Source organism: Nelumbo lutea, chromosome 5 (assembly GCF_056320005.1).
Source record: "Nelumbo lutea isolate HS-2025 chromosome 5, American lotus-T2T, whole genome shotgun sequence".
NCBI classification, from domain to species: domain Eukaryota; kingdom Viridiplantae; phylum Streptophyta; class Magnoliopsida; order Proteales; family Nelumbonaceae; genus Nelumbo; species Nelumbo lutea.
This window is the reverse complement of record NC_142688.1, coordinates 32490481-32541670: the sequence shown is the minus strand read 5'-3', so window position 1 is coordinate 32541670 and position 51190 is coordinate 32490481. Positions and strand designations below refer to the sequence as shown.

At 38.9% G+C, this 51190-nt stretch overlaps 2 protein-coding genes and 1 long non-coding RNA gene across 3 annotated transcripts; 1 reads left to right on the top strand and 2 right to left on the bottom strand.

The window, feature by feature from the left end:
• Positions 1-21718: 21718 nt before the first annotated feature.
• On the bottom strand, positions 21719-25733 carry WRKY13 (WRKY DNA-binding protein 13). The gene is made up of 3 exons (XM_088943232.1): positions 24862-25733; positions 24326-24541; positions 21719-22140 (listed from the first exon to the last, which is right to left on the bottom strand). The coding sequence occupies exons 1-3, from the start codon at positions 25140-25142 to the stop codon at positions 21966-21968; spliced, it is 672 nt and encodes a 223-aa protein (XP_088799358.1). The 5' UTR covers positions 25143-25733; the 3' UTR covers positions 21719-21965.
• A 5453-nt stretch (positions 25734-31186) lies between these two features.
• On the bottom strand, positions 31187-45620 carry LOC148851517 (uncharacterized). Its single transcript, XR_016099735.1, has 3 exons — positions 45272-45620; positions 44931-45179; positions 31187-31728 (listed from the first exon to the last, which is right to left on the bottom strand). It is a non-coding gene; the product is annotated as an uncharacterized LOC148851517 (long non-coding RNA).
• A 3274-nt stretch (positions 45621-48894) lies between these two features.
• On the top strand, positions 48895-50904 carry LOC148851516 (pentatricopeptide repeat-containing protein At2g13600-like). The gene has a single exon (XM_088946446.1). The coding sequence runs from the start codon at positions 49130-49132 to the stop codon at positions 50804-50806; it is 1677 nt and encodes a 558-aa protein (XP_088802572.1). The 5' UTR covers positions 48895-49129; the 3' UTR covers positions 50807-50904.
• Positions 50905-51190: the final 286 nt, after the last annotated feature.

Below are 51190 nucleotides of genomic sequence, written 5' to 3'. Positions count from 1 at the left end.
CAAGTGTAATTCCACGATTATCTCATGCATCTTTAATTCACTTTCTCAAGAGTTGCACAAGAGTGTTGGCTATGCATATGTTGCTTGAGAATTTTGGAGTGATCTTGAGGAATTTCTCAAGGCAACACATTGAGAATATACCAATTGAAAAGACCTCTTGTTGATAAGCTCCATTAATTCATGATGGGCTTCAATAATGTCTTGTTGGGATTCATGTATGAATAGTTGAAGAGAATCCCATATTGAAAAGGAATAAAAGGTGTAAATGACTTATATATAAGAATGGCCCATAACCTAATACCTTAAGTTTATGGGTTGTATGCGTATGCCCTTTTCTTGTGCGCAAGTCTTATGTGCATATATCCCTTAGTTTTGACGACTCCCCTCAATTAGAAAGGAATGTAAGAATGGCCCATAACCCAATAGCTTAAGCTTTTGTATTATATGTGGTGTCCCTCTCTTATGTGCATGTGTATGCACATGTACATACTTCTCTCAGAAGGATCGCTGTTCCAAGAAGAAAAAGAGGAAGAAGAAGCATCCATTATAGTTCTGAGTCACTACCTTCTTCTCTTGTTGGTGTTTGCAGCATTGGAGAAGGAAGGAAAAAAAGAAGACAAAAAAGAAGAGAGAGAGAGAGAGAGAATACATGTTTTGAAAATTTAATGAACAATTAAGAACACTTTAGTCCTTTGAAACTACAAGAAATGTATAAATCCTTACCTTCTTACCTTCTTGATTGTAAGAAGGTAAACATGAAAATTCATTACATAGAAGAAGGTAAACATGAAAATTCATTACATAGAATGATCTCCTTACCTTCTTGATCCCAGGTTTGCATGAGAGTTTATTGGTTATGCTATTCATTCTCTTTGTTTTTGAATAGTGATTAGTGAACTGATCATTTAATAGTGATATGTGAATACCATTTTCCTATTTAATTGATTATATTTCTTCAACAGCAACAAAAAAAAAGAGTTATCTTTTATCATGTCTAAATCCTATTTTATCATCAAGCCTATCCATGATTTTTTTTTTGATGGTGCATCTATCCATGAATTCTAGTTATCATGTGAATTCTGTTTTATCCATGAATTCTAGCTATCATGAAGCCTTCCCAAGAAAGGCTAACACGGGTAAGTGCATTTACCCATGTTCTTTTATTTCCCCTACAAATAAGGTAATGACCATTTCAGCCATAAAAATTCATTATTAAAAGAGACATTTTTGTTCCATTCAAGTGTTGGCAGATTTCCCCTCGGGTGGGAAAGTTATTTATCCACCTAGGAGATGAGTAAGTGATGCCTAGGAAAATAAATTTCCCTTGGTCCCCACATAGATATGAAAAAAGAACATGGGATTCTTGGTCAATGGGAATCAAAATCCCATTGACCAACTTTCCCCCTCTCAAAATCCAAAAAAAGAACGCCCCCAAAATTTTAGTTATTTGTTCTTTTAAATGTTATGATTGTTTATGGAGTATGCCCATAATTTTTAATTAAGCCTCACCTTTACAAAACCCAATTACCTCATCTCTGCCTGTAGCCTTTTAAAACCTTTCATTACACATTTGGGCTTAGTGCCACTTTGGTCCTCGAACTTTAAAATGCGACCCGAACTTTTAAAATATGACAATCCAGTACCTGCTATTAACTAGTTGTTAACCAATCGTTAAATGGCATTTGAAAAAGACAAATGCCCTTCGAGTGTCATCTAATTTTCTTTATCAACCATATAAACATTGACAAAAAATTAACAGTCTCAAATTCTTGTTTCTTCTATTCAAGAAAGTTGGGGTCACCAAAATGCCCATTCAAACGTGACCCCGACTTTCTTGAATGGAAAAGGCAAGGATTTGGGGCTATTAATTTTTTGTCAACATTTAGATGGTTGATAAAGAAAATTAGATAACACTTGAAGGGCATTTATGTCTTTTTGAAATGCCACTTAATGACTGATTAACAACTATTTAACGATAGGTATTGGATTGTCACGTTTTAAAAGTTTGGGTACTAAATTATCGCATTTTAAAGTTCGAGGACCAAAGTAGCACTAAGCCCAAAGTATAGGGTACTAATCGGGAATTGGGATATATCCAAATCCGATTTGATAATACATATCCTAGATCCAATGTGATATGAAGATCCAATCAGATCTCACAAATGGCACTTTGAATCCAAATCCATCAATAATGTTGGATATTAGGAATGGCAACGGGGCGGGGATCATATTCTTTGTCCTCGACCCCGATTATGAAATTAACCTCCATCCCTGTCCTCAATCCTCGCCGTGGATAAAATTTGTCCTCCATCCCTGTTCCCCAATATATATATATATATAATCGGAATCGAGGTGGAGCGGGGACCTCAATCCCCACCCCCATCCCTAACCTCGACCCCGATCAGGTATTCCTATTAATCCCCGTCCCCACCCCGCCAAAACAATGGGGTCGGGGAAGTTGGGTCCCCGTCCGGGATGGGGAAAATTGTCATCCCTATTGGATATTCAAATATGATCAAATCCAATTTGATTTTTTAAGATTTTAATAAATTATTAAAAAACATAAAATTTATACAAAGAAAAACAAAAAATATAAGTATTTTTCAACTATTTTTATTGTATATAATAATATATATATGCTTTTTTATAAAAAATTACAAAAATGCAACCAATTTTCAAGTAAATCCCATTATATAAACCAAAAATCCGATAAAAGAATTATACAAATCCGATAAAATAGGATCATATTTGAATCAAATCATATCATGATCCAATCCATTTACACCCTTAAATACCAAACAATAACGGCCCACTTGCGTTTAGTACACCTGCCCTTAGATGGGCTTTTGAACATGTGTCTACTCAAAGAGAAGTGTGCCAAGTGACTAATTAAACTATTATGTCGTCATCATAGCATATATGATGGCAGATATTAATTGCTTCGACAATGGAAATTGTTTCTAAATATGATGTAGGGCTGTATAACCAATAATAACATTCTACGTCAGCCGTGTATAGAAAGTGAGAGATGGACGGGTAGTGGGGCATATGTTATGTTCTTTATGGCTGATTTTGGGGCATTATTATTGCTCGTATTAAGCTAACACGGATTCATAACTCTGCCATATGTTTAATAGTGTAGTTTCGGGCCTTTCGGCAATAATAACGCTCCACTTTTGGTTTTAGTTTTTTGTTTTGTTTTTTCAGTTTTGGTTTGAGTTTCGATTTCAGAATTAAAAGCTTAATTGACCAAAAAAATGAATTAAACGAGTTTTGTTATATAACATATAGCGTATAATATATAATATTATATAGCACATAGTATACAATATAAAATATAATATATTATAATGAAATCCAATTTCATAATATATATATTAATATATATAAATATATATTATGTTATAATATTATATATGTGCATATTAATGAATTTCGGTTTTCTATAATTTAGTTTCAGTTTGGTTTTCATTTTTAGTTTTGATTTATTTGGCTAAATTTTTAATCGAATAAATTAAATGTTCACCCCTACCCATCACCCAAACCCAAAAGCCATGACTCCACAACCCTGGTGCAGGCAGGATTTGATCAAGTGACGTTACAACCAGTTAGAGGCTTTACCAATCATTCAATTGGTACTTTGTAAATTGGAGTTGCCAAAGAGGAGCTTTGTGTCTTTTCCTTGTTCTTCTATGCTTTGACGAGGATTGTTTCTGGTCCATGGCTAAGGGACTGTTTGATGATAACTGAAAACTTATCATTTTGTCTTTTCAAGAGATTGTGGGTTTCTTAGTGGATGAAATCACGAAATTGAAATTGGGTAGAACACTATATCATGTATTATTTAATTATTTTAACAAATAAAAAACAAATCAATAAGTTTTTCAGTTCAACAATTTCTGCGGTTACCAAACGGCTCTTAAATGGCTTAGTTGTTTATGACAATGAACTGTAGACTAAAGTACATTCGAATTGACAACTAGTAAGTTGTATTTGTCCGAATAGTTTCATATCACCTTCAACATCTAGATAAAGAAAGAAGTACCTGAATGTTTTGTTTTCGTTTGTTTTGTAAATTGTCACGTAGGTTCAGTTTGGAAGAAGTACAAATATAAACATGTAAAGTGCAAAGCATTGTATTTTGTATTAATTATTTTGTTTGTATTTGTATTCCTTTCAAACTGAGCAATAGCGAAAAAACAAAAAACATGTTTTTAAATTCTATTTTCATTTTGAAAGGCAAAAACAAGTTGATTTTGCCAATAGAAAAAAATACATATTTTTAAAACCATCAAAGTAATAATTTTATAATGTAGAAATTATATATATATATATATAATTGATAAAATATAATATTAACCAAATGAAAATATGTTCTTAAGCCAAGAATATATTTTTTGTTTCAGTTTTGAAAGCCAAAGACATGCATATAACCAAGGACATGTTTTTCTGTCTTTTATTCTTGGGATTTGCAACAATAAAAACAAGGGTTTATATCATATAAGGGCAACTTTTGTGGTTTAATATCAATAAAAGTAATATAATTAAAAAATTTTAAAAATAGGTTAACTTTTTTAAAATAATATCAATAAAGGGCAAAAATATTGTTAATCTTCTTCTTCTTGCCCTTTGTTCATCAAAGCCGCCGCCCACCACTACCCATCGCCGCCTTCGCCCACCTTTGCTTCCACCTCCGGCAACGTTGCTGGAGGTGGTCAGAGGCAGAGGTGGCGATGGCGGTGATGGCGACAACGTTGGTGGTTTCTCTGTCCATCGCCACCACCTTCGCCTCTACCTCCAGCAACGTTGCCGAAGATGGGTGGAGATAGAGGTGGCGACGGTGGCAGGCAGAAGAATAACCACCATTGTCGTCGTCGCCACCTCTGCCTCTGGCCACCTCCGGCAATGTTGCTGGAGGCGAAGGTGGCAACGTTGGACAGAGAAACCACCAACGCCACCGTTTCCACCTCTGCCTCCGACCACCTCAAGCAACGCTGCCAAAGGCAGGTGGCAACGGACGACAGTGGCGGGCAGCGGCAAACGGCGGCTCTAGTGAATAAATGGCAAGAAAAAGATGATGAATAATGTTTTTGCCCTTTATTGATATTATTTTTAAAAAGTTAACCTATTTTTAATTTTTTTTTAAATATATTATTTTATTGATATTAAACCTCAAAAGTTACCCTTATATGCTATTACCCCTAAAAACAATTCATATTGGAGAGAACCTGGTGTGTTTAAACATATATTAACTAGACCAGTTTTTTTTTTTTTTTTTTTCGATTTGATTACAACTAGACCAACTTTATGGTGAATATGGACACACCCAAAAGCCCACCCACATGAGACAAGAAGGCTATCAAACCCAAAGCTGGTGCTCTATATACTTGATGAAGTTAAAAGGGTATTCCGCAACATGGATGTTGAAACTTTGGGGTATAGATACTGTATGATTTATGGAATCCGATGAGACGTATTGTATTATTTAAAACCAATACATGTTTTCGAAACCAAGGAAACGTTTTTGGTTTTGATTTTAGAAACAAAGAAATACATATTAACCAAAACTCCCTACAACTGTCAGATTGTTTCTTGATTAGCAATCTTTGATGGGGCGTTCAGCTTTTTCTAAGTTAATGATTTTGTTTTTCAAAACAAAAACAATTGAAAAAATCAAAAATAAAATGATTTGTGTAGTTGTTTTTGCTTTAGATAACAAAATTATACATATTAGCAAAATTAAAATTTTATTTTGCATTTGAAAAAAAAAAAAAAAAACTTAGAGTATACCCATCTAGCTAGGCATTTAGAATGAGCCATGACTCGTGTGTGCCTAAGATTATAAACACCAAAAGGCTGTGATATTGGGAAGAAAACCTTAGGCCAGTCAGGGAGTGGTTGTGTGTATCTTTTTAGATTTGAGGCAAGATGGGCTATGGTCTCTCCTGTTTTTATTTATCTTTTTCTTAAATGATTAATAAAATTTTAAAATGGCCATCCCTCTATCTAGAGTAAATTTTATGATTAAAAAAAATTGCACAAAATTGCCTATTAAACTCGGCATAAGAAAGAAGAGGAGAGAGGCCATGTTAATTTCAATTCCGATAATTGTCAATCTTATCTACATGTTCAAATTTTATATTTGTTTCTTGCACATGCTGACATACCATGTGCACTTGTATGTTGGTATTAATTCGTCTCAACATAACTATGACTTCTTTGAGATAGGACAGCAAAGTGCTCTAGCACAATTGACTGTATCTTCTTCACAAGGGCCCAATGATAGTATGGCTGTCAATAGGTTGCATCTGGGTTAGGTAGAACCAGAACCAATCAGACAAGAAATATTAAGGGATCAGTATTGAAATTAGATGTTATAGGGTCTGTAATTTTAGACTCAGAATTGAATTAATCGGTTCTAGAGATAATCAGGTCTGATCCAATGGATCTAATTATAATAAATCTGTTGGAAATACTATGCATTTAATATATATATATATATATAGAGAGAGAGAGAGAGAGAGAGAGAGAGAGAGAGAGGGCTTGGGTCGGGTTTAAGTTAAATCGGAACTAAGAAGAACCAGATCTGAACTGATAATAATCAGGATAATAGATTAGAAACCAAAACCATCCCATCAGTACACATCCTGTAATCAGAACAGACCCAATCGGTTTTGGTCCGTCAAGACCCGACCAAGTGACAACCCTAACTGCTAATTTTCTCTACCTATCTACCATAACCTATTAACTACTACACTATTATACACTATTAGTACTAATCTATACTACTATAAAAAGTACGAATAGCTTCTAAAATTTTGGAAATTTTTATTGACTAAAACACCCCATTTTTAAAATATGGTTCCTTTGGTGTGAGGCTAGAAAATGTAAATTGAATACTATTCAATGTATTCAATTCCTTATCATTAAATCTCACATTTAAGGTATTAACTCCCATTCACCCTCATTGAATCATATATTTAAAGCATTAATTTATTCTTATCACTAAATTTCACTAATTAAATTTATACATAATAAATTAATAATTCTAATAATATAAAAAATTACACTTTTAAAATCTACATGGAAAAATAGTATTTTAATATAGGTGCTGGTAAGAAATTAAACCATTTTGGATCAAATGGGCCAATTCATGTTGCCACAATTAAACAATAAAAATCGAATAATAGATAAAATGCAAAAAGAAATATAAAAATTAAAGAAAAACTTGGAAATATTATTAACATCATATATTTGGCATATTAAACAATAATAAGAGTGTGGAACTTTCTATTTTACTAAAAACGCCCTTATATTTGAATTTAGTCCCTCTTTTAATTGTGAGGGATCAATTGGGTGAATCCATGATGCCATAGTTAAATAATAAAATATTTAAAATAAAAACAAATTAAAAAAAAAGTAGAAAAATGGGCCATTTCTTTGATATTTTATATTAATCATATTAAATAGTCATAAAGAAGAATTCTTTTTATTGATAATGGAAATAAAATACAAATTTTAAAACCAACCAAAAAATGAAATTGATTTCCTATTTGGTTGGGGTCAATAGTTCAACTTTTAGGTCAAATGTGTCAATATTTGATGTCATAATTAAATAATAAAAAATATAAAATATAAAATGAAAAAATACATAAATTTTGCAATAAAAACATTTGGGCACATCTCTAATATTGTATACTCATCATATTAAACAAAAATAGGTGTGATAAATAAGCATTATTTTTACACATGGAAATATAAAAATTGTTAAAAATGTAATTTGAATTTAATCCCTTTTTAATTGTAACGGCAAAAAATGTTTATATTGCATTTTTGTAAATTTATATCATTTATTTTTTATAAAAGGACATGTATATATGATGAAAATAATTGAAAAAATACTTGTTTTCTGTTTTTCTTTTCCTTTTAATAATTTATAAAGTTTTTAAAAAATAAATGAGATTAGATCAGATTCAGATACCCAACATTTTTATCAAATTCGAATTCAAATGAATGTATGTAAGATTCAATTAAATGGAATTTGAATATACTATGATTCGAATGTGATCCAATTCGTTTGCATTCCTATAAATAATTATCAACATTTTAAAAAAGAGGCAGATCTTGAAAGAAAAAATAAAATTTGTAGCTACTACCGTCACATGCAACCCCCAATGAATCAGTGTTAAAAAAAGGGGGAAATTATCTAAAACTCACTATGAGGTTTCAGCATTTCTCTTAAACTCACCACAATTTTTCAAAATGTCTAAAACTCACCATGCCACTAACTTGATGTTAAATAGACAAATGGGTGTTAATATATTACCATTTTAACATTCATAGAAAAATATAAAATATACAAAAAATAAATTAACAGGTGTTAATATATTACCATTTTAATATTTAGACATGAAAAAAGGAAAAAGTTCAAAAAAAAATAAATATAATATACATAAAAATATAAAAAATTATAAAATTTGCAAACAAAATAAAAATTAATTTCAAATTATAGAAACTATAGAAATTGAAAAACAAAATTATAGAAAAAACACAAAAAATATAGAAAACGCAAAAATTGTAAATAAATAACAAAAATACAGGAAAATTTATAGATTATAGAAAATAGAAAAATGTAAAAAAAAAACAGAAATTATAAAAAACATTGGAATTTATAACAAAACACTAAAAATGCCAAAAAAAACAAGAAAATTAAAAACCGAAAACTGAAAAAGATCATTTTTCCTCTAACTCACCATTCAAGGGTAAATTGGTCATAAAATTGTTATTTATAGTGACATGGACACCTCTATTAAGAAGCATTAACGATGCAATAACATAAGGCGAGTTTTGAAAAATAAAAACTTATCGTAAATTTTGAGTTTTAGACATTTTGAAAATTTGTGGTAAGTTTAAGGGAATTGTTGAAAATTTATCATAAATTTTAGACAATTTCCTAAAAAACAATCACTTGATGTAATGTGATGTTTTGTTTTTCCTTTTAAGAATTCATGGTGAATTTTAGGCAATTTCCAAAAAAAAATATTGATTGATGTGATGTGATGCTTTATTTTTCCTTTTAAACACTCGCATGTTCACATTTTATTGGGGCCTCTTGGGCGCTCTGGGGAAATGGAAATCCTAGCTTTGCGGAGAAACGTGGATTTCATGTCCATGCTCTGGGAAATCATAGCTTTCCTTTCAAACGTGGATTTCCTTGCTTTGCGAGGTGGGAAACGAAGAAACGTGGACTTCCTTGGCTACCAAAAATAAAATAAAATAAAATAAAACGGCGAAACGTGGAGGCATCGTAGGGTGGCGATAGAGCGGGCAGCCAGTGTGGGGCAGACGGAGAAATATCTGGAACGCACCACTCAGAAACCCCGTCCATGTTTCATGTGTGTATAGTATAGAACGTGGATGCCTCGGCCTCGCCCAATAAGAACCAAGGTCCGGATTATGTGCACCTTCCATCTCTGCTAACCCACACGTGGCGCAACCTCTTGCGAGAAATAAATATCCTCGCAGTTAGGTTTTGATGTCCGAAGAGCTCCTGATTTACGTGGGTCCCACAGTTATGGTGCCCTGACGTCATGTGTTGTGGTGGATGTATGCACATCCGTCGTCGCGCATGCATGGGATGGTCTGATGGTCATGGTCCCCCATTATTGTTTTAGCTTTTGTCTGCGTTGGCAAGGAGAGACTGGGAATTTAAAATCTTGCCGTTACGAAAACGTCCCCAACTTTTTATCAAATGACGAAGATATCCTTATTTTTAGGATACATTTCTGAAACCGCCTGAGTGTTGCTGAAACCTCTCTTTTAAATTTTGTAATAACAATCATCTGCACTCTGACATAGTTGCAAATAAATCCCTATTGTTAACATTCTTTAAAAATAGACATGGGAATGTCCCAAATACCTATATAGTTACTATTGAGGTTGGTTTTTACTTTTTAACATAAAAATAAGAGAAATTTTCTAATGAGTACCTTATATTTTGGGTTTAGTGTTACTTTAATTCTCAAATTTTAAAATTCGATAATTCAATACCAAAACTTTTAAAACATGACAATCTAGTACTGTTGTTAATCAGCAAAATGACATTTGAAAAGACATAAATGCACTTTTGACTGTTATCTATTTTTTTATCAACCGTCCAAAGTCCAAACCTTGACAAAAAATGAACAATCCCAAATCCCTGCCTCTTATATTCAAGAAAGTTGGGGTTACATCTTAATGGAGATTCTAGTCACCCCAACTTTTCTTGAATAGAAGAGACAAGGATTTGTGATTGTTCTTTTTTGTCAACATTTGGATGGTTGATCAAGAAAATTAGATGACCTTCGAAGGGCATTTGTGTTTTTTCAAATATCACTTAACGGTTGATTAATAATAGGTACTGAATTGTTGCATTTTAAAGTTCAGAGGCCAAAGTGACACTAGGCCCAAAGTATCGGGTACTAATTGAGAATTTTTACTAAAAACAATACAAACTTTAGAAACAACAAAAAAGAGAGAGAATTTAAAGTTGCAGTTTTACCCATAATTTGGAAAATAAATCAATTTTGGGAAAGAGATTGAAAGGACTTGGTATAGCAGTTGATATGAAGAGAAAACTCAGATAAAATTAAATTACATTAGTATTTTGGACATTCTCATTTCTCTTATAAGAGGATTCTAATTTCTTTTAAATGACTACACAATGGGATAGCCCATCTCCCAACCCATGTACAGTGGGATTTGATGTCAAATTTCCGCTACAAGTAGCAGAAGAGACCTTACCAGTCAGCTATTTGGCACCTTTAAAATAAGTGATCGAATTTAATGATTTATGAAGCCGCAAAATCTTGTAACCTATCAACCACTGCAACTAACCAGTATATAGCCCATGAAGCCAAAAAAAATTCTGAAAGCGAGTTTTCTTCTCACATAATGGTATGTGAGTATTTTCTGTATCTTCTATGATTTGGTATTTTCTACAAAGGGGAATTCAAGTGTTCGATGTATTTGCCATAGCAGTTGACTACATAGAGGCTTTTCCATCTCTTAGGGTGGAGATTTCCCCTACTGTTATCTCTGGTGGTGGGTTGCAACCGGAGTAATCAGACTATCTCCTTTGATAGTCCTTAAGTCATTCCCTATAATCATTGATGTGTTTGGATGGCCAACAGTCCTGATTTCCAACCGTTCTGATTCTACCGGAAAAACTATGCCTTATTGTGGATCATGTGTCCTTTCTGGGGGTGTATATTCGGCAGTTAACTCTTTGCAGCCTCATGAGCCCTGAAACTGTGTATGGTTTTGCTATAGTTAGGGATTTTCTATGGTGATTTGTGTCCTTCAGAACCCCTCTTTGATTGATTTGATCGTGATTTTCAAAACTGGACTGGATCGGACAGTCGGACCAGAAACTTAATCAGTTTCATTTTCCCTCAAAGTCATTAATTTTGGTCAGCAAATCGCTGAACCGGTCAGTTAACTGTTCGAATGGTTTTGACCATTTTTAATTTTTTTGTTAGAACGGGCCAATCATTCGGATCGAACGATTGGACATTTTGAACCGGTAACCGGACCCTAACCGTTTCGGTCACCGATTCGTTTTTAAAAACCATGGATTTGATTTAGTGCTCAGTCGTGTTGTTAAGGGAGTTATAATTATTGAAATAACCTCTGTTGGAGGTAGATGATCCCTAGTTTTGATGTTTTCATGACTTTTGCACCATTTGTAGAGTTGCTCAAGCTAATTTTTCCCGATGATCATGGTTACTTTCTTATTTTATGCAAGATTAGTCTGATTTCTAATTATATAATTTTTTTCACTTTTATTGATATTTGATTTCTCTGGATTGTAATATGAATTCTGTCTTATGGCTTAAAAAAAAAAAAACAAGGCAAAGAAAATGAAACGGAAAGCAATTATTCTGTTTAAAAAACATGATATGGAAGGGTTTTTACCCATTAATCCCGGTTGAATTTTGATAAATATCATGTTATTAGATATCACTTTATTACAATTTTTTTTTTCGTATCATGTCTTTGGAATTATAGTCGAATCCTTATCAAATTCACCAGGGGTATCATCAGTCAAAACACTTCGAATATTATGTCTTTTTGGTAATAAAAGTATTTTCTTTTAGGCTTAATTTGGAAATAGTACAAATGCAAATAAATACAATGCAAATGCATACAAAATAATATAAAATATAAAGTTTTATATTTTACATGTACTCCTTCCAAACTGAATTTTACTATTTCAAAATTGATAAAACAAAACAAGAATAATATTTGTTTATGGGTCTGCATGACTGTACGCCAGATATCCTTGTGTGCACAGAGTTTTTTCTTTCAGGAAATCTTAGCTTGAAAATAAAAAATTTAAATTGGGCTAATGCTGAACTAGATGATACGAAGAAAGCGAGATTCAATTGGCCTGAATATTGCATGGCATGAATATATCATGTTTGACTCACACTTCGCAGTGTTAAAACTTCATTAGATCATTAAATCTATCGTAATGAGACCGTATGGTAGTCTCGTTGAACTCATGTGGACCTGAACCATTTTTCTTTATCCCCTAGATGATGGGTCAAATGGTCCGATTGTTCAACCGGGCTGAAAAAAGTTTAAATTTGAAAAGAAAAAAAAATTATAAGTAGCAAATTAGTTTCAGAACGTCTATTGATTAAAGCCTTAAAAATGAGCTTGATAAAATAAATTTTACAAGTCATCTATGGTGGCTAGTCAAAACAGTTCGGTCAATATTTAGATCCTACCCAATTGGAGGATATGGGTCCAACCAAATACACTTTACAAGTTAATTTTAGAGTTTATGTTAAAATTTGATATTTAGGGTTTAAATATAAAAATCAAGAGTTGATCAGACAATCGTCTGACTATGGTAAGAGTGAAATAAAGTAAAGGGGATTTTCTGTTCATTACTTTATATCTGTCGTGAATTGCAGTCACACATCTCTATTATGAATTGAGAGAAGTGTGGCTGCAATTTACGGCAGGTAAAGTGTGGATAGAAAAAGTGAGTAGGGAATCTGGGTTCCAAATAAAGGCCCTATAATTCTAAACATTTCAATGGTTTAGTGATGTCAACCCAAATCCAACCCAAAAAACCTATTTAAGGCCAATTTAACATTGACCTAACACGGGTTTACAACTGAACTCAATCCACTGACATATCTACAACAGTTCATCACCACCCATTTCTTCATATAAATTGATGATGCCCCCGAGAAATGACATATCTACAATAGTTCATCACAGCACAACAAAGTAAACACATTAAATGAACACTTGATAAATATTTTAACATCTATTAAAAGTGGGTATTAATATTTTCAAGATAGAATAGGCAGAGTGTATTTTAAGGTACAGGTGTCAAGAAAATTTGTAAGTGCTCATTTACGGTGCTTACAACTTGTGCCTATCTGATCCGAACCACCATTCACAAGATGGGACTGCTTATAAAATGAGAACTCCAGTCCACATCATCTTTATGGCCACCATCTTTTGGTCTCTTTTTTATTTTTTTCATCCTAAATAATTGCGTTAGTGATGATTGGATTTTTCCCCTTTCTTTCTTGGAGCATAGTAGTGATGATTAAATCGAAAAAATTGAAATGCAGGATTTTTCATTATGAACAATTTATAGAGGTGTACGTGGGATGTGGCGGGCCAACACGACCCACTTTTGAGGGCCGCTCACACTGTAGCGGACAGTTCTGTACCAGCACACATGCCGTGCCTGCCTGGTGTGGAATCCCTTGAAAGGGAAGCCCGGCATGGCTTGTGGGTGGCATGAATATTTTAAAAAAATTAAAATTTTGAAAAATTAATAAAAGGTTAAAATAAACTAACAAGTGTGAATAGATCGTACTGGCCCACGACCAACCCGGCCCACCTTACAACTCTAATAATTTGTATAATATCTAAGAAATAATTGAAAAAAGATGGTTTCTTCACCCATGAAATTAGGTAGTTTAGTGGGACAAACTTTTCCAATGATAAGAAAATGAAATTACACACACAGACACCTTTTTCTCAGGTGTCATTCAGGATTCCTAATCCGTCCAAATTCATTTGTTTACACAAATTATCATTTTGGAGTACATTGATTGGGTGTGACATGTTCCGAATAAAAGGTCGCCTTCTCCGTATGAGGGATTGCTGTTTGGGACCCATATGTTTGGACGGAGGAAGGATCCAAGAAATCATTAATCAGGTGGTTTGGTTGCATCTATAAAACAAGTATTAAGGTAAGGTGTCAAATGGCTAATTGGTAAGTGGTAAGCTCTTTGATGGGTTGTAGTAGAAACTTGGAGACTTGGGGTTAATCCTGTCTACATCAAGTTTGAGGATTTATGGGCTTGAGGATAGGCACCTGCGCTGTCTAGCTCAATGAAGCCGAAAACTAAAGGTGCAAGGCTCCATTTGGAAAGAGCAGAATGTGTTGTTATTTTGCTTGCAATGGGGTTTGGATTAAACAGCAGAATTCTTGATTAAGATCACAAATCAGGTGAAGTTCAAACATGATTATTTTGCTTGCAATCCAATTCTTAATTGGATACAAATTTTGTATCCAGTCTAGTTTAGCATCCATTTATTTGTAACTATGATTCTCTTATTTGATACAAAATTTGTATGATTTGCATCATTTGCCTTTTACTTCAATTTTCTTTCATATAAACGGGGCATTCATTTTTGGGATCAACGAAGTTGGTTAATGGATTTTTGGCTTCTAATGACCAAGAAATTCACGTTTTTTTTTTTTCAGATTTATGTAAGGATCAACGAAGTTGTCAATGCTGGAAAGAACAAAATTGTCTCTTCTAATAATAGATTTTTATGATTAAACCGACCATTGTGTTATTTATTTGGGAAATAAAAGAATATTGATAAATACACTAATCTGAGTAATTTTTTCCTGAGAACCACTTACCTGAATAAATAACTTACCAAAAAGCGAATGGGTATCACATCATCTTTCTATTTCACTTTCAAACAAATAATCCTTCTACTTTTTGCTTTCTGTTTTAATTCTTACAAATAAATAATATAAAGACTGATCTAAATCAAAAGTCAATCAGAATTTTAATCTCTACCTATTTGCGCTCATATGCATTTACACTAGTGCAAACCAAATTTACACTACAAACCAACTTATGCTGAATATTGTAAAATTTCAAAGTAGAAAAATTTTGAAAGCAGATTGGAAAAAGCATGCAAATTAATGGTATTAAAGAAAGAACAGTGGTTTGATGATGTAAATGTCGGCTTTGGACTGACTATAACAAGAGGGAACCACAAGTGGGCTTTCGGCGCCACAAACCAACTTGGGAAATCTATTCATTAAAAAAAATGACGGCCCAAATGATAACTTCTTTTAATTTTAAAACCTTAAATTTATGAACATCTTAGGTGGGCTATAGACCACAATGAAGTGGAAAAACTACTCATAAAAAGTGGAAAAACTTGGATGGTTTGAATTTTGAAAAGATGGGTTAAATAATTCTGTTTCTAGATTCTTCCACCAATAACTAACAACGTGGCCTTAATGCCGTTGCCAGGTGGTAGGTTTTCATTGAGCCGACTTCTCATAGAGAGTCTTGGGCCTTGGGCTGTGGGCTGTGGGCCTCGAGATTAGTCACTGGGCGGATTTTCGTTTAGATTTTTTTAGAATTGCTTTTTCTTGTTGCCGATTTTAAACATAAATCAAACCCATCTGATTTGAGAATAGATTGTGTCTAAACATTAAAACATAAAATCATGTTTTTGGTTGGGTATGTATTTTTTATTTTTAAAATTGAAACAAAAAACATGTTATTGAATTTCCTGTTGTAATATATATATATATATATATATATGTTTTCATCTGGTTATTTAAGGTGCATTCTACAATATGAATGTCTTTTGTTTTGATTTGTTTTTGGAATTGCTACATAAGCTAAAAACCAAAAACATGTTCTTGAGATTTGTTTTTGTTTTCAAAGGGAAAAATGTGTTGTTTTGTTTCAAAACAATTCATGTTTTGGGGACTAATAAAATATTGGTTTTTAAAATAAAAATAAAATTTTTAGAGTAGAAATTATATGATTTATGGAACATGATGCTGAATAATCAGCTGAAAACATGTTTTTGAAACCAGATTCAAGAATATATTTTTGCTTTTAGTTTTGAAAACAAAAAATATACACACAACCAAGAAAATGTTTTTCTTTTTTTTTTTGTGTTTTTGTTTTAAAAAAACAATCCAATTTTCAAATAAGATGGTTTTGATTTGTTTTTGGAACAAAAAAAAAAAAAAAACAAAAACAAAAACAAAAACAATTCCAATTGTAGAGGGGGCATTCTATATTATAAATGTTTTTGGAATCACCACATCAGCAAATATATATATTCTTGAACTATGCTTTTGTTTTCAAAGGAAAAAATAAGTTGGTTTTATTTAAAAAAAAAAAACATGTTTTTGGAACCAACAAAATATTGGTTTTTAAAATGAAACAAAATTTCTAATATAGAAATTATATGATTTATGAAACATAATATTAAGTAATCACATGATTCAAAAACATGTTTTTGGTTTCAGTTTTGACAACAAAGAATACATACACAATCAAGAACATGTTTTTTATGTTTTTATTTCAATAAACAATATGTTTTCAAATAAAATGGTTTCTTATACGGAGACTTGGGAAACATGTCACAGAACAGTCTAGATCATAATTTGCACAAGCTATTTAACAGGTCTTGTACCCAAACCGAAAATGTTGCCTTTAAAACGTTGATTGTTGGGAGATGACTCCATGTATGTCATAGTGTTCTAATTGGGTCGAATCTTAGTTTTTACCAGTTCTGAGAAGCCCACTCAATTAACAACTTAGGGTAGGGCTGTTCATAAGAAGACCCAACCCGACCAAACCAACCAATCCGGACCGACCCAATCCGAGTTGGTAGGGTTTTCTTCAATATCGGTCGGTTTCAGGTTGTAAAAGATTATAAACTGATGGTTTGGGTCAGTTTCGGTTTTCATGACCAAACTGACTTAGTAGTTAGTAGTTAGTTCCTAGTTAGTAGTTACAATCTACTTAGTTCCTACTTAACTAAGTTGTCTCTATTCTACTTATAATATAACTTAATTTCTAGTCTTCTAGTTAAGAATGACATTAATGGCAAGTATTGTAAGACAACTAGACACCTTTCATCAAATCTATTCGAACACACAGGGAGTTTTGAAGTTTCCATCCATCTTATGATCCAAACAGTTTCATAAAACTAAGACCGTTCACTATTTTGTTTAGTTAAACTAGTTGGTCAGCCGATTTTGACCAGTTTTTCATAAATTACAATTTTCAGTGTATGAATTGGTCAAAGGCTCAGATCACGGGTTTATAAAGGGGTCATTTGATGAAAATACATTCCGCACAATCAAATTAATATTTTCAAAATGACGAAAATAGACACCTCACCCTTTATTCACTGTTTTCGAATAGATTTTCACTTTCGACCTAAATGCTAATTGAAACCCAGCCAAAAACCCTCATGTAATCTATCCCAGCTCCTCTGAGTCCAATCTCCGCCGGAGTTTGGACCAATATCACACCGAACATAAAAGAAACAAAGCAAAATATCAGATTGTTGTTGGGGAAGAAAAATTGTATCGCTGTGGCCGAAGAAGAAGATCTCTTTCTGCCATTCTCAGACCTCTTTTTGCCGTCGCAGGAGAAGAAAGCTTATTTTTTTCGCTGTCACTAGTCAATATAATGTATCTAATATGTTTCCACACAGTAATTGAGTCATTTAAGTAGCAATACAGTTGAATGCTTATGCCAGCACTGCAAAAGTGAAAGTTGCTCTGATACCTCTTGCGGGAATGGGCTTTTTTATTTGTAGATAGATGGCGTTAAATCCCAATGGAGGTGTTGTAGTTCTATTTTCCCAAAACTCTGATTACTATTTGGTAGGATCTAAATTGAAACATTGTCCTAGATGTTATGACTGCTGCAATTTCACTAATCACCATGAATAAGGCCATGGAAGTAAGTAATCAGAGTTTTGGCTACAATTTAACAGTAAATAACAGTAAACAGTAGTAAATAATTAGAGGTTTGAATCTTTGTTTCTTGTATAAAGTTTTCTTGCTGGATTATTTATGTTTTTGGAATTTAAGCTGAATTAGTTATAAAAACTAGAATTCTGAATTGCTTTCTTGTGGCTTTAATTACTCAGAGGTTTGAATCTTTGTTTTAACTTGAATTTTAACAGTAAATAACCTTTGCTAAACTCTAGGTTATCTTCCCTATCAGATGTAATGGAGCCATTTAGTACCAACTTCCCCTCCCCTAGAACAGAGAGAGGGAAGAAATAAAGTGGCAATTATCAGAAAGGAAAATCACCAAAATCACTAACTAGAGTCTTGTTGTCCACGTAGAAGAAGGGAAAACCCATGAAAGTTAAGGAACCATATATCATTGTTATCTATCACATGGTTACAATTTGGACACATTCCTATTGGTTTTGTTTTCCATTTAGTATATGTTTGGCGTCGATGCCGTGGATACATGAGAAAACAGTGCTGCTGATGTGTGGGTTGGAAGCACCACTTTCTCAGAAAATGGTGTATTTTTTATTTTATTTGGAATCATTATTGTCAGATAGGATATTTCTTAGAGCAACAACAACCTTTTTTGTTTGGTACCAATGCTCCAGGAAACGTTTTCAGCACTGACACCCATTATCTAGTGCCACACCACTGCCATCTAGTGGGGACCCAGGGGAGCCACCCCCTATGGTCCATAAATTTACACACTCGATGCAGTTTTTCTATGTAAGTTTGTTTCCTCCCCTCACTTTTCACCCAATGGTTGGCCCTGTGATTCATCCATAAGTTTTGCCCCCCCCCTAAAAAATTCTTGGCTCCGCCCTTGCTCACATCTGTATTGGCAGTAATGAGCTGCAGTTTCAAGAAATGCCAAATTCAACGTTGCTCCAAGTCATGCCTTCCCGATTTCCAAGACGTGGGTTGGAGCACTGTTTTTTATGGAAAAACAGTTCCAAACAAATGCCCGTTTCTTGGAACACCGTTTTTTCTTACATGACATTGATGTGATACCGTTTTCTAGATCACATTTGCATATGCATTTTTGATTTTTGAAATTTTTTAAGTAGGGAGGTTATTCAAACCGTCAGGAAGAAATCACTTGCCACTGAAACTTGATCGCGAGGGAGAAATAAAGAAAAAGTTAAGACAATGTATAAAAAAGAAAATTAAAGAAGGGTAAAATTATCCGAATAATTATCATAGACGGTATGGAGATTAAAATTGTTGGACGCACGATTAACGGAAGGTGTCTTTGTCACATACCCTATAATACAAGGGGATCTTTCTAATTTACCCTTTAAAAAGAATGAATTGAGTAACAGATAGGTGCAAGAGGGAGGGAAGAGAAGAAATAGTGGAGAGAGAAAAATAAATGGACTGAAGCTTGAAGTTTTGGAATTGGCATGTGAGGCCAAGACAAAGTATGAGGCATTTATAGATTAAAGATTAGAAAAGTTACTTTTTAATTCTACTCAGTGGACACAGTCTTCAGTATTGATCCGCTTTGTGCAGAGGGCAAGCCGGAGGGTAACGTGAAGGGGACCCTCTCTACTCGTCTGTGCACGGCGCTTCTGTCCATGTCAGCTTCCATACATGGAGCTTTTATCTTTTATCATGTGAAATCTGCATTGCATCGGGTGATTCAGTGAGGTCTTCTGCAGATCACATTCACACCCTTTTGTCAGCAAGGTCCACTGTTGCCAGTTTCTAGTTTGTTGCAGTCATGCTTGATCTAATAATGTTTTTGTCAGTTGGTCAATGTACCCACTACCCAATCTTTCCTATGATCTGATTCAACCATTTGCCCTATTTATGGCTTTATCTGCTCATCAGGGATATGTATGGAAGCCACCTGGATTTAGAATAATTTCATTTTTCTAGCATTTGGATCCCCCAATGGGAGTTGCACTTCTCCAAATTCTGAAAATTCTGCAACTCATTAAGACTTGGATGGACATCCCTAAATACATTTCAATGGAAGACTGAATCAAATGATTTCAATCTAAGTAGCTTCCTAGTTCCTACCCTCCTAATGAAACTGTATGATTCATGTTGTACCTTGTTTTATTTTTGGGTTAATCCAACGATTGTGTTAGATCACCCATTCAAGTAGGAGTGTCAGTAGTGGATTTATATTAGATTGGGTCGATCGGATTGAACCTTGATAGAAGATAAGAATACAGGTGTAGATGAACCGGATTTAGGTTGGAATAAATTAAATTAATCCCAATTTGAATAGATTGAATGATCCAGACATTAAATTGGATTAACTCAAAATGGTCCCAAATATTCATTGGATTAGATTGGACCTGATCCATATGTAATGGATTCATATTAGATCGATCAGATTGGACTAAATCCAGTCCAAATGGCACCCTACATTCAGGGGCGCTTCATTTCCTGCTGCACACAGGGGTCATGTAATATATCAACGTGTATCGTACCATACATATCAATTAATTTTCATGGCCAATGATATGCAACATATTTAGACTTTGGGTATATTTTAATGATTTTAAACAATAAAAGTATGTCGATAAATTATCCAATTAATATAATAAAAATAGAGTTTTGATTGATCAAAATTCTTAGATGCACAATTTTTTTTTCATGTCAAGAATATCAATACTTTGAGCCTTGGTTAAGATGCCAATTCAATGGCTTCAGATAAGGTCCCTTCATGAGAAGAGGTTAACCATGCATGGGGAATGGTAGGGGTGTCAATTGGATTGAATTTGGCCCAATCCAATCCAGTCCAATATGAATCCATTACCATGGTTTTCAAACTGCTATTGACCTGGACGGTCGGGCTGTTCAACCCTAGAACTGTTCAGGCAACCGGTTCCATTTCATCCCGAACTTGGTCCCTGACCAAAAACCGTTAAATTGCTCAACGACCCATTGACTCGGGCACTCTAACCGTCGATTCATTAATGGTTTTTGGCCATTTTTTATTTTAATTATTTTTGTCAGAATGGGCCATTTGTTCGGATCAGATGGTCGAATGGTCGAACCATCAACCGGAAAATCGGTGGCCAGAACAATTCCGGTTTCGGGTCATTTTTTAAAACATTATCCATTACAGATGTACAAGGTCCAATCCAATCCGGTGAATACTTTGGACCGGTTGAATTCAATGCCTGGATTGTCTAGTATTCCGTTTAAATTGGTTTTAATTTAGATCAGTTCCATCTTCCAACCCCCATACCTAATCCATTAACACCTGTATTTTTATCTTCTATCAATAAATTAGATATTAGTTAAATCCAACCCAATTGAATAAACTACTTTGGACCATTAAATCTGAATTGGTCTAATACAATATGTCTCATTGGTCCATGTAATCTACCCAAATTGATTTTGATTTAGATGGATCCAACCCACATCCGGTCCTTAGACACCCTATGGCTATGTTTTTATTTTGAAGGAAAAAGTAGGGCAAAAAAGGAAAAAGATAAGAAAACCTTTACAAAATGTCTTTCCCTATTTTTTCCTTCAAACCAAACATAGCCTTAGGGTATGATGCCAATTTGAAACTTGCCATATATGTGAAGGAGAGATATGGCTGAATAGTGAATATACGTACTTGACCATCTCTAGCTAGTGGCATTGATTGATAAACTTGAGAATATCATATCCTCTTCACTTCATCATGCATAAATACAAAGGAACTTAGTAAGCAAAACAAACAAAAACAAAAGCTGTCACTAACAAAATACAAATCGACCTACACTTCCACCTCCTATTTATTTATATGGTATCAGCAGATTGGAAGCCCAACAGAGGCATTTAATTAACACAAGGAGAGAGAGAGACAACACCTATACATAAAACAATATATAACTGATTAACTGTATTACCAGAAGAAGTTGTTAATTTGGGGTGGGGCTTGTGAGCTCTGATCAAGATCATGCGATGGAGAATGTACGTGTCTTCCTTCATAGGTTGTGATCACCATCCGTGGGTCCTCTGCTAATCGCTCCACTCGTTTCTTTACACGGCAGTTGTCTTGTGTACAACGGTAGTAACTTCTGCATACAAATTAGTCGAGACATGATTATGAGTAGAAATTATCAAATTAATTTGGGTGCAGATGAATATCAAAATGACCAACACTACAAAATATCGGAATAGACAAATTATTATATTAGAAGGAAAATAATGTTGCAAGGGAATTAGGGGATTAAAGGCTCCACCCATCACAAGAAATCTTTGAATCCATCTTATCCTCGCAACTTAAAAGGATTAGTCTGCAGTTATATGGTTGGATGATACAAAGAATTAAACTTCAAAGACTACATTCTGTTTAGATTATATCTAGGAGGTGTTTGGTATGGAGGAGTTTTGTTGTCATTGAATTTTTGATTGATTAGTACAAATTAATTTGCGAGACATTCTTTTTTTTTATTTATTGAAATGTTTTGAAAAAAGTTTTTGAATTAATCAATACAGATTGTTATGTTTTTTTACCCTAAAACATCATATTTGATGTTTCTCACATGTACACATTTTTCTAGTAAAAATGGCATACTTATATACAATGGGCAACACATATTTCTTACATAATTCCAATAAAACATATGCTTTTTTTTTTATCAAAATCCCATTTGAATGCAAATTTACTTTTTTTTTTATTGATATACTTTTACATCTTATTATCAATGTAAATATGCGTTAGAAAATAGACACAATGTAATGTTGTCAAACCCGGGCAAAAGTGAACCAGAGTACAAATTTACCTTGAACTGGGATATACACTCCACCAAACACCCCCTTAGCAAGCTTACATTTTTACTTGCTAACCTTTCTACGAAGAATCGTGTACTTCTCAGATATATATACTTTCGTATCATTATCTCTGTCAACCCAAATATTATAATAATGTAGAACATTGGCAATTCCATAATTCGAATCAAAGCTAACAAATTTCTTCAGTGCTGTTAATGGTTTTCCTCTGCAGTAGTCCACCAATTTGTTAATCCATTATGTCAACTGTATATATTTTCTTTACCGTCTAGCCTTCTAGGGTTTCTCACTGATAGCTTCCCTTTCAGTTCTTAATATATATATATATACTAGTCTTCCAGTTGAGCCAGGCCAGAATTATGAACCTAATCAGTTCCAACAACTCCCAATTTCTAACAGAGGTTCCAATGAATTATTGCTTCAAATGATTAATGGCCTATAAGTAGCAGATCAGTTCTATAGAAACCTCTGAGTTTGGGGCATCCACATGAACCTGATGAAAAAGGGTTTCCATCCCAATGGCCTCAAAATCACTAGGCCAAAAAGGCATTTCTATTGCTACAGAATGCCCCAATGAGCAGCTCAAGAATAGACTGTGCAAGGAATAACTACTACTTTCTTTAGAGGGTACCCTAAAGAGATTGTCATGTCAACAAAACAGTGACCCATTTGGCTACCCTATAGAGACTAGAGAGGCAATCCCAGCTGACAGAACCACCCTTGTTGGGTTAAAGGAACCATGAAAACGTGCTCGGCTGCTAGCCTGTTTGCCCCCCTCAAATTTACAGCTATCATACTCTCCCCGTACGCTGGAATCCAGGCGACGGAAAGAAAACCACAACACAATGTACAAATGATAACTCCGACGTTGATCAGACAGTTAAGCATGGAAGAACGAGAAAGCAGGATTAGAGATGGAGAAGAATTCCATAAAAGACTCTTGAAATCGAGTTCACATAGGGCCGAGAACACATCGACTCTTAGATCCACGGGAGTAAATAGCTTCCATGCATCATTAAGTTTTGTTGGTATTGTGAAGTTCTTCCAAAGATGCTAACTGCTAAGTGCTAGATCTGTCCAAAACCTCAAAAGTTATTTTGTTTGGTTTTAAAAAGTTATTCATATGTCTTGCCTTTATATCATGTCTTTATGAGTTAAACAGAGAGTCTTTTAGGCATTACTTATGATTATAATGATGAAATCCTCCAGAAAACTACTGGAGTTCAACTGTTGTCTCAGAAATTTCCATAGATGAGCCTCTACCCCTTCATGTTTGCAGAATCAACTCGTATATATAACATGTCTAGGCAGCACAACTCCTTAATCAAAAGTAAAATTAACTACTTAGAACCCTGGTTGATTTTGTGTGTGTGTGTGTGTGTGTCTGAGAGAGAGTAAAGGGTATGTGCAGTTGTGTGAGATTACAAGATGAAACAATAGAAGTGAAACTGAACATAACTTATGCGGTACCTTGGATGCTGCGTGTTCTTCACTACTTTTTGGCCATACTTCCTCCATTTGTAACCATCGTCCAAGACATCCACGTCGCTCATGGTTTTGAAGCAAAACCTGGGCTCCCTCACCTTCCTTCTTGCCTTCACCTTCTTCATCTTCATTGCAGCGACACCCAGGGGGTCTTCTCCATATCTTTTACTCCCCAAACACTCGTTTACTTCTCTCCATGGCCTGAATCAATCAAAGTCCAAACCCAAACTCACATCAGAGAGAGAGAGAGAGAGAAAGAGAGAGAAAGAGAGAGAGAGAGATAGAGAGAGAGCAGTTTCCTCATTTCTGCATGAAAATTTTGGAAGGAGTTCATTTTGAACGTTTAGATAATTTCTTCAAAATGATAAAGAATTCATGAATTGCGTCGTGTGTGAAATAATCATACTCAAAAATATGTTTTTGTTTGGACTCTAGGCTTTCGCCGTTTTGTTCTTGCATCAAAATAAAAAAAAATACCAACTCTCTGGCGTATCATAAAAAAATACAGTTTAATCAATTACCAGAGATTATTAGCCGATCTTTGCACCGAAGAAGATTCGAATTCACCGAAAGAGGCAATATCTTTGTGCTTTAAAGCTCTAGAAGAGAGGCCTTCAGGGAGATGACAGGTATCGTTTTCTCCTGGCGATGAAGGGTGGTTGTTGTTGAGGGGTCTCGAAGATTGATGAAACCCAAATGGAGAAAGGCTCCAGTTGGGAGAAGAGTAGAACCCCATCTGTGATGGCATCTCTTGATCTTCAAACAAACCCTGGTTAAGCATAGTTTGAGACGTAGAGAACATGCTTCTCTCTTCCTCTATCGCGATTATCTCTTCTTCTAAATGGTTGGGATTGTATTTTGTAGAGGAAGAAAGAGAGAGCAGATTTGGGTTCGTCTTAAAAAAAAGAACAACCTTGCTGTATCTCTCTCAGGTTTACATGAAAAAAATAACAAAAAACCATATTTCTACGAGGAAACAACCAAAAACTTTCCCTTCTTACCATTTAAATGTAATGACTTCGACAACAGGAAAGAAATGATGATAATAAAAATAACCATACATGGTTTCTACCTTCTACAGTATCTATATACGTACAGAGAGAGAGAGAATAAAAGATGGTTATGATTCCTGGAGTTCAGATGAGTACATAATAATGGGAGGGAGAGATATCACAAGAAGTGAAAATTAGCATTCCCATAGGCTTTCTTTTAGGCGCCCCAAAAATGCCACGCAATGATGATGAATCTTGGGTGCAAATCTTTCTCCTCTGGCCTCTGCTTCGGCGGTGAAGGTATTATTATGAGTTGATGAAAGAGGACCTATTTGACTTTTGACAAAAAGCTCCATTAAAAGAAAAGTCTCTTGCCTTTCCCTTGCTTTATTTTCTCCTTCTTTCTTTCTTTCTAGTTTTTACTTTTTATACCCCATTTTATTTATAATAACAATTCTACGTAAGATTATACCCTTATAAAATTCACTAATGATAGGAATGCAGGTTGTATCATATATCAAGAGACTGGAACAAACTCAATTCAGGTTAACCGTGAGAAGGTGAAGAAATGGCTAGAGCATGGGAACCAGATGATGACCATGATAGAAGAATTGAATGGTATGAAATGGAGAGAATTAGTTAAATCCTACAAATATGTATTGCTCTTATGTTGGGTGTTGTAGCAAAACCTTGGGTAATGAAGTATATAACGGTAGAATATTCAATATTGTGTCAGCATTAATGAAACTTATTTAGTTTTAGGTGTTTTAATTAGGTGGTGTTTGGTTAGAGTGGCATTGTGTTACCGTTGCGTTTTGGATAATTAGATTGACTGATACAAATTTCTGAGAAGTATGTATTGTTTATAATGTTTGTGAATACAATTTTAACTAGAAAAATGCATATTTGTGAGAAACATCAAAATTTGACGTTTTAGATAGAAATAGAAATTGGTATTGATCAATTCAAAATAATTTCAAGTAAAAATCTCTGTCTCTCTCACACACACATATACACACAAATTTGCATTAATTGATCAACCCAAAACACAACAGCAATGCAATGCCATTGTAATAAACACTACCACTTTTTCAATCTAATTCTCTCCTAATGGTGTTGTAAGAGAACAGAGGACATAATCTCCACAATTTAACAAATTTTGGAGAATAATTCTATATCCTTAGTGTGTTAGTGAGATAGCTTGTGGCGGGGCGGGGCGGGGAGCCTCTCCCCATCCCCGTTCCTGCAAAAATCCCCATCACCGTCCCCACTAATAGGGACAAGGTTATCCCCGTCCTTGTCCCCACGGGGATCCCCATTCTCCGTGATTTTTTTATAATGTTAATCATTTTTTATTTTTTGTTTTTTATTTTATTTAAAAATTAAAAATAAAATAATTAGAATTTATAATCCTATTCGAAAAGATTCAAACATATTCAACCATATTTTTAAAAATATTAATATATAGATTTATATGTACATATATACATATATATCAATGGGGATCCCACGGGGTGGGGAGTGCTCTCCCGGTCTCCGCTAATGGGGATGAAATTCCCCCATCCCCGTCCCACAAGGGGAAAATCATCTCCATCCTGCCCCATTTGGAGTGGATCCTCACAAAGATAAGAAAAATGGAGAAAATTGCCATCCCTATATATATATATATATATATATATATATATAAAGAAAAAAGGCTTATTACAAATCTTTCTACGTCGGGGATAGGTTTGTTGGGGGTGGATCGTGCGGTTTAAAAAACAGAAAAATCCAAGCAGTAGCTAGTATTGGTTGTGCTACGGAATCTTTAGGGAGGAGAGTTTTGTCACTCAGTAATTGGATCCTTCCGTTCCTTTTTTATTTTTCTGAAGAAAAACTTGTTACTGCTTCACAAGAGAAATGCGGGATAAATTAGTTTTTTTATGAATTTCCATACTTTTGCTGTCCGAATTTAAAGCCAACAATGAATGATAAACACGAGGGCTCACAGTCACAGCCTTTTTCCATGCGAGTGCTGTGCTACTGACCAATCATCAGTACTTCGGAGACAAAGCCGAGGCAGGAATAAGTTCTTATATACTTTTTGGAATTAGTTCATTTCTTTTACTTGAAAGCTTTTTAAGTATGGAGTTCAATAATCGCCATTATAGTAAGGAAATTCAGCAAGAGGTGTAAATGATCGGTTTTGGGTTGGAGTCCATTTAAATCAAAATAAATTTGGATGAATTGGATCGATCAATAAGAACTACTGAATTGGATCAATCCAGACTTGATGGTCCAAAGTGTTTACAGAATTGGATTAGACATGATTCATCTATAATGGATTTCTATCGGATTGGATCATATTGGGCCGGATTGGATTGGACCAAACTGACACCCCTACTTATAAATGGGCAGTGACAACTCACAGAACAATGTGTGGTTAAGATGACAACAAGTAAACTAAAAGCTAGAGGCAATGGGATAATTTATCAACCAACCATGCATGGACCCTCAACCATACATTTTCTCTGTTTACATGTCATAGCTTCAACTTTCAACTACAGAGAGGATAATTAACTTTTTATTGTTTGGATAATCGGCACCATTAATGTCCAGTGCAACAACTTTGATTCTAGTTCTACTACTAAAGAACTAAAGAAGACACAAATTTGGAATTGAAACAGTGGATGTTTTTGTCACTCTAATTAGCAGGTAGAGGTACTGTTGTAGTTATTGAGCAACGCCATGAAATGTCACTTCACTGTTTCTAGTGTGTATTCTGTTTTCACCGAAAGGACCAGAGTTGTTGCTATGGTCAATGGTAGAAATGGGTCTGGACAAAAGAATTTTATCCTGTATGGGGTACAACATCCTACAAATTTGGGTGTAGGACTAACAGGACTAACGTGGACTGGGATACTGAGGTCCATTGGGTCCACACGTTTGGCTGGAGCACTAAAATGTAGGCTTTTGCATAGCCATCTCTTGCATATCCTTTTATGACCAAGATGTGACCTACTTTACAAAATAAAAGAATGTTACATAATCTATCTACAACCCATAGGGTCTGTTTGGTATACATCCAGAATAGGAATAGGAATTGGAATTGAAATCCACTGGAATCAGAATCGGAATGCTCTATTCCTACAATCTGTTTGGTTTGACAGAAGTTGGAATGAAAATTAAAATCAATTGGAGTGAAATTTCATTTCCTAAGGAGGGAGAGGGAATGATCATTCCCTCAAGTGGGCGAATACTATTCATTCCACTAGGAATGGGAATAGAATTCTGATCAATTCTGCCCAACCAAAAAGGTGGAATCGAAGTGACCCATCCCTATTCCCATGAACCAAACCTTCCATACCCCTAGTTTTTGGGTCGGGTTTTGTCCGTTATTGCGACCCATTAGTGTTTTGTGATTTGGGTTAGTTTTCTCTCTTTGGGTTTCTTATATAAATTTATCATTATGGCTGTATTGAATGAAAAAAAAAAAAAAAACATGTTGAATCATAGAATTACTCATTATCATGGGTGTAGGCTTCAATGACGAACCATGTAAATCGTCTCTTTTCCCTCCTTTTCTTCATTTATTTATTTATTTTTCATTCTCAATATGGTTCAATAAGTTCAAAATCTTCGTTTGGTGGAAAGTGAAAATTCCTCCCTTGTGTTAAGTAACAGAATGCTGAACTTTTAATTATTCTTTTTAAATCAAAGAAACTCCATTTTATTACAACATAGACCAAGGAAGGAATATTGAAGTAGTATAGCTAGATTCCTCCTTCAAGAAAGGCTGCATCCGTAGATGGGCCAATGCAAGAAGCCCATAAATTAAATAAGAATAAAGCAAAAAAACACAAGTCATAATTGAGATTATGATCATATTCTATTGATGATTTTGCAACCTTGCGTGGGACTAACGTCCATCTGATGTCACACAAATGCAAGGCACGAATAATATCTTACATCATTCATCTACAGGGTTTTAGCTTTTAACTAATTCTTATCCTGTTATATTTTTATTTGGGAAAAGCTAATAAGTAGACGAGAAAAATTGATGGGTTTTAGCTTTTAACTAATTCTTATCTTGTTATATTTTTATTTGGCAAATGGCATCATTTCCCTTTGCCGCTGTGGGTTTTAACTAATTATTAAACCCCTTTTAACAATTTCAATTTACCAAAACTTTCCTTCCTTTTCGAGGTAATGATAAATGAACTCAATTACTCTTTAGTAAAAGTGATTATACTTGCTTTCTTCTATAAAGTAATAGATTGTAGGAGTTTTGTGAAGCTACCAAGTGCTCAATTGCACTGGGACAGAAAAGAAAAGGTGTCTAATCTTGTTATTATATATGTAATTAATAATATAAAATTAAAAAAAAATATTGTATGTAGAGCTAAAAAACCTAGGAGTTCAGCATCGGTCAGTGTGATCTTGCATTGGGAATATCTCCCAATGAAATAAATCACATAAGTATGAAGATATTATTGATGCAAGTCTGTAAAGACTGTTCAAATGGGCATTGCACTGACTGAACCCTTTCTCAAAACTTAGAATCATGGCGTTAGATGTATTGCAGGAATGGCAATGGGACGGGTTTGAGGCGGGATCGTAATCCCCATCCCTGACCCCGATTATAAAAGTAACCCCATCCCCATCCCCGATCCCCGTCGGAGATAAATTTTGTCCTCCATCCCCGATCCCCACAATTTTTTATATATAATAGTATTTATTTGAAAAATAAATTTACTTAAAATATATAAATATTTTAAATTATAAATATTTTTTTAAATATATTTTATATAAAATAAGTTTACTTAAAATAAATAATATTTACCCTGATTATGTGTATATATATATATACACATAATCAGGGTCGGGGTAGGGCGGGGACCTCAATCCCCATCCTCGACCCCAACCCCGATCGGGGATTATTAATCCCCGTCCCCATCTCCGCCCTGCCTAAGCAATCCCCATCCCCGATTCCATTGGATCGAGGAAGTTGAGTCCCCACTGGGGATGGGGAAAATTGCCATCCTAATGTATTATGGTGGTTCCATTAAAATGTTATTTATCTAATTTAAAATGAGTCATAACAATACATTAAAGGCTTTGATTTCATTGTTTTAGTGTGGCGTTACGATACTTTTGTAGCAAATGTGGTTTGAACCAATAATTCTCTACAGCATCCATTTAAAAATAAACAGGCATTATTATTGAGTAAATGTTGAAGTAATTCTCTCTGCAATATTATTTGTAGCTAGTGAAAAGAAAAATGAATGACCCAAAGTACAATGAAAGTCTGGACGTGAGGCCAAGGGAAAGAATTCAACCCCTAAGCTTCGGGTGGATGCTTGCATGGTATAAAAAAATTGATAAGAGTCCATTTGGTTTATAGTCAGAATCGGAATTAGAACGGTTTATTCCTACAGTTTGTTTGATGGAATGAGGATCGAAGTCAGTTGGAATGGGATCCCATTCCTATAGAAGGGGGAGGGAATGGCCATTCCCTCAAATGGGATCCCATTCCATTAAGAATGAGAATGAGATTCTAATTCTGCCCAACGAAATACTTAAAATTGGAAAAGACCATTCCAATTTCAATTCTAGACCCTATTCCTACAAACCAAACAGACCCTAAATTCAAATTGTCCATCTACAAATAGATTATCTACTAAGGAGATACAGACAATTCAGGTAATATGTGGTAGCTGGTGTTGCAGCCCGCCAAAAAAGTTATAATTGTTGATCTATCGATTCCATCCTTTCCTACGTGGAAAGTTTAATTTCCAACTCAATATCACCTTTGTCTTTGCATAGCATAAAAAAGTTTAGTTTTTTGAATTCTTAGGGGATATTTTGTTCATCATAGATAAATAATTTTTCTATTAATATCAACTAATTAACCAGTAGAGAGTACAAAAAAAAAGTAAGGTTGGTTTTCATCTGTAAATTAAATAAAATAGCTTTTGTAAGCAATTACTTTAAATAAGGTAGACCAAAGACCAAACGCCACCTAATGCGATTTTGCTGAATCATCTAGAAAGCTTTACTAAGATTACATATGGCATTTGGTCTTTGGTCTTATGTCTTTTTTGTTGTTAAAATGTCAATACAGCCTATGAGCCTAAATCATATAAGAATCTTCCACTTGCGGAAAGAGTCTCGGGATTCGTCTCCCACACACTGAAAACTTAAAAAAGCAATCAGTAGTAGTAGCGTTGTAGTTGTTAGGTCTCTTCTCTCGTGGAACTTTCGTCAGATGCATTGCTTACCACCAAATTGGGAGGTCCTCCTCTCCTCCTACGCCCGTTGTTCCAGCCATCGATGAATACTTCTGCCTTGAGGAGTAACGCTGTTTAACCAGCTGACGAGGTACGAGCCCAAATAGTACGTACTTCTTAATGTTTCCTTCCGTGGTTGTTTGGATGCCATCGAATTGCAAGGATCGGCGTTTAAGTCAGTAATTATATGTGAGATAGTAGACTAAAAGGCTAATGAGCAAATAATCACAGGGTTGGTGACGGTTAGTTGGGCTTCGTGTGAGCTGATAAGTCTTATCGAAACTGTTCAATCCGGGCGGGATAAGGAAAATGCTTGTGGATGTGCGGTGTGATCTCGAAAAGATCGGAGACAGTTGGCTAGTTTCTAGAAGTTGGTTACGAGTCACCTCGACAGGTCGGGCCATCACAAGTTGCTCGGACCTCGGTCTTGGCCAAGGTGCCTGAGATACTCGAGCTAACCTGGCTTGCTGAGGTGGCAGGGAATGCTGAATTGTCATCCAGTCAACAGATCACTTCCATGTGTTAGAATGTTGATCGGTCGAGCCAAATTACCCCTCATCAGAATACAATGTCGGAGAATATAATAAGAAGGCGATGCCATTTGTGGCCAATTTCTTTATAAGAGTGGATGTCGGTAGGGTGTCAATTGGATTGGATTTGGTCTAGTCCAATCTGAGTCAATTACAAATGGATCGGGTCTAATCCAATCTAATGAATATTTTGGACTATTTTGGATTGATCCTGTTAGGACCATTCAATGTGAGTCAATTATAAATTTATTACAGAGGGACTAGGTCCAATCCAATCTAATAAATATTTTGGATCGGATTGGTCCAATCCAATATGCCTTGTTGGTGCTCGCGCCTTAGGCGTGCTTTTGTGCCGAGCTGTTGCCTTTGCCACGTGTTGCGTAACTGTGAGGTCGGGCCAAATCTTCCTTCATCAATTGCCCCCCACTCCTCGCGCCAAGGGTCTTGCCCTGGCGTGGGGAGTTTTGCGAGGTGGTAGGTGGATTTGTCCCGTTCTTCGAATCTTGACTGCGCGAGGTGCTTTGCTAGGGTTCTCTGGTTTTCTGGAGCGTCCGAAAAGGCGGGAGACGTGCCTACTGCTTTTGACGGACGTGGCAGCGTGCGTTTATTTTAAATTTCAAAAAATCGCGCCACTGGGACATGACAACGGATCTTTTAATTTTGAAAAAAGCGTGCCACTACCGTTTTGAGGAGACGTGCGCTGGCAGTTGTTAGTTGCAGAGACGTGTGCGGCGTGTTGTCAGTTTCCGAAAGACGTGCACCGGTGCATCATCGGTTTCAAAAAGATGTGCACTGACGTTTCGCTCTTTTTAGAAAGACGTGCGCCAATGACGTCTCGATCTCAGGGGACGTGCGGTCGGCGCGAATGCGGGCCGTCGGATTTCGCTTTGATCTGCACTGTGGTTCTTGGTTACTGTAGCTATAAATAGTAGGGGACCCTAGTTGATTTGTTACTTCTGCAGTTTGCTTCTTGAGCTTGCATCCAAATTTTCAGCTCGCGTCCAGGCTTTTCAGTTCGCGTCTAGGCTTGTTACTTCGCCTTCAAGGTTTTTGGGTTGTTCCAGTCTCTGCAGTCTTCAAAACTTTCTTCCGGTGAGTACCTTCCTTAATCCACCTCTTCTCGATGTCTAGCTTTGATAGCTCAAACGATTCTTCAAGTAGGACTGATGTAGGTTCTACGAACCGAGCCGTATCCCCCGACTGCTTTAGTGATCCTGAGGTGGAACTTGAGGATGATTTCGAATCCATAGGCAAAGCCACTTCAGAAAGTTTGGCATCTACCTCTCGTCGAGGTCGGATGCTAGACAGGTTTGGTCCTTCAACCATGATGGCCGAGGGGCTCCAATCTCTACTTGTTTCTTACAACCTGCCTGGGGGTTATACCTATTTCATCCCTTCAGGTAGTTTTCCTTGGGAACACGGTCCTGATGAGATCGTGATTTTTCGAGAGCAACTCGCTGCGGGGCTGCGGCTGCCTTTCCACCCACTTCTCGCCGAGGTCATAAACCACTTTGGCATTACCATTGGCCAGCTTCATCCGAACTCTATTCGGAACCTGGTGGGGACAGTCTCCCTTTTTGTGAACAGAACTTCCCTTTAGACTTGGAGATATTCTCCTCTATCTTAATGCTCAAGAAATAAGCGGGTTCTCTTCTTGAGGGAAGACGGGCGTATTACCTCTCTCCTCGCCTTGGCTTTAAGCTTCTGCACGAACTTCCTAATAAGGTCCCGGTATGGAAGCGGGACTACTTCGGGGTGCGAACTGCTCAAGGGTGGCCTTTTCAAACTGGGTGGGTGAGGCCTCTCTTGATTCCGGTGTCACTCTTGATAAAGAGACGGTGAAGGGCCTCCGGTAATGGGCACGGCAAGGTTTAAAGTGTCATCAGTACTTAACGGAGGCCAAGCTTATTGCGGCCGGCCTGAGTTCGGGTAGGTTTCTAGCTCAGAGGTTTCTGGTTTGCTTTGTTCCTTCATTTTTTCTGATGTCGAACTCTTTTCTGCAGGTGTGATGGACGCAAAGAGGACTTGTGGGGGGCGCTTGTTCCAAGGCATGAAGAGGAGGAAGTGGGTCACCAAGCGAACTAGTACCGAGCTGCCCCCGGAGGAGGAGCCTCAAGTTCTAGGCCACACGCCGGAGGATCTGCCCAGGGAGTCCGAGGTGACTCCACTGATGCATGAAGCGGTCGGGGCGCCTTACGCTGAGACCATCACACGGGTGCTCCCGCCTACTCCAGTGCTCCTGCTCACTCCGGGTCCGCTCATACGCGGGTTGGGCCCTCGGGTTCGGGAGCTCAAGGGGAGTTCAGGAGCATGTTGACACCAAACTACGCTCTTCAGAAGAGTAGGGAGGCTACTTTCCCCGAGGAGATCGCGGTGTGGACTGGTCTTCCTTTGAATCAGGTCGCCTGTCGTGCCGTAACACATGCTATGGTGGTAAGTCAGATTTCGTCTGCCTTCTTCATTTTCTATCCTTCTTGCTGTTGTCACTCACTTTTTTTCTTTTGGTAGGTGAATTCTTCTATTCACACCTTAGCAGCCCAGGTGGAGAGGAGCTCGCGACAAGCGCGAGCTACTGAGGCGGCTGCTCATGCTGCCGAAGAGGCTTTCCGTGCCGCCGAGGGGAATACCCGAGCTGCTGAGGCGGCCGCTTATGCTGCCAAAGAGGCTGCTCACGTCACCATGGCCAGGCAGGCGATGTCTCAGCGGGATGCCGAGGCCATGGGGGTAGTCGTCAAGCACATGGCGGACTTGAGGTTGGAACTGCAGCATCAGGTCGAATATCTTCAGGAAGACATCAGGGAGAAAACGCAAATCTTTTCCCAAGGTATTGAAGACGCTAAGAAGAAGGCAGTGGAAGACTACATTGCCTCTCCGCGTTTTGACGACCTGATGGTGGATTCTTACAGAAGGGGATGCAAGCTGAGCCGGTGGATGATCCGGAACACGTACCCCGACCTCGATGTTAGTGCCATATCCACTTCGCGTATAACTCAGGAGATGGCCAATGCTGCCGATGGCGAGCCGAATTCTAAAGGCGAAGCAGGGCCTTCGGGTGTTATTGAAGTGCCTTCTAATGGGGAAGAAGTAGCTCCGGGCATGTAATTTTTTTTATGTACTCCTTTTTCTTGCAATGGAATAGACAATCTTTTTTGTTAAAGTGTTGCTCTTTTTTCCGAACTGATTTTTGTCGAACTGATAATATGCCAATGTTCCTTGCCCGGGTTATTGTACTCGCGTGACCTGTTTCGGCCTTAAGGCTCTTGTAGCGAACTGATTTTTTGCCGAGGTTCCTCTTGTTGGCTCTGCATCCTGGCCCTAAGGCTCTTGTAGTGATTTTGTCCACCTTCGCTTGGCGGTTTTTAGGTGGTATCGCCTTAAGTTAACAATGTTCCATGCTCGGGGTACTTGTTTGCCTTCTAAGGTTTCGAGCTCGTATGCCCCCCCGAGCGCTCTCTTTACTTTATAGGGCCCTTCCCAATTTGGACCAAGTTTGCCCACGCCGGGTTCGGGCACCATAATCTTACAAAGGACCACGTCGCCGACTCGGAAGCTTCGCTGCTTTACTCTGGCGTTGTAGTAGCGAGCTACCAGCCGTTGGTAGGCCGTTGGTAGGCCGTTGTCCGGATGTGTGTGAGGTCCCTTACCTCGTCCAGTAGGTCAAGGTTGGTATGTAACTCATCTCTGTTTGTCTGATCGTCATATGTTTCTAGTCGCAATGTTAGTACTTCGATTTTCGTCGGGATTACTGCTTCAGTGCCGTAGGTGAGGTTGAAGGGGGTTTCTCCTGTGGCGGTTTTTTCTGTAGTTCGGTGAGCCCATAAAACACTAGGTAGATCTTCCGCCCACAATCCCTTAGCTCGATCTAGACGTGCCTTCAGTCCGCGCAGGATGGCTCTATTCATTACTTCTGTCTGACCGTTTGCCTGTGGGTGCGCGACTGATGTGAAGTTCTGCCGAATCCCCATGTTCTGGCACCACTCTTGGAACTTGATATCCCCGAACTGCTTGCCGTTGTCGGAGATCAGTACCCGAGGTAACCCGAAGTGACATACTATGTTCTTCCAAAAGAAGTTTTATATGTTGCGGGCCGTGACTGTTGCCAGAGGTTCGGCTTCTATCCACTTCGTCAAGTAATCTACTGCCACCACTATGAATTTTCTCCCACCTGTTGCTGGCGGGAATGGCCCCAGGAGGTCGATGCCCCATTGTGCGAAGGGCCACAAACTGGCAAGTTATTTGAGTTCGAAAGCAGGCTGATGGTGGATATTGGCGTGCTTCTGACACTTGTCGCATTTTCTAACAAGCTCGACGACTTCTGCCTTCATCGTTGGCCAGTAGTATCATTGTCGAAGTGCTTTTTGGGTGAGTGCTCTGCCCCCTAGATGTCCTCCGCACAGACCTTCATGAGTGTCACAGAGTACGAACTCGGCTTCGGCAGGTTGCAGGCAACGCAAGTAGGGGAGCGTGTAGGACCGTCGGTACAACCGCTCGTCAATTATGACGTATTTGGATGCCTGGCGCTGCACCATCTTGACCGCATTGCGGTCTGCAGGGAGGGTTCCGTCTAGCAAGAAGCTCGCAAGTGGGTCGATCCAGCTCGGCTCTGCTTCGAGGACGAGAGCGACCTCCTCTGCCCCACAGAGAATACTAGGCCGAGGTAAGTCCTCTATGTACACAGTTCTCATGTTGTTGTGACTTGTGTTGGCTAATCGGGATAAAGCATCGGCCTCAATGTTTCTCTGACCTCGGGATTTTCCTGATGAAGTGTGACTGGAAGTTGAGCAGGGGCTCTTTTACTTTCGCCAAGTATGCGATCATGGAGAGCTCACATGCTTTGTACTCGCCCGTAACCTGGTTGACCACGAGCTGGGAATCGCTGCAGATGACTAAGTGCTTTGCTCTTACCTTTTGCGCTAGGTTCATCTCGGCTATCAGTGCTTCATATTCTGCCTCGTTGTTAGATGCCGTGAACTCAAAGCGTAGTGCGTATTCCAATTTTGTGCCACTCGGGCCGCATAAGACTATTCCAGCCCCGCTGCCTTGCTGGTTCGAGGAACCATCTACGTGAAGGATCCAGGGCTCCTCATCCTAGTTCGCGCTTGGCCTGACAATGAGAGAAGCCACATTGGCTACTACTTCATGGGGTTCAGACTCTATTGGCTTGGGAGCTCCAGGTTCGCCCGAACTAGGGACCTCGGGCTCAACCTGTTGAGGGGCTTTGAGGCTAAAAGTGCACTCTATGATAAAATCTACTAAGGCTTGAGCCTTAATTGCGGTCTGTGGTTTGTATTGGAGATCGTACTCGTTGAGTTCAATGGCCCACTTCGTCAGCCGACCGGAGACCTCGGGCTTTAGCAAGATTTGTCTTAGGGGTTTGTCGGTTAAGACGACGACTGTGTGAGCTTGGAAGTACGAGTAGAGTTTTCGAGCTTAAATCACTAGTGCGTACGCTATTTTTTCTATCTGCGGGTATCTCGTCTCTGCTCCCTGCAGAATTTTACTAACGTAATAGACGAGCCGCTGGACCCGATCTACTTCCTTTACTAGTACCGAACTGACCACCTCGTCGCTCGCCGAGAGGTACAGTTCTAAGACCTCGCCCTCCTCGGGTCTGGCTAAGGTTGGCACAGTGGCGATGTAGGTTTTTAACTCGTCGAACGCGAGTTGGCAATCTCGGGTCCATTCGAACCCTTTGCCTTTGATTTCCTTAAAGAAAGGCAGGCAGCGGTCTGCCGACTTGGACATGAAGCGGCTCAGAGCGGCTATGCGGCCGTTTAGCCTTTGAACTTCTTTTACTTTCCAGGGTGGTCTCATATCAAGGACGACCTTTATTTTGTCCAAGTTGGCCTCAATACCACGCCGGTTGACAATGTACCCTAGAAACTTACCCGAGGTGACACCGAAGACACATTTGTTTGGGTTTAGTCTCATTTTATACTGACGCAGAATTTGGAAGACAGAATCCAAGTCTTTTATTAATTCCTGCGAGAACTGTGTTTTAACGACCATGTCGTCTACATAACATTCTATTTTCGTGCCGATTAAGGTTCCGAAAAAGCTTATTTACAAGTCTTTGGAAGGTCGTCCCATCATTCTTTAGCCCGAAGTTCATGACCTTGTAACAGTACATGCCGAACTTGATAATGAAGCTGGTTTTTCTTCGTCGGACTGGTCCATCTTGATTTGGTTGTAGCCTGAGTATGCGTCCAGGAAGTTTAGCAGCTCATGTCCCGAGGTCGCGTCCACTAGGTGGTCAATTCAGGGCAGGGGGAAGCAGTCTTTTGGGTAAGCTCGGTTCAGGTCGGTGTAGTTGACGTACATGCGCCACTTGCCGTTAGCTTTTTTCACCAGCACTAGGTTGGCTACCCAATGAACTTCCCTTATGAAGTCCGCTGTAAGGAGCTTTTCGACTTCTTCGTCGATCGCCCTCCAACGCTCCAGGGCTAAGTTGCGTTTCTTCTGTCTAATGGGTCTGACTACAGGGTCAGTGTTAAACTTGTGAGTTATAAGGACAGGGTCAATACCAGGCATATCCGCCGCAGACCATGCAAAAATATCTAAATTTTGGAGTAAGAAACTCACCAGTTCAATTCACAAAGGCTCCTTGACGGAAGCACCGATCTGTAGTGTTCGCGTCGGATCTATAGCCGAGGTCGGGACTGCGATTGTTTCCTTAGTGGGTGAAGCTCATTCCTCGCCCTACTCCGCAGGCCGCTTCAATTCGAGGTCATTGGCTGCCTTGGTTTTTCCCTTTAGGGCGGCAACATAGCACTTGCGGGACTCAAGTTGGTCGCCCCGCGCTACCCCCACACCGAAGTTCGTGGGGAACTTCATTGCTAGATAATAGGTGGAGATCACTGCACGCAGAATATGCGTAATTGGTTGCCCTATTATGGCGTTGTATGGAGAGGAGGTCGCGACCACCAAGAAATCGTGGTTGAGTCTTACCGCACACGGCCATGTGCTGACTTCCACAGGTACTGTTATTTTCCCCAGGGGCATGACTTCCTCTCCGCTGAAACCCACTAGAGGAGTGTGCGTGGGTTTCAACTCGCTTTCCTGCAACTGTAATTGGTCGAATGCCGATTTGAATAGGATGTCCGCCGAACTGCCTGAGTCCACCAATACGCACCGAACTTCGAAGTCGCTGATCCTTAGCTTTATGACGAGTGCGTCGTCGTGGGGGTAGTGAACACCTCGCGCATCGCCTTCTGTAAAAAATAATGGTTCTTCTGTCTTCGGCCTCTTGGGAGGGTTCTGCTCCTCTCGGGCTACTTCACGAACTGACGTCCATGCTGCTGTCGAAGTGCATCCTGCCACCACCGAACTGCCCACTATCACGCGGATGGTTCCCCGGACTGGCCTCTCTTCTGGGGGAGGTCGCTGCAAGGCTTCAGCCAACCTGCTGCTCAACTCGGGGACATCCTTCCCGTGTTCCCCTTGCCGACCTGCTTTATTGCTATTTGTCATAGTGTACAAAATTTCTCAAGTACCCGCGACGGATGAGTCCCTCTATCTTGTCGCGGAGATTATTACATTGCTCGGTACTATGACCGTGATCTTTATGAAAACTACAATATAGATTTTTGTTCCTTTCGTTTGGGTTGCTCTTTAGGCGAGGTGGCCACTTTACGTAGGGGGCGTCCTTGATCGTCATTAAGATCTCGGTCCGCCTTGTGTTCAACGGCGTGTAATCCGTCCGAACTGCTAAGGGAGCTCGGGATGGCTGGCTTGGCTTCGCTTCTCGGTTCTGGCTTCTTCTGTCACCGGGGTTGGAGGGCTCGCCTTCTCTTTTTCTTTTTTCAACCCCGCCTTCGGCTCTCTGGCTGATCTCTTCCTCTGTTCTCATAAACTTGTCAGTGAGTTTGAGGAAGTCGGCCACGGTTGCTGGTTGGCTGGCCACCATGTGCCATTTGAATTCTTTGTGCGTCACTCCTCTTTTGGCCACGGTGAGCTGTACCACAGGGTCCAACCGAGGGATCTGCAAGCATGCTTCATTGAACCACTTGATGTAGCTCCAGATGGGTTCTCCCTCTCTTTGGATTACCTCGAAGATACTTTCCTCGGTTCCGGGGCACCTCTTGCTAGTAACAAAGTATGCGGTGAAGATCTGCACGAGATGGGCCCAGCTTCTTATTGACTTGGAAGCTAGGTTCCGGTACTAGGTGCGGACCACCCCTCTGAAGGTGGTGGTGAATGCCAAGCACATGCATGACTCGCTGGCCCTAGCTAGGTGCATTTGCGACTGGTATGCGTCGACGTAGTCGTTGGGGTCAAAGGACACATCTTCTTGTCCAGAGATGGAAGTTTGAAGTCTCTAGGCAAGGGGACTGTCAGAAGTTCTGTTGAAAGGGGGGAAGGAACTGAGAGAATTGGGACGGTTTTTACCTCGTCCGAGCTCGTCTCTTCCTTGCCTCTGAGCTCGAGTAGGACATGGATAGCAGTTCGGAAACTTCACCGGCGCCTTCTTTGAGCGGGCCTGGTGCTGGCGCTGTTGGCCTCCGTATTGTCGAGCTTGATGGGCCTGGACTGCTGGCTTGCTGCTAGGGCGCTGAATCGGTTCTCCGTGAGTGGGAACTCGGGCCTGGAGCGCCGATGTGACTTTGTGGGCAAGGTTCCTGACCCACCCGCAAGCTGCGAGGCGGGGGTGATCTTTCTATGCTTTCGGCCTGGGGATGAGGCCTGACTATTAGGGGGTTCTGGTGAGGTTGTGAAGCTTCTCCTTGGTGAGGTCGTCCACCTTGAGGAGAGGCCTTGACAGGCTTCGAAACAGGGTGCCGGGGGGGGGGGGGGGGGAGCAGTGACTAGCTTAAGGGTAGCTGAGGGAACTGCTGCTGATAATGGTGTTGGGAGAGGTGGTGCAGTACCTGTTGTTGCTGGAGTTGGTGCTGTTGGAATTGTTGCATTTGGGCTTGCATTACCCGCGTGCATTGCATTAGATCGTCCAGCTGGTTCTGGCGGGTTGCCAGTGGGACAGTAGTGGGTACAACGAAGTTCGTTTCAATGGAGAGTGGAAGAGGGATGTTCAACGAAGGAGGGTTCAGGGGCGCCACTGCTTGTGGCGCATTCAAACTGGGAATCCCATCCACTGAAAGAGGGATGGTGAACTGCCCACTGCACACCGTGGGAACATAGAGTTGTTCTCCAGTGGTGGTCGTTTCTGTTCCACGTCCGGCACTGTTGGAGGAGGCCATGGGTGTTGGAGTTTTTGAAAGAAGGGTAGGTAAGAGAGATTTAGAGGGAGGCTTTTAGAAGTGTTCCCACAGACGACACCAATTGATGGAGCGCAATCCGGCCGGTCTTAGCTGTCAACGATTTTGCCTCTGAGCTGGAGCGACGGGGAGCCTGAAACGGGAAAGATGAGGGAACTCTGGGGGGAACCCGGTGAGATAACTCCGAAGCTCAAGTTAGTAATCTCACAAAGGCAAAGTATAGACCAGATGGCGCAAAGTTCACATACCTTGTTGTTGGGGGTAGGGGGCCTTTTATAACCACTTCGCGAGCTCGCTCCGAAGCCCTTGTCAGGTCGGGTATGATTACCCTTGCATCTATCAGTTCGAGTGTCATCCTTTCTATTGGGACAGAACCGTCACTGCCTTTTGTCGGAACCGTCTCTGTAACTGGAGATGGCGGTGTCAGGAGGCAGTGGCAGGTGAATGTTTGGAGTGCGGCCATCAAGCGTCAGATCCCAAGTCAGTTAGGTGTGTCGCCCTCGGGTACTGACTTCCTCGGTGTCAGGCATAGTACAGTTTGTTTGGTTTTGGTGTCCTGAGGGTGATATGGTGGAGCGGTGAGCGAAGCGAAGTCTTGAGTTCGGAGGTATGTCTTGTATTGCTATAGGGCATACCAGTTCGACGAGGTGTATTCCGAACTGTTATAAAGCAGGCCAGTTCGGCGAGGTGTATCCCAAACTGTTATAAGGCAGGCCAGTTCGGCGAAGTGTGTTCCGAACTGTTACAAGGCAGGCCAGTTCGGATTACTGTCTGGTTTGGGGCCAAGGGTGAGTTCGGGCCCCTAATAGGGAGTTCGGACCGCTGGTATCTCCCCTTGGTGCTCACGCCTTAGGCATGCTTTTGTGTCGAGCTGTTGCCTTTGCCACATGCTGCGTAACTGTGAGGTCGGGCCAAATCTTCCTTCATCAACACCCTTAGATGTCGTAGAGATGTATGTTGATATTAGGATAGCAATAACAGTGAGTATTGTTTAAAGTGGTAGCAGAGTGTTGTGCATTTGGGGGAGTCGTGAGGAAGTGATAGCAGAGTGTTGTGCAATTGGGGGAGTCGTCAAAACTAAAGGCACGATTTGCACACAAGTGAGGGACACTACATATAACCCAAAAGCCTATTATGTCCCTTGCATAGAGGTGTAAAGTGGGCCATGCCGAGTCAACATAGCACGGCTAGTGGGTAGTCTATGCAAAGTGCGGACCGTGCTGTGCTGGTCTATGGGTCTTTACGAGCAGTGCCGCCCTCCCTGATGAAAAATTTGGAGGTCAGCCTAGCACGGCCCACGACCCAAGCCCGTGCCATGCTGCGGGCCAGGCTGGCCCATGGGTCAAGCCTTGGGCCAGGTCGGGTCGTGCATCGGGCCAAAGCTATCTATTTAAAAAAATTGACAAAAAACTTAAAATTTTAATTTTATATGAATTTTGTGTATACAATTGCTTATATATATATAATAATTAAATAAATTAGTATAATAAAATTAAAAAAATATACATTTATTTTATTAATATATTATATACTATATATTATTATATAATTATACTTTGTATAATATTATTTAAATATAATATATATAATATGGGTCGGGCTACGGGCTGGACCATGCTAGCCCATGGACCTAAAACCCCAGGCCCAGCACAACCTGCATGATTGTGCCAGATTTGGCATGGCCCATAGACCGTCATGTCAGGCCACGAGCGACACAGCCCGATTTACACCTCTACCCTTGCATCTCACTCTTTTCGAATATGGAATTCTCTTCATATATTATTCATATGTGAATCCTACACAGAGAGCTAGTTTTGGGACAATTCAGTGTGAAAACAATGCTGCATGTGGCCGGGTTCTCACATTGTGCAATGTGAGATGACCCACATCCCCTGTGTTTTCAGAAAAATTCAATTCACTAACCTAAATATGTCATTGAACTCCCTTGTTCTTTTCCCTCTTGGAACGTTATCTCATGAAGAAAATACACTAAAACATAAACATAAAATGACAGTAATGGTTTGATCTTTGATGCCTAGTTGTGTAGAGCAATGAGGCAATGAGATAACCCAGAAATTAATGCACTACTTTAACCAAAGAAATACACAAACCAAGTTAATTTGGCTTTTCATTGTTGGACAAGAAGAATTAGTGGGACGCCACGCCATGATTGGTTCCTAGAATGTGGATGAAGAACCTAAATGCCAATTCAAAGAAGAAGACATCTATTGAATGTATGGGTGTTAATGGACTGGTTTTGGATTGGACCTCATCCAAATCAAGATCAATTTAGACGGACCAGCAAGACATATTGAATTAGATCAGTTCAGATTTAATGGTCCAAAGTATTTATTGAATTGGATTGGACCTGGTCCATCCATAATAAATTTATAATGGATTGGTTTGATTGAACCAATATCTGGTTTATTGATAGAAAGTAAGAATATAGGTGTCGATGGACCAAGTTCAAGTTAAAATTAATCTAAATTAAAACAAATTTGAACAGATTGAATGATCCAAACATTGAATTGGACTGATCCAAAATGGTCCAAAATATTCATTGGGTTGGATTGGATCGAACTTGATCCATTTGTAATGGACTCAGATGACTGAATTGGATTGGATCCAATACAATCCAATTGGCACACCTATTTGGATGAACTTGTTTATAAGGGTATAATTTGGAGTTTTTGTGATATTTTAAGAGTCATGTGATGTGGTAATGTTAACCTCATTACAGGAGCACTCTTAACAAAAGCCTAGCATTGTTCTTGGCCATGCATTGTTCTTTGTTGTTTATATTTTATTGGGTTTCTAGCACATAAGTGCAACTTTTGGGCTTTAATATCAACAAAAGTAATATATTTAAAAATTTTCAAAAATAGATTAATCTTTTAAAAATAATATCAATAAAGGACAAAAACACTATTCATTTTATTCTTCTTGCCATTTGTTCACTAGAGTTGCCGCCCGTCGCTGCTCGCCACCGTCGTCTGCTATCGCCCGTCACCACCTCCGCCTCTAGCAACATTACCGGAGATGGGTGGAGACAAAGGTCACGGCGGCAGCGACACTGATGGTTTCTCTGTCCAATGCAGCCATCGGCCCCACCACCGCCACCTTTGCCTCCGGCCACCTCCGACAATGTTATCGGAGGCAAAGGCGGAGGTGAGCGGAGGTGGCGGCGTTGGACAAAGAAACCACCAGCACTGCCGCCGCTGGAGGTGGGCAGAGGCGGCATGTGGCAATAGACGGCGGCAGGCAACGGCTCTTGTCAGGTGAACAAATGGCAAGAAGAAGATGAACATTGTTTTTGCCCTTTATTGATATTATTTTTAAAAAGGTAACCTATTTTTGAAAATTTTTTAAATATACTACTTTTATTAATGTTTGCCCGTAAACAGAATGGTGCAAATGGGTTCGGGCTAACCTGGCCCAAGTTGGACCCCTAGGGCTAGGAGGGCTAGCCGGCTAGGAATATCCCTGTCATTTTGTCATTTTTTCGAACAGTAGAAGGCCATTCATCTTGACGATGAGTGCAGTCTACTTATCCCTTTAAATAACCATAATACGGAAAACATTCGTACCCTGGATTTTGAGTGCTTGCAGGTTATCAATCATCTTCACTTCTTTGGAATCATTATACCACCCACCATCTCTCTCTCGATCAGATATGTTACCATGACCATCCCCCCTCTTAAGCAGTCATGACAGGACTTTACACGTCTCTCCCTCTCTCCCATTATGATCATCATCATCACAACAGTCAGTACTACTGTGGTCTGTGGGGGGAATAACCCACGAATCCCTTCGTTTCGTCAACAAGAACCGCATATCTGCACATTCGTTTCAACGACCATCAAATCGAAGATATCATCGTGCTTGAATGATAACTACCACAACTCGATAAATCGAATATATATCTTACCGCAGTTTCAGATTATGATGCGCGCGCATGCGGGTCCTGAGGCTCTAGCGTATGGATGGAAAATCAAGCAGCCTTACCCATCTTTTTTCGATGAACAGGTCAGGAGACTCAGGACAGTGTGTGTTTGTGTGCATCGATCTAAGGGGCCCTCTACACCGGCCAAGTGATCGATGAATGTTTCAGCCCGCACAGCCCCCGACATGTCATAGCTTTGTGCTTTTCCAAGTGGCCCAAGAATTTTGATTTTTGAATTTTAAATCATTCTCTCATTATAAAAGAATTCAAAATACAGGGACTGTGTTCATGATGAAGGAAGTGAGGTTTAGACTGAGCAATTTGAGGCTTATGTGAATCATGGGCATGGGTTCCCTTCATTTAACGATATTCTCATCGATCAGATGATGAACAGTCTGAGCCTACTTCATCATCATGCTTTCGTGTGGCAGGCAAAACACCCACATGCATGGCAGGCTCTTTCAAACATAATAAAATGGCTTTGCAGAAGTGAAGGCTGACATGGCACATCCTACACCATCAATGTGGTGGACATTGGACAGCCCTCTAAAATAATCCGCCAGGTCTCCAAGTTTGCACTTTCAGTCTCTCTACATCAAAATTCAGAAGGGAGGGTGTCAATGGGGCTGTTTGGAGCCGTGGTTTTGGCAGACTTGGTGATGAATTTTATCACTGTGGCCTGTGGGGTATCACTTTTCTAAGGCTTACTTTGACGTTAATTTGACTGATTTAGGGTTGGTTTGATTCACGGTGAGATTCAGGATGGTCTATTCCCATAATCTATTTCATTGAGACAGGAATTATAATCGGAATTGGAATAAACGAAAATAGGATTTCATTCCCAAGGGAAGGAGAGGAAAATAGCCATTCCCTCAAATGGGTGAATGGCATTCTAATGGAAATGGAAATAGAATTTTGAAGCCACCCAACCAAATAGTTGGACTCATTCTATTTCTTACTTCAGACCCCTATTCCCATAAACAAAACAGGCCCTCAATGATGGATTTAGACATCTAACATCGTTGGGTTAAATTTGGGCCAGTTGGTTCGACAAGGATGGACCAGTCCACCCCATTGTTATATTTTCTCATTCATGCTAGAAGTGGAGAATGAGTTAGCGAATGATTCAAAGTAAATAATATTTTATGGGTTCTGTGGATTTGATTGGAGGGTGGACACAAAAGTCAGCTTGTCATTTTGGTTTTGAACATATTAATCAGGGTTTTGGCTTGTGTATGACCACCTAGCCCACTGCGCTTACAAATGCACAAAAGTTGTGGTAGTGGCCAATGGCAATATGTCCTGTTGGCCCTATGAAGCGTTTTTTAATATCAGATAAATTATTGATTGGAAGGTTTCTTTCTTTCTTTTTAATACACTTTTCATGTAGACACGGTTATTCGACAAAGCTCCCCAAAAAGATTATTATCATTTCTGGACATTAGCACAACATTCCAATCGGTTACCGACAAAAGCTTCTTACCATTAATCATATTCTTTGCCTTTTTTACCTTTTTCTCTGTACATTGACCCATAAAGAAGCCAATGCCAACAGGAATACATGAGCTGGGCTTGGGTATGAGTAGGGGCGTCAGTTGGACAGGATATGATCCATTCTGATGCGGTCCACTATGAATCCATTATTGATGGACCAGGTTAAATCCAATTCGATGAATACTCTATATCATTTTGGACCAATCTAATTCAATGTGTCAAATTTATTGAAATTGGTTCCAATCTAAACCTGGTTCATTGGCACATGTATTTTTATCTTTTATCAATAAACCAGATGTTGATTCAGGACCCAATCCAATATAAATTCATTACAAATGGATAATGTCCAATCCAATCAAATAAATACTTCGAACCACAAAGTCTATACTGGTGCAATTCAATTTCTTATTGGTCCATCCAATCCAATCAAATAAATACTTTGGGTCATAAGGTCTATACCGGTCCAATTCAATGCCTTATTGATCTGTCCAAATTGATCTTGATTTGGATGGGATCTAACCCAAAATTGGCCCATTGACAATACAAGGCATGAGATTCGGCCAAAAAGGAAAAAATAAATAAATAATATTTTGTTTTACATATTACAGGGGATTAAAGGGTGGTGATTAGAGTAGGGTTGTCCGTGAAGTCTACTGATCTTACCACGAAGAACCTGCAGTCACACGGGTTCGATCATATTAACTGTATTTGATAGCTGTTTTATAGGTTGTGTGCCATATGCATTTTATGACTGGCGTAGAACAAAATGATTAATCTCACAGCCCACAAGCGTTTTACATGCACATCTGAGTGTACGTTGAGATGTTCACAAAACACAGTTTGGATGTATTGTGGGGCGCGCCCTATGGGGCACCAATGTAAATTCATGAAACGACTATCAAGTTCACCCAATTCTTTCTCACGGTGGAGAGCCTATAGTCAAGTGGATTTAATCCCATGCCTCTATAGGCATAGGGATGCGAAATGACCATTTTAGATATTGGGTTATTGGCCAAAAAATAAAAGAAAAATGAAAGGTGTGCAGTCATCTCTACTACCAAACCATCTCCTGTGAAAATGACCCAAACACCCTAGGAGAGGAGGTTTAGCAATCCTTTGAGAGGCCAATTACGTATTAGTTGAGATGACCACAGCATCTTTTCGATATCGAGGGGCAGGATCAAACCTTTATAATTGCAGGCTCTATCATATGCACCCTGCTCTGTCCCCAACCTTTAATGCCCTTATAGTGTTTAATAATAAAAGCTCAGTTTGAAAGGAGTATAAATATAAATATATAGAATGCAAAATCTTGTATTTTGTATTATTTTATATGTATTTGTACTTTTTTCAAATTAAACTGAAGGATTTTGAGAGATTGTTAAGTGTGCACTAAAATGACAGGAAGTGCAACTTGGTTGGGCTCGGGTTTTCCTTTTGTCAAAATTTGAATGGACCTGAGCCCAACAAATAGTGTAAAATACTAATTGGGGTTAGTGGTGTCAATCAGGTCGGATTTGGTCCAATCCGATCCAATCCAATATGAGTTCATTACAAATGGATCAAGTTCAATCCAATTCAATGAATATTTTAGACTGTTTTGGGCCAGTCCAATTCAATGTCTAGACCGTTCAATCTGCTCAAATTGGTTTTAATTTAGATTGGTTCCAATTTCCAACCTAAACTTGGTCTTATATTATCTTCTATCAATAGATCGGATATTGGTTCAATCCAATCCAATCAAATATAAATCCATTATGGATGGACCAGGTCCAGGTCCAATCCAACAAATACTTTCAACTTGATTGGTCCAATTCAATGTGCCTTAATGGTCCATCCAATCCATCCAGATCGAAATCAATTTGGACGGATCCAACCCAAAACCTATCAATTGACACCCCTAATAACCCAAGTTAAACCCGAAAATGATATTGTAGACAGTAGGCACTTGCCGGACCCATCCAACTTAGGTGAGAGCACGTTCCTGGAAGACGGATGACCTCAATGACTTTTAGGCTGTATAAAAAATGCTCATCATCATCACTGAGATTTTAACAGCAGATAAAATCCTTAAATTAAGAAATGCCAAATTTAACATTAATTCTCGTATGCTTAAAAATCAGCTACTCCCGGTGGTGTAGGTCTGGGCTAAAACCGTGAATCATAACTCTCGATATAGAAGTGGCCTCACCTTGAATCGGATGAAATACCATAAAGTGGGGTCAAAGCAATTCATCAAACGCCATGATTTCAGGGTTTTAGCCCTGCGCTACTCCAAGTGTAGTAGCTGATTTCTTCTCGTTCTCGTATGCCTTTCTTCGAACTTAGGTGGGAGTACCGAAGAACAAAATGTGTTTGCATTTACAAGCCGCAAGGCGCGCCATCTTCCTCTTGCCTGGTAGTTCAAGAGAAAGTTTGGCGCGAACCATAACCGTTTTACGGAACTCGCGACTAAAACCATTGGACAAGACCGTTATCTCTTGGACGAAAATGATAACCGAGTACGGCAGAGAAGGAGAAGTATCGAAAGCAATGAAACTGTTCGAAGAAATGCCACAAAGGAATCAAGTCTCCTGGAACGCAATGTTGACGGTCCTCCTTGAATCCGATTGTTTGGATGCCGCGCGAAGATTGTTTCGTGAGATGCCCCAGAGAAACTCAGTATCTTATACATCAATTTTGGCGGGTTTGTCGAGGTCAGGTTTTGTCTCTGAAGCACGCAAGATCTTTGACTCTATCCCCATTACTGAACAAAATGTCTTCTCATGGACAGCCATGATATCCTGTTACTCCCATAATTTCCAGCCTTGGCATTCCTTGAAGCTTTTTTCCATCCTTTATGGTGATTTTTTCTCGTTTAAGATACTGCCAAACTCCCATACTTTTAGTATTCTTCTAAAATCGTGTGTGGACGTGCAATCGCTTGTAATGGCAATTCAGATCCATGCTATGACATTAAAGTTTTTAGACATGGAACATGAGAAAACGGTTTTTGTCAACAATTCATTGATAGATCTATACTCCAAATTAGGAGGTTTAGCCGATGCAGAGAAGATTTTCAATGGGCTCAAGTGGAAAGAGTTGAGTTCGTGGAATGTTATGATGGCAGCTTATGCACACCACCTCTTGATTGATAAAGCTCTTGAAATTTTCAACTCCACGAAGAATAGGGATATTCTTTCGTGGAATATTATGATGTCGGGGTTTGCTGAAAGTGGTCGTCATACTGAAGCTGTGGAATTGTTTCTCCAATTATTGAGATTGCAGAAGCCAGAAACAACGCCCAATCCCTCTACTTACACAATTGTTCTAACTGTTTGTGCCACCCGTTGCATGCTTGAATGGGGAAGACAGATTCATACTCGCACTGCCAAGTGTGGGGTGTATTTTAGTAATGTCTATATAGGAAATTCACTGATCAACATGTACGCAAGGTGCAGTTTGGTGGAAGAATCAGAACAAGTGTTTGATGAGATTTACTGGAAAGACACAGTTTCATGGAACTCACTGGTATTGGGTCTTGGGCAGAATGGGTATTGTAGAAAAGCATTGGAAGTTGCAGAAAAAGCATTGAAGTTGGGTGTATATAACTACAATACATTCATCGGTTTGCTAACTAGTTGTAGTCATGGAGGTTTAGTTGAGGAAGGGTTAGAATACTTTAGCTCTATGAGTAAAAGATTTGGTATAGACCCAAGTTCAGATCATTACATCTGTGTGATTGATATGCTTGGAAGGGCTGGTAGAATAGTTGAGGCACATAATCTCTTGCTTGAGATGCCTTTTGCTCCAAACTCCATAGCGTGGGCAGCTCTTCTTAGTGCATGTGTGATCCATGGAAATGAAGAGGTGGGTGAAATAGCAGCAAGAGAGCTCAGGCATTTGGAGCCTGGTGATGCAGCCAGTTATGTAATGTTGGCAAAGATATACATTAGAACAGGTAAATTGGAGCAATCCAGGAGGCTTGTTGGATTTATGGATGAAATTGGCTTGAGAAAGAAACAGGGTTTTAGTTGTATTATTTAGATACTGTGTATCATATCAATAAGTTCAAATTCTTTCTGCTCCCCCTATCTCAATAGATATTACAAGACTATTGAAAGTACAGTTTTAGTTCAGGCCAAGTCCTTACAATTTTCCATGTCATTACATGAAATTATAAATTTCCATAAACACTCAACATGGCTTTAGCCAAACCTTCCCTTCACAATTTGGATTAGGGTATATTTTCTTGTCAAAGATGAAGGATGGGAATTATCAAGGTAAACTTAATGGGAGTTGGATTCTCAAGGTGTGCATCAAGAGGCAGCTGATAGAGGGTAGCATCACCGGAGAGAAATCACACTACACTTGTCATGCTAGGCTTGTAATGTAGTACAGGATGAGAACAAAGCACGAAGGATACAAAAT

What these genes read in the sequence shown, in the direction of transcription:
- LOC148851516 (XM_088946446.1), top strand. Translation starts at nt 49,130, where the DNA reads ATGTGTTTGCATTTACAAGCCGCAAGGCGCGCCATCTTCCTCTTGCCT.
- WRKY13 (XM_088943232.1), bottom strand. Translation starts at nt 25,142, where the DNA reads ATGTTCTCTACGTCTCAAACTATGCTTAACCAGGGTTTGTTTGAAGAT. An exon ending in AGATCGGCTAATAATCTCTG is followed by an intron (nt 24,542 to 24,861) that starts GTAATTGATTAA and finishes TGATTGATTCAG; the next exon opens with GCCATGGAGAGAAGTAAACG. An exon ending in AAGAACACGCAGCATCCAAG is followed by an intron (nt 22,141 to 24,325) that starts GTACCGCATAAG and finishes ATTTGTATGCAG; the next exon opens with AAGTTACTACCGTTGTACAC.